Below are 71,494 nucleotides of genomic sequence, written 5' to 3'. Positions count from 1 at the left end.
GCCATGTTAATGTGACATGGAATGATCAGCAGCACTGTGCCAGCATAGCCATGGCTGAAAGTGTAGAACAAGAGCTGACACAAATTTATTTACATACTTGCATCTGTGAAAACTAGGTTTATTAAAGGGATAATGAAAGTTATCTTGTAGTGTATTTGAATATGGAAACCAGTATTAGCTGCGCTAATGAAATAGCACTTTTGATAATTTAAACTGCATCTTTCCTACTGCCTGGAGAAATTAAGGGCTCTTGCTGTCAAAGACAACATACTGTGGTTTGGGGGTAAAAAATGCCTATGGAAAGGGTGTTGTTAAGAAGAAAAATATTTGGAGTAGAGATACTGCTGATGAAAGAGGGGAACAATTCAAACAAGGAAGAAGAGAAGGAACAGAGCAGCATTCTTCTTACATTCCTTTAGCAGCCTCTTCTTTGGTGCCCAGTCACTCATTTGGGAAGGTGTCTGTGCTCTCTTGGATATCCCTGCTCTTTCACCCTCTGCAATATGGCATCTCCCAAACCTCTCCGCAGAATGCTCTGCTGGCTTAACTTTGATGGGATAAATGTGATACAGTGTCCAAAGTGGAAACATGATCCTGCTACAGCTGAATGTATTTACAGTGAACTGACAATAAGGAGAGGAGAGCCCAGCTGTTCCTAGGGCGACAACCTCCATTATGTATCTTCAATTTGTTATTTAAAAGCCTCTAAACAGGCAGCTAGAATGGATCATCTGAAGTGCTTACCAGCACTTTTATTGGAACAATATCACATATCATTTCTTCCCAGCTGCAGAAAATATTAAAACCTTCTTTGGCACGACTTTCAGGATGGTTAATGATAAGAATGAGCATGGCTTTAGGATACATAAGGAGAAAATGAGTAAAAAACCTCTAGGGCTCCATTGCTGTAGCTGAAGTGCAATTCTGTTCCCATGAAGAAAAAACAGACCTAGAAGGGACAGACCTCTTGGCTTTGTTTTCACCAGAGGACAGGTGTGATCCACAGGGTTCAGAGAGAAAGGAAAACACTGGGAGCAACAGGAGGCAGGGCAAGAAGCAAGCTCAGCCCTTGAATTTCAGATTGTCCTGAAGGACTTGGCCAAAGCCCCCCCTTTGTCTGGGTCTCCTTGGTGCTGCTGGGATGGCAGATTTCCTCACATCCAGAGGAAAATGGTGAAAACAGACACCCTCACTGGGTAACATAATCCACCTCTCACTGGGCTGGGCCCATCCCAGCACCCCAGCCAGGAGCCACACATGGGGACACATCCCAGGGGATGGGGACAGCCTGGGACATGGGCACGGCTCAGTGGGCAGGGCTGGGGGGCTGGAGGGGCAGCAGCTGACAGCCTGGGGGCTGATGTGGGGTCCTGGGGCCCAGCAGGCTGGGGAGACCAGTGTGGCTGACAGGGTCAGGCAGGCTGTGAATGCCCTCAGGGGCTTTGATGCTTTTATCCCTTCAACTTCTCTGGGATTTTAAAATTATTTTGCTGTTCCTCTTGAAAATTTTCACATCTTTTTTCCAGTCCTGATGAGTACATGACAGGTCAGCAGGTGGTTCTTCCCCATCTGACCTGGAGACAGTAGGTCCAGTTGGCACCCACTAGATTTTTCCTTTTCCTTTTCCTTCCCTTATTCCAGGAGCCTCCAGGGAGGTGCAGGGACAACCAACCTTTGGTCCAGGTACTGCTCAGCCCCCAGCATCAGCCTGAGGCTGTGGTGTGAAAGTGAGCAGGAATGGAGGGAGGATGGACCATGGAGCAGGTATTGACACATGGACTTCCTGCAGTAGAGGTGTCGGAGCTCCATTACTGTGGAAATATAATAGAGACAATATTTGGGGGAGAGAAGGATTACTCTAAAACACTAGCTTATTCTTCCAGTTATTTCAAGTGCTGTAATAAAAGCAAATGCATACTGCCAGCCTAAGGCGAGTAAAGTGTAAACAAGGAGCTGCAGTGTGGTGCCTGCACTACCCCCATGTGAATACACCAACCCATGTCATTTATTTATGCATTTGGACTTGCTGAATTTCCTTCTCCTTTCTCCCTGCAGGACCTTCACTCCTCTTTCCTGCCGTGTTGGCTCTGGCTGCCTGCCCCTGCCTGGCCTGACAGGGCTGGACAGCGTCCCAGGGCTCCCCAGCCCTGCTGCCACCACCCCAGGACCTTGGGAATGCTTCAGAGGTGGCTATGGAAATTCAGCAGTGTGATGGATTTCATGGGAAGGGTCAGTTAATTAAGTTATTAAATATTTCCTTATGTTTAGCGGGCAAAATTAGACAATCACCTTTATTGGAAGTATTTCAAAAAGAGCTTCTCTGCTGTTTCCCACTTTTTTCTCTTTCACACAGAGCCCAGCATTTTAAAGCACCGTTTCAAGCTTTAAACTAGCTTGTGTTATGTTTTGGTTCACCTTGTGGTTTGCTGTACCAATTCTGCTCTAACATTTTGGAACATCCCAAAATAATTTCCTTTTTCTCCTCCTCTACTACTGCACCTGCTATCAGGAGTGCATCAGCATCTCTTTGGTTGCTTTCACCTATCTTACAAAGCAAAAAGTCTTACCCATAAACATAAAGAATTTAATTTGAACAATTAACAAAAAACAACTTAACTGGAACGCACTGCTGTAATTTTAACTTTTCTCCCAGTAAGTAGTTTGGGGAAATAGTGGCAGCTGGAGGCAGTGATGATTTGGTTTATTTTTCCGAAAGGGACTGAGTCTGGCTGAGTCATCCTAAAAGGCTTTCCAAATAAGGTCTGATTAAAAAGCTGGAATATGTAGTTCCCTATTATTACAGAGCAACTGAGTTTCTATTACCTTTGAAAATAATTCAGTGCTTAGGAGTACATATTGGAGAGTTATATAATAGGCTCTGTAACAAACATTTAAATGGTAAGTTTTCCTTCATTATTTTGTGAATCATTCTTCTAATTATTATTACTTTTATTAGATTCCTCTGTTGGAAAAGTGTAAAGTCATTTTCAAATAGAATTTGCAAATAACTTAATTTTAAATTCAAATAAAAGATGGTTAAAACCCCAAACTTATTGCTCTGAAAGTCAGTACATGCATTTTGAGGACTAGAATGAGATACTGTGTATTAATTCAAAATTTTTAACTCTAGTGGCTGAGACTTCACATTTTTAGACTCTCTCAAATATGAAGAAAATTTCTATTCTTTAAAAATATCGTAAAGAAATGTTTTAAATTCCTTACAACCAAATAGTTCCTGGAAGCTTTAGAGAAAACATTTGTCATGGGAACACTTGCTAAGAGTTTCAAAAATGCAAAGCAAGTCTCATTGATTTGTAAGTGTTACTTAAAGCAAAAAATATCTGTATCTACATCTGGGATTTCTTGAAAAAAACCCAACAACAACACACCCCTACCCCAAACTAAAAATGAACAAAAAAACCAAAAAAAGGAAACAAAACAAAAAGTGAACCTGGAAAAGTCCCAGCCTTTTCAAACAACTCTGGTGTTCTTCTCATGCAGTTATTGATCTGGTGGTATTTCAAAGACTGGGGGCTTGTCAGGTCCTTTGAAGTTCCTCCCCTGATGCATTTTAGTTATAAATTTCAATTTTCGAGTGTGGTACTGCTACCTCAGAATATTCATTATTCTCTTCTCTGCTATTTTGGTACTTTATTCATAAACTTAATTTCAAAATTAGGTTAAAAAATAGCCTTTTCTATAAAGATAGCCTTCTGGGGAGCTCTTTCATTTGCTTGCTTGTTTATTTGCTCAGGGGGCCATCTTTAGCTGGAGTTGCCAAGTCCTCTTCTCTCGTAATTAAAATGTATGTTTGGAAGGAAAAGTATGTAGTGGTTTGTTTATTCAGGAGAAAATGTTTGATTTAATTTAACAGATTATATTTTTGAAATGGAACAGGGACAAAAATAGATCCTGAGCCAAATTCAGCCTTGAGCTGCATCCTGCTTAAGCATTGCTGGGGCCACGCTGGGGAGCAGGTCCCTGAGAAAGGGAGGTTGTGGTGGGGTTGTGTTCCATCTCTGCAGGAACATGAGGGGAGATGAAAATAGAGATAAAGTAGAGATAAAAATGCTCCAACAGCTAGGAAAACTGCCCTTTGGTCTGCTTTTCTGCCAGCTTCAACATCTGCCCTTGCCAAGGGGATGAGCTGGGGAATGTTCTCTGCACACGCGGTACCCCCGTGGTGGGGAGGCTCCCAGGCTGTGAGTGACTGGAGAACCTGCCATCCTTCCTTGTCCTTCCTTCCCAACTCCTGATCTTCAGGAACTCAGCAGCAAGGGAGAGCTGGGGGGTGGGGAAGAGTGCAGACAATTAGCATTGGTCTTTATGTCCCTTCTAAATAAGCCCAAACCACAATTAAAGGAATTAAATTATTGGGAGACATAGCTGCATATTTCAGGAAATTAGGATATTTCAGTCAATTAGAAAATAAAAAAGAGAAAGGAAATAGAAGAGTTCCCAGTGTTTGTCACCTACTGTGCATTGCCATGATTCAGCTTTTCCCTTTTTTTGGGTGGAATGAGATGAGAATGGGGCATTTAATGTTTTTAGAGCTGGACATCCTAGAAGGGGAAACTGATAGCAGTGGCTAGTGCAGGGGGAAATTTCTCTGCTGTTCACTGAGAGAGAAAGACAGCCACTGTTGAGGATGCTTGTGTTCAAACTCTGCAATTCTAACATTTCAAAGGTTTGATCTTTTGATCCTCATTTCAATACCTTCTTTACATGAGGCAAAACACTGAACAACAGCAGGTGCAGAGGGTAGAATAAAAAGCCAGGGATAAAAATGAGATATTACATAAAGTATTTTTCTGGTCTACAGCCATTTACAGCTTGGGACCACCCTAGATGGAAGGGGTGATTAATATTAAACAGTATTTGATGGCTTTTTCTTCCCTTTTTTGTCTAATTGGTCTCTCAACATATAACAGATTTCCAGACTCCTGGTGTCCTGTGACAAGGAGCTTTACAGCTCAGTGGTGTAAGGTGTTAAGAAGTACTTTCCACTGCTTTAGCTATTTTGTTTCATGCCTTGTGATTTTTTGTGTTCTAAGAGAAAGTTATTATCTGCTTTTATTTTCTGCATCAACGATGATTTTATCAGCCTCTGCCATTAAGTCCCCTGTCCTTTTAATTTCTTTTCCCTGAGGGACAGATGACCTGGAAAATGGAAGGGTATGAAATCCTCCCAGGTACATTTTGCAAACACACAGTCACAAACTGTCTCCCTGTAAAAGCAAAAGCAACAGCCTTAGTCTGCACCACAGAGCCTTTCTTGAAGGAGGAACATCTTTGTGCAGGCTAACACTCAAATTTGAGTTCTAAAAGCATGACCTTGATCTTATGCCAGTCTAGTTGAACCAGCTTTACAAGTATTATAAATCCTGGGCTGGTTCAAAGCTTTTGAACAACTACACTTTGTTTTGAATCTCATGCAGCAACAGAACTTTCTCACTGCATTTCCAGGACTACTTTAGGGACAAATTCAAACTTTGGGGAAATAAAATATTACTTTTAAGTTTTTTAGATAAAGCGTCTATATCAGGAAAGTATTTTTAATACTAGCAGCTAGTGTTTCTCCTCTGGCTCTTCTTTCTTTAGTATTAGCTGACCATATTTCTCATCGAACTGCAGCTGCTCTCCAGTATGGGTGGGGGGCTCTGTTTTCCAGCTCTATTTAGGATATGCAGGAATGTGAAGGTATTAGGAAGGTCTGATGCTATTATGCAATGGTTCTACTGCCCCACCTGCAGGCCTTGGGGCTTATCTCTAAACCTGCTTTGTTTTAACCAAAGAATTCTGCATTTCAGGGGCAGAGGTATGTTCAAACTGTGTCGTGACATAAGTGGAATTGAAGACCTGACAAGAGATTTTCTTTTTCTTTGGTTTGGGAATAATTTTACATTGGGGAAAGTAAAAAAACATTTGTACTACACCTGTAAACCACAATATTTGGCTCAACTACAGTTGAACCAAAACTGCAGTTTTCCTGCATCACTTTGCACTCCCGCGTTACTCTGGTTACATCTGCAGGTGCCTAAGATGAGTCTGGAGAAAGGGCTTGCAGGGATTGTAAGATAAAACCAGTCCTTGCTTCCCTGCAGCGGGACTCCTGCATGAGACCCCAGAGTGAAGCCACACTTTATCTCAGACACAGCTGAGGAGAAGCTCAAGGACAGAAAGGAGGAGGGGCCAGCTGGGAAGCACTAAACAAATCAGCCTGCGTGCCCACACCTCATTCTAGTCAAATGGCCTTGGAATGTGTTTACAAAGAGCTGTGGATTGTGCTGTTTGGCTGTGCTGGGAATTACTGCAGGAAATCAGCGTAGAAAGCCTGGGTTAGTTTATTAGCTTCACAAATCTTAGCAAGTTATTTTGCTTTTTAAGAAAATATTATTGTGCTAAGAGACTTTTGATAGTGGGGCCTTTTAATGTAACATTGCATTTACTGCTGGTCTTATTCTGGTAACAAGCAAAGTACAAGGAGCCAGCACATGGCAAAGCAAAGCCACAAACCCCTCTGACTCTGCATCTGCCTGAGAAACAGGACTGGCAGCTGGATGAGGAATCTGATCTTGCCCACAAGGGAGATAAATGTATTTCAGACTCAGATAGGGCTGCAGCGAGGTGCTCTCATTGTTGCAGTCAGGTCTGGTAGAGATGCCCGTGCTGCCCTTGGCTGAGCCCGCTGGCAGGAGGTGCAGGGTGAGGAGCACTGGCACTGCCTGCCAGGCTCTGATGGTGGCTCACAGGTGCATTTCCTGTGCTGGCTCAGAGTGTGGTGTCTTACAGGCAGGAAGACTTGCAGAGCACAAACACCCAGCACCCCATTGCCTATCTTTGCAAGCAGCTCTCACCCAGATGATCCCTGAGACCTGCCTTGCTTATGCTGCTAATTAGACTTCTAGTCCTCTAGCCAAGAACCAGCACAGCCTCTGCCAAGAATCAATAAAATGCAAAGCAGCCTGCAGCCAATATGCAGCCCATTAGATACCAGATCCTCGTGCCAGGCTGCTTTCCTCTATTAGCATACTATGAAACCTGAGAGGAATATCTGAAAATGAATCACTGCCTCTAAGGCCTTACATCTATGTGCAGTGTCCTTGGGACATGGCTTTCCAGAATGGGATGTGATCAGAAACTGAGGAACCTGCCATGAGCCAACTCTTGCTATCCCTCAGAGCCATGCTGCTCCTGGCACAAGAGATTTCTGCGCAGCCTCAAAGACAAAATGTGCCCACTGTGACTGTGAGCCCTCTCCCAAATTGACACGGTCTCAGTGTAAATCCTTTTTATTCAGTAATTTAAACACCTCCACAGTGTACATGTTACCACACTTACTGCTGTTTGCTTTTTCTACTTTACATGTACTTTAGGGATACTTTAATTGCATTCTGTTTGTGTGTAGGAGTATTTCTATGAACACTTTGTGTTTCTCATGGAGAATTCACAAAGCATTTTCAGGACAGCCTTTGTATGGATTATAAACCTACCTTGGCCTTGTACCCCAGCACTTAATTGTTGTAATTACATTGCAAGGGGCTCCATATTGCCAGAGTTTCATACCTCCTTGATATTTCATGTAGGCAGCTCCTCTAGGCACCGACTCTCCCTTGTCCTCACAGCAGCCAACTGACCCCAGCTCCCACCAATCCACTCTTTTACAACACTCTTCTGATTGGCTGCAGGTGTGGCCTGTTAACATCAGGCCTGCTCCTAATCTTTAGTAATTGGTTCAGCTGCAACTCTTTAGGGGATAAGACTACATTCTATACCACCTTCATTTACCCATACTGTGTCCCCCTACATTTAATATTCACAGGCCACCAAAAGCACAACAGGCTGCACTGATAGTTCCTAACACAATCAAATGTGTGCAGCAATGAGGTGAATGCACCCATAGAATGTGTCCCACATGGTCAGTTTTACAGAAGGGACACCAAAACCTCTGGAAATTCATTGAGTCTTTATGTCCTTGCCAAGGCACAGTTCTCTCTTTTGCTTTCCTACGTGCTGTGCAGGATGCAGTGCAAATTATGACCCAAAACAGATACTGGTCTGTTTTCTTAATATTCTTGTTAACATGTGCTGTGTACAGCTCATCTTCCCGGGCACTTTAAGTCTTCAGGGAGGAGAGTTAAGTAACTTTTGCTCTGTGGGGCAGTAGAAGCCTTCATTGCTTTCTGCAGGAAAGGATGATGTGCTCTTGCCTCAGGATAAGTGCAGGAAGGCTGGTTTGGTCACCATGCCTCAGACAGAAGAGGTTATGGTGCTTTGGGCTTCCACAGTGTGAGGACAAGCCCACGTGTGGGAGGCTCACATGACCCTGCACTCAACATCTACCTGCTCTGTGACATTCATTCTCCCTTGAAGAAAATACCTGAGAGATCTTGAGGCACAAGCAGTGGTATTTGGTGCCTCAACATGATCACAGCATGTAGAGCTGCCATGCCCACAGCCATCTGGTGGAAGTGTGAAAATATCACCTGAGCAGTCAGGTGGGGTGGGGAGAGGAGAGCCCATAAAATGATGTGAAGTTGCCTCTGCCATGTACTCCAACAAGACTTGCTGAGCAATTCTTCAGGATGCAGAAGACAGCATAACACAGAGACATCACTGCACCAAGCACATACATGATGGAAAATCCTCAATGCATTCCTAGGAAAATAGTGAGAAGCTCTTCTGTAAAAGGTTTTTCTAATGGGGTGCTCCATTTCATGTCAGATAGTGTGAACTTAAGGAAATAATTTTGAAAATACACCCACTCAGGCATGCAAGGCAGCCTGGAATTAGGTAACATTCCTGCCCTTGGGGTGAACTCTCTCTGTGTATGCCTCAGTATCTGACCTTTTCACAGTATTTTTTGGGGGAAACACACAGAACAGGAAAGACAGCGAAGGAGAATTCCTCTCTCCAACACTTTGTCAAGTGTGGTTCTGCATTAGAACTGCAACATTTCTGCTGTTAGTAAAGGAGGAAGGAAAAGAAATTGAGGCAGCCCTCGCAGCTGGTTCTCCTCTACCTGCCTAATGTTTTCCTGGGAGCAGGGAGAATCATTAACTGCCCCAGACAAGTTTTACTGCCTCAAGGTCACAGAGTGATGGTGCACTGAAAGGCCACAGAAATGCAGCAAAGCAAGGCCCTTGGTGCTGGGGAGACCAGAGCACTTTGTCCAGGAAAGGCAGAGCTCTGTGCACACCTATAAAGCTGCATCCAGGTTTGCTCCTGGGATCTTTCATCTGTGATGCTGACATGGCACAAGGACATGAATGGGGGACCTTCTAAAACCAGCTTCTTATTTATTTGTTATTTATTATTTTATTTTAATTTTTATAATTTATTGCAGTTCCAGGGAAGAAATTAGCCCTAGATGTTAAACATAAGTTATCGCTTACTAAATTTCTGACATCCTAGTCTAGTAGTTTCCACAGCCTTGTTTTCCTTTTGGATAGTATGCTCCCTGTTCTCTGGCTGGTACCTGTATTGCTAGGAGGACTAAACCCAGCGCTCCCCTGTGAACACCTGGCAGCTCCCTCACTTGCAGTGTGATTAATGAAACCTCTCCTCCTGACTGACAACAAGAAACTTGCCTACTTTCTCCCTGCCCTTGAGCACATGCAGAACCTTTATCTGAGGTGGCTTTTTTCTTGTAGTCCACAAAACACAAGCAAGGCTTGTCCTCTCAGTGTGTGACTCACTTTTTGGCCCTGTTTCTCACTCCCCAGGCCAGGTGAAGATAAAGAGAGTTTGTGGAGGAGAAAGGCAGATTCCACCTCCACAGCTCCAACCACAGGCCCTCACCAACAAACAGGTAGGTGCTGCCCTCCCGTGAGGACATACCCTCTCCTATCTCCCTTGATTATGAGTCAAACTCCACCTATTCTCCCTGGCAGTGCTGGCATCCTATTTCCAGGACAGAGGTCTGCTGCTTTCAGCTGTGCCTGAGGTCCTTGAGCCAAGGACAAGTCACAGCACTGCAAGCACAGCTGCTCTGCAGTGTCCTGGGCTCAGGGCTTCTTTCTGCAGACACCAGACCAAGGTCACAGTACCTTCCTCCCCACTCACCTTCCTCCTCCTTTCCTTAGAACATGACCTGGTGCATGGAATCCTATTGTAAATGTAGGTCCACCTCTGTGGGGAGAGAATGATGCATCTGACTCCATGTTCTCAGAAGGCTAATTTATTACTTTATTATACAGTACTATATTAAAGTATACTATACTATACCAAAGAATACAGAAAAGATACTTACTGAATGCTAAAAAGATAATAATGAAAACTCATGACTCTTTCCAGAGTGTCAACACAGCTTGGCCCCAGTTGGTCAATGAGTCAAAACAACTCACACCAGAATCCAATCAGGCAATCACCTTTGGGTCAACAATCTCCAAACACATTCCACATGAGCAAAACACAGTAGAAGCAAATGAGATAAGAATTGGTTTCCTTTTCTCTGAGGCCTCTCAGCTTCTCAGGAGAAAAATCCTGGGTGAAGGAATTTTTCTAGAGAATGTGAATGTCACAGTATCCATGTGCAGCAACATCCATCCATCCATCCATCCATCCATCCATCCATCCATCCATCCATCCCTCTCTCAGTCTTAGAATTTACAAACTTAAAGGTCAGTAGATTTCATTTGGCATGAGCAGGAAAAACACACACCAACCTTGCAGAGAGACAGATATGTTGCCCTGCACAGGTTTCCTTTCTGCAATGTAAGCACAACCCTGAATTTTCCAGGCTTCTGTTCACCTGCTTTTTTGCTGCAAGAAAGCTGGAGCTGTTAAAATGCTTCCAGCATGCAATGCCCTCAATATAATGTAATTAACATTTTGACCACTGGATGCTACTCTTGCTCCAAACATCTGCACAAGGCACTGCAGGGTGAAGACTTACTGGCAGCGCAATCTTGTAATTTTTTAACCTAGAACTTAGTTAAATCAGTCAGGGACCTGTGAAGAGGTGTTTATTGCCTGCCCATCAACTGAAGATGAATCGTTAGGGAGTCGTTATGGGGATATAAAGGAATGTCTGCATCAGCTACACACAAGCAGATGATTAAATTAATGGTAATGGACTGAGATTTTAGTAGTGAAGTAGTGATTTTTCAAACTCTTAGGCCTGGAATTTCTAGCACATTGGCTGAGACAAGAAATGGTTTTGTATGCATTATACCAGTGGTGCCCAAAGCCCAGAAATAAACCACAATTTTTAGGTACATTTGACAATTTATGCTGTTCTCTACTCATCATCACACCTGCCCTAGAACAGTTAGTAAGCCTTATGTGTAAGCAGGTTCTTTTACCTTTACTACTACTACTACTACTACTACTACTATTATTATTATTATTGTCATCAGCAGCAGCAAACATTCTTGAACATTTACCATTTTCTACTTGTTTTGCTCTCTCCTACATGCCTCCCCCCAGCCTTTCTGCATGGCTCCCACACATTTTGTCCCTGCTGCTTTCACTGATGTGAAGCAAAGCCTTCCCATCAGATGAGCACAGTTGCTATGGTTGAGATATGCCCAGAGCAATTCATCATTTATTGATTGGTACCTCTGTGAAATAGTTCCTTTGTGCACACTGTGTTGCAGGAGCTCCTGTGTTCATCTTCCCCAGAGGAGGAGGAAAGCCTTTTAAAGATGCATGATAGTTTGTCCAGCCTGGGCACCCTGTGGGTAGCTGATCCATCCTCCTCCAGGTGGACTCAGCCTACACCCTACACAACTGAAAGAAATTCTGTACATTTATCTTGTACTTGCACAAAGATGAATTCTGCTGCTCTCAGTGCTTTCTTTTGATTCTTCACACATTGCAGGAAACATCCAGGAACTCTTCCCAGAGCAAGGCAGTGTTTTCTGACAGTATAATTCTGTCTCAAGACCCAGTGACTTACTTACATGTTTCCTTGTCATCCCCAGTTCCGGTATCTGCGAGCAGGCATGTAGAAGAACAGGTTTTGCACACTTTTCTGAGATCCTCACATGATCTCTGGGCCAGTTTGCCGTCTCTGTAAATACACCTTGCTTGAAATCAGAGGTAAAGCAAACTCCTGTTCAAGACATGAAAAGTATGAATCCCCACAGACAGTACCTAAATAGGGAACAACTCAAGGGTGATTCACACTGCCTAAATGTGAATGTTTAATGCTCCTAGAGGGGTGAGCCAACTGATACATGGCAGAAAACGAATCCAGGAAGAAATGAAACTCCTGATAAAAATGCTGGTTTCTGGATGTTTGTGTGTTGAATGGCAAAGGGAATGCTTAATCACTCTGCATACCAGTGCAGCATATTTTTATTAAAACCAAACCAATCAAACAAAATATGCTTTCTCTTTTTGACTCAGTGTTATCACTTCCAAAGTGGCCAGAACCACTTCCTTTATCTCATCCTGATAAATTCTTAGAGAATAGATACTTAAAATAGTTTATTTATCAAACTTCCTCTCTCTCAATTTTGTTTCTACCTTTTCTCTGAAAGACTGCTAGTGGGCTGACATGATATTTTAACATAGAAAATGTGTGTAAAAGTTATTTCATATTTGAACCTGCTGATCTAACTCTGCTTGCATGTAGGACAGAGCAATCCACAGCTGTTACTACACACTTGCCTGTTGTCATGATTTATACTCCAGATTAAGGTGTGGGATGATAAATTAACAAAGTGTAGCTCCATAGTGAATGATGCTCAATGCTTTAAATTAGAATTGTCTCTGGTGGGCACAAGAGTGAGCAAAGCGGAATTTTGCCCACCACCCCATATTTTTCACCACCCCATCTGTTGCCCCAGATACTAGGGCTGGAAAGGACCATTTTCCTAATTTTTCTTTCCTTTAAAACCATTTTTCTTATCTTTTCTTTCTTGAGACTGTTCCAAATGACATGGGAAAACAACATTCAAACCAGGGCACAGCAGAGGAATGCATGCTACAAGCCAGAACAGCATAAAATATTCAGAGAAGAGAATACATGTGTATTCAGGTCAAGTAAAGAGAGGGATTCCTGCAGTCAGGAATCCTTTCAGTGGCTTGAGCAAATTGTTACTCCTTAGTAATCATTTGCCAAAGATGCCCTCTTCTTTTAGCTCTGTTCAAATGAAGAGCTGGTGACCTGACATTTGGTCCCTGGAGCCTTTCCATGAGATTTGCCTTCATCCTATGTCAATCCTCTTTCCAAGAGCTTGAAGGAGCAACTTTATCTTCCTGTAACCCAGAGTAAGGAATGCAGGACACCCAGAATAGAAGAGGTCAAGTTCAAAGCATGAGATTATCCCTCTGAATTTAATCAAGAGCTGGTTTCTTTGGGATTCCTCACGAGTTAGTCAAAGTGAACCCTTAGCCAGATTAGCTCTGAGAGTTTTGGAGAGAAGTATCCACCTGCAAGCCAGAGCAGCATGTACATCAGCTTTACCTACAAGACCTTTGCTTTCCTCTCTCCCTTTTTTCTCACTTCAGAACCATTATTTCCTGCTATGAGCTAGAAAAACTTTTGTTCCGGGTGAAGATGGAAACATGGGACACTATTACTTGCCTTTTACTAAATCCATTTGATTCTCCATTCTGGCAAACTCAGGGCCAAAAGTCTATTTCAAGGTTTCCTAATTGTGAAAAATTCCCTCCACACATACTTTTGCCTTTTTTTTTCTTCACATATTCTGTATGTGATATTGCAGCAGTGACAAGCCCCTTTGTCATACTTGGATCTTGCTTAGAGCAACCAATATGTGGGAGTTCAGAAAAGTTCAAGCTGCTCATTTCCCACAGCAATTTACCAATTAATGAGATGAAAATTGCTAGATCAATAAATAAACGTAGTCAGGTTTTAGGCTTTGCACATAGAATACAGGCCTAACTCTGTAAGTGTTCAAAGCTGAATGATTGGACACTCTTGCATTCATAATTTCACATAACTTCTCAAATATTTATTCCTGAAATACTCCTGAGCTGTATTGCTTTACAGCTAAAACTTTGTAGTTCCTTCCTGCCCCATGGAAAGAGACAGCGTGTTCCAAATACTGATCTTGACTGGCAGAGATGTAGGATCCCTGGAGGTGCTGAACACCGACCAGCAGCATCCAGGCTTCAGGTTGTACCAGCTGCTGCTGAGAAAGAGCTTCTCTGGGGGTCTCTTGTTGGATCTTTGCAATCTGTTGAATGAAGGTGGAGAAAAATGTCCCTGGTTTTTGTGATCTCCCATTCCATCACACATGGTATGTCCACTGCCTTGTCTAGAGAAGAAGAGCCCTGGACATTCAGTCATTTCTAGTCCAAATTATCTGACAGTGGCTGCTTCAACACTGCTGCTCTCTGGTGAATTTGGTCCCTGTAAATGTCTCCTTCCATCCTCAGAAGCAGATAAGTGATATCATATTCCTGCTGGTCCAGCAGGGAATTGCTGGCCTCCACAAGCAGGCAAGCAGCTCCCTCTTCCCATGGCAGACTCTGGGGAGTGACTCCACCAGTGAGGAGTCCTGTGAAACATCAGAATTAATCTCTGGGTGAGGATTTCCCTGCCTAATTCTGCACACTCTCTAATTTCCCCTTTTTTTAAACCTAACACATGCTCCATCTCCAACATGTAACTTCTCACCTCCAAATATTTAAGCAATATGACAAGCACTGAAAAGTTTGTATATTTAATATTGTAATTGGTCCACATGCCCCCTCTCTGGCTCTCCATGTACTCGTTGCCTTCTCCATTACTGCTTCTTACCACCACACGTATCTGTGCCTGTACATTGCATGAAATTAATAAAATGAAAGCAACCACATTAATCAGACTTTTTCTCTTTTCAGAGGCATCACCATTTGTATAGAAGAATGAGGAAGGAGAGCTTGCTCCATGTGCTCTTTTGTCTGGTGCTGCACTGATGTGCAGATCTGTTCCTGGCAAGGGAAGCTGCCAGGCTGCCTGTCTACTTCAAGCCTAATGGACATTTATAGACATTTAATAGACATTAAAGCCACACTTACAGCATGATCCCCCCAAAGTGGTAGATGTGCTTAGTAGTGGGAGTATTTGCAGCAATAATATGTATTTTGTGTGACTTTTCACCACGGATGGACCAGTTCCTCTAAATGGTTTATTTTATTTACGGGGATAACCTCCCCTGGTTTTCATACTCCCTGTAAAGAGCAAGCAGTATGTTAAGAAGTTCTTCCTCTATCTAAACCTGTCTGTTAATCCTCCAGATGTATTCTTAAAATTAAAATACACTTGCTTTCTTCTTTTATTGTGAAGTCACTCAACAATTAGCCTGCTGAAGACTTGTGAAAATTTTAATACATACCAATGAGATGCAGTTCTGACTGACATCTGTCAAAGAGAGTAGGAGAAGGTGGAGAAAATTATATTTCTGAACAGGGATGGAAAAATGGAACCTCCTTGCCAGGACCCTGGGCAAATCCCCTGCTGGAGCACAGCTGGCTATATCCAAGGTCAGCCAAGCTCCACTGATTAGGGCTGTTGTGAAGACACACAGAAGCACAGGCCTGCCCTGCTGGGAGCTGTTTTTAGCCGAGGTTTTACCCCTGGCCCCACCTGTGCTGCTGTGCTGCAGTGGTGCCTGTGCCCTGGCTGGTGCTGCTGTGATTGTGACACTGACCCAGCTCCTCCAGATCCTGCCCTGGTACGTGTCCTGTTGCTACAGACTTGCTGCAGACACCCATCTGTGTCTGATGCCTGTTGCTGCCCTGGAGCTGATCCTGTCCAGGCTTTTCAGCACACCAGCTCCTTGTTGGTGAGGGCTCAGCTTTGCTGGCTGTGCTCCAGGGAGCAGCACCCTGACTTGCTTTTGGGCTTTCCAGAGAGCAATTTAACCACATTCTCTAAAATTGCCTTCAATTCAAAACCAAGTGAAACTGAATTGCCTTGTGTGGCCACATGCTGAAGTTGTTTCTGCCCAGCTCATTATTTCAAATGAATAATAGCAAATTTGTCAATATTTATATTGCATCCTCAGTAGAAGTCAGCTTGTCTAAGCTGAAGTCAATATCAACTATACTGATTCATGCTGGTTGAAAAATCTGTTCACATTTTCTAAACACTTCAGTTGAGTTAAAAGCCTTGCACCTTTAGAGCAAGAAATATCTTGTGTTAATATCTCCATGTTAATATTTTCCCATTATGTAGATGACAGGCTCGAGGAACGACATTAGCACTTTTCTTCAGCACATTTATAGCTTTTGACAACTTCCTGACATTGATAAAGAGTGTTATGAAAAGCAGAGTCAGCAGGCTGAAGACACTGACTGGGTTATGTTTTTATTAAAAGCATTATTCAGCTGTCACATAATGTCACATGTAAATTTCCTCATGACGTTCTAGCAAAGCAATGTCATAATAGCAAAGGTCTCTGTTTCCCCTGTTGCCTTTGCTGTGAGAATACCACACCAGCTCCAAGAGAAGGGAATGGGGGCCCTGAAGCTCAAATCCACCCCTCCTGGTTTGTGGGCATTCCTGAGTTCCTGGGCACAGCACACATGAATTCTCAAGCTATATGAGAGAGGTGTTACCTTCCAGATAGATACCTCACAATCTAAAGAAATATTTAGAACCACCATTTAAATTCCATTTTTCATGTGAACAAGTGCTGTCAGATTGATCTGCATTATAAACTCAGCTCTGAACTCAATTGTGGTATACTCTGTGGAGATTATCACCTCTGAACTCAGCTGTAATATATCCTGTGGAGATTATTTGGACTACTCCCATTGCAGTGTGTACCCTACCACAAAGACACCTCTTTGCATACTGGACTCACCACTAAAGCCATATCTTGTGGAGTATGCCCTGACTAGTTCAGGATCTGATTATGTGTAGCTGTGCAAGCCCAGGGCTCACCTGCAGTCCATATTTCTGCTGCCCCACAGCTAGATGACAACCTGCAATTCAATTTCTTGCCCTACAGCTGCATGACTGAAAATCCCAGAGTTAGGTACTGCAGAGCTGGCCTGGAGTGGCTGCAGGGATTAGCACAGCAGGGCCTTCTGCCTGCCTTGACACAACAGGGTGATGCACAGCAAGAGAGCTCCACAGAGCCATGGAACAGGATCACAGAATCATTTAGATTGAGAAAGATCCTTAAGATCATCAACTCCAATAATTAACCTAACATCATCAAGCTCACCACTAAACCCTGTCCTCAAGTGCTACATCTATGCATCTTTTAAATACCTCCAGGGATAATGAATCAGTCACTTTCCTGGGCAGCCTGCTCCAATGCTTTATGACCCTTTCAGGGAAGAAATTTTTCCTAATAACCAATCCAAACCTCTCCAGGTGCATTTGGTCACTTCTTCTCCTCCTGTCACTTGTTTCTTGGGAGAAGACACTCACTACCACCTCCTTTCTGGCAGTGACAGTAGAGAGCAATAAGATCACAACCTCAGTTTCCTCAGCTGCTCCTCCTAAGAGCTTTGTGCTCTAAAGCTTTGTGCAAGAATATATATACACACTAATAAAAAATTAATAAGAATAACCAAATATGTCTCTGTTCATTGCAGCCTCACAACTAAAGGTGCAATGTGATTGACTGGGCCCACAAAATAAATGCATTTCTGTTTGAATTTGGCATTGTTTTGCAAGTAATAAGCTTGTAGGAGTGATATAAAAATAGTAACTAATGGGTTTGGAAAATGAGTTCTGAGCACAAGACACCAGATTTGTGGTTAGCAAGTCTTGCAGCTTGATGTAAATGTAATATTTGGGTTTTTTTGCCCAAGTTTCACTGTCTCCCAGTTCTTGATTCTATATGGCATTCACCTCCATTTTTCTTCTTTTCTTTATGAAGTGGCATTAACTCAGCTGTTTTGACTCCAGTTTGCACATGACCACAGATGAAGGTGTGCACTTGTTAGAACTGCCCAGAAGGCAGAAAGGTGAGTCTGAGGGCATGAAGCTCCCTCAAGGTTCTTGATGGGAAAAGAAAGTTAAAAAAAACAGAATTATATCAAATGCCATTTTAAAAACCATTTTCATGATTTTGAAGACTTTATCTTGTCTAGCAGTGACAAAAAGGAGGCTGGAGTCTGGCCACTTACCACTGCTTACATGCCCAGCACATACACCTCATTAAGGTTGTAAAAGGGTACATTCCTGCCCAATCCTTTTAGAATTTATATTTCTGTTGACTATAAAGAAGAAAAGACAAGGTAAATAAGGACAAGCAATGTAAGAAGCTTCACGAGAAAGGAGGGCTATTGGAGCTTTGTCCTTTTTTTGTCTCTGGCAATGCCTCCTAGGAATGTCCTCCCCCAGCTGGTGTCTTAAGGGCTGTTTTTGCTCTTTGGCCTGCTGGTCTCTCCTTTCCCCCTGTTTTGATGGGGGTGGGGGATCCATGGGGCTTACAGGCTGGGAAGCTTCAAGCAATGCATGGAAAAACAAGGAGGGAATTCACTGTCAGCAGACCAGACTGCTGAACCACAGCCCCTGTAAAAATGCATTGCACAGAGCCTGGAGGTGCTCTGGGGGGAAGCTCATAAACATCACATGGGGGGTGCTGGCATTTTCCCTGGCCTGATAAAAAATTACAGGCACCTTCCAAATGTTGTCTGAGGACAGGGAGACAGTGCAGTGGCACTGAGGTGGCAGCTGCCACAGAAATGGGTCGCTGCAAGAGTCATGCAGCTAAGGCAAGTCAAAGCCAAGAAATCATCCATGTGGAAACTGACTTGAACATCCACACCTTCTCTTATTGTGTGCGCGTTTGTGCAGAGAGATGGAGCATGTGAATAGGTGGAGTACTCATCATCAGCCAATTTAAGAGGATTGTTGCTTTGGTTTTATTTGAAGGGGGGTTGAGGAAGGGCTGAGCAGAAGCAGTGTACATCCTCTTTAAATATGAAAGAAATGACCACTTAGAGCTTTTCTAAAAGCTCTGTCTTCCACTGCCCTTATTCATTATTTAGTTCTTCAGCTAACATATTTAATACTGCAAGGCACTTGGAGACTCTATTTTGACAGAAATACTCTGCACAAAATCAAGCTTCCTCACAGGAGCAGGATGCATCTTCAAAAGTTAATTACTTTTTCACCATTAGTCAAGCCTCTTTTTTACTGCTTTACTCAATAAAGAAAAAGAATGTGCAGCATGTCTTTATTCTTCAGTGTGCATGCTAAACTCCCCTTTCATTTTCTGTTTTGATAACAGTGAAAACTGCACACCAGTGAGTTGACTCTGAATGTGTCTTGGTACACAGAAGAACAGAATTAGCTGTGTTAGCTGTGATATTTCCTCTTAATGCTGAAATTGGCTGGAGACACAGAGTGATTTACTTTATTAACCCTAAGGATAAACCATATAAAAGCTGCAAAAGAAACTATGGGCCTTGTCATAGGCTGTTTTATGTTGACAGCAGTAGATAATACATTAAGTCAAATGCACACTGAAGATACCATTATGTACCATTTTCACAAGAGAAATAAAAATAGAGAGTTTAGTGTTCTGAGACAACAGCCACAAATATTAGTTTTTCACCCAGAAAAGCAGGGTCTGGCTCCAGGCTGAGCCACAAAACCCTTCCCATGCTTGTTTCCTTCAGCAAACCAACATATTTGTCATAAAACTCCTCTGAATACCTCAATTAAATGATTGATTATCATGAACCTGTGAATTGCAGGATGTGCTGCCTTACAGCTTTTGAACTTACATACCCTTTTTTGTCTTTGAACTACAGCACCTAGAGATGTCTGTGGGTGTAGGGGGGCTGTCATGCATTGATTTTTGGTTGAGTGAAAGGGAGTACATTCAAGTGCTTTCAACAGAAGAAGGAAGAACAGGCAATCAGCTGTTTCCTCAGACCCCCTCTTGTGTTTTGCATTCTCTCAGGGCTTTACAGAATGGATTAGGAGTTTGCCCTTGTATCACCCCTTACTGCAGTGCAAAGTGAGTTTTATTATGTGTAGCATGTTCCTGTTTGGAGCCAGGAGCTAAATGCACCCACCTGTAGGAGATTTAGAAGCACAAGGCTGTGACCAAAACTCTGGATTGCTTGGTGGGGTCCTGCCCTGCAGTGGGGTAGGTATTTCCACGTGCCTGGAATGACTTTTCCCCAAAGTAACAAATGAAAGCTGTCTTGCCAAGTACACAGTCAACAGCCTCTGCTGCCATGAAGGAAACAGAATCTGTACTGAAACCAAGTCTAGCTGTTAGTCAGATTCATATGAGAAACTCAGACTATTTATTAATGAAGTAATGGGAATGAAGAGTGTGAAATGAAAAAATACAGTTGTGGGAGAGTAGGGAGAATTTCTCAGACACAGGAGCTTCACAGTTATTCACCCAATTCACATCTGTATACTGATCTGGAGAGCTGCTGCTGCTTCTGCAGTGAGGACTGAGACTGAAAGTCTCAAAGCGTGAACTGAGGACAACCTGAGGTCAAGAAGGAGCTGAGAGATACAAATTTAGAATGAAGGCAAAAGCATCCATATGTGGCCCAGCTAGTGATGTAGGAGGGCAGGGTACTCCTTTAAGAGTCATAAATTCTCCTTTGGGTTAGTGGGCAGGTAACTGCATGTGCACTGCTTGCCATCAGCCTGCAGTGTGCCTTTATCACTGCTTGCAAGCACAAACCTCAGTGAATGCACAGACAAACAAGGATGCCTTCCTGCTTGCACTTAGCACATGCAGCAATGTATAATTCAGACACAAACCCTACAGGCTATTGCAAATGAAATTAGTACAGCCATTTTCTCTTTGAAGGGAAAAACCTAAAACTGGAACCTGCTTGGGCTGGGGGCTGACTGGTGTCTGACTTCACAGAACCACCTCTGTGCCTCCTTGCTGCTGATGGGCAGGGAAGTGGCTGCCCCATTTTTGAAAAGTTCTGGTGGTGGTTTAGGCTCTCTGGGAAACTGGATAAACTCTGTGCTTCTTTAAACAAATAGATATGGTGTGGGGAAAGAAGGGAGGAGACTTGCTTTATCTGTTTTGTTGTGACTGAAATTGGAAGTATGGTCTGTCTTATTTGGGGAAATTTCAAGGCACGATTCTTGCAAGGAAATTTAAAGTGAGCTGTATAAGATCAGAGGGGAACTATGTTAAGACATGTAGCATAGTTGGCTTCACAACAGTCTGGAGGAAAGACTGACTTTTATGAGTTATATCTGATTTGTGCATCTCTTACTGGAAGCATTTCTAAGTGAGACTGTGATGGAACTGCCTACTCACTATAATAATGGCAGCAGGGAATAGACAGTGTTACTAGTAAAATATTAATGAGATGAATGAAAGTTTAATCTCAGTGTTTATAGTCCAATTTGTTGCTCTTATTTTCACTTTACATTATCTAGCTCAGTGGTATGCCTGTCAATGAAAACAGCTATATACTTAGAAGCCTGAAACACAGATTTTGTCTCTTCAAGAGGCTAGATGTTACATTATCGAGGAACTATGAGCCTTGACTTCTTGTTTGTAAAATGGATAAGCAAAAAATGTCTGAGGGAATTCAAAATGCTGGAGTCCTACAGCTTCTGTTATGTAAGCAAGCAGGCTTTCCCATTAGTCTTCTTCTGCCTGTAAAATACATAAACAATTTGCAGCAATTTTACTTAATTGGATCATTGCTTTTTTTCTCCCTTGTAACCTTGTAATTACACTCCTACATATTTCTTCTGGCTCCAGTTCTGCTTTTCTTTTTTTTTTTTTTGTCTGCTTCTAAAAAATATTAAATAATACTTGTGTTTTGGCTTGCCAGTAATAAAGTGGCCCTGGTAGTACATAGTCATCTCACAAGAGCATACTGAAAGTTAACTACAATTTAAACCTAGATCCTCTGGTTCTTAATTATCATGTAGTAACTGTACAACACTGCAACCTTAAAAATAATTTAGTAATGAGTTACTGAAGACATGACCTCATTTTATTCCCAGTATCAATTTTAGAATGATAAAATGTTCCATTTCATCTATTTTCTGAAATAGAATAATTGTGACTAATTAGCAGCCGTTAATTGTTATGGATTCAGTTTAGCTAAGGCTTTATCTACAGTATATTTACTACAGCAATAAAGCTTGCTGTAGATGATGATGCATGGTGAAAAAAATGTGCTCTCCAATCAATATATTTATGTCATAACTGGAAACAGCTAGAAGGCTTGAGAACAGTTTATCACATCATTCCTGGAGCTATAATTGAGCAAATGCTATCAAAGACAGTTGTGGTACAAGATAAATAGGTAGTGAGAAGTTAGAAACATTTCTGCTCACAAGTGAAAGTAGCAGGGGTGGGGAGAGGGGAGGAAAGAGAAATATGAGGTATTCCTAGATATACATTTACAGCATTCAGGTATCTGTGTGCACATCTATGCTCAATTTCTTGTCTGTATCTCATGGAAAATAAGATCTGTGTGGAGATTTGGGCACTTCATTAAAATAAACATATAGGTACTCTTCCTTCGTTGGGAAATAATGAAATAAACAAGGCATGCAAATTCCAAACTCATGCGGTGCTCTAGCCCTCCCTCTAGTGCCCCTGTAGCAGATTTAACACAGGATTAGAATTATTTACTTATTTATTTATTTAAAATGTTTACTTCCCACCCCAAGCCCTTACCCTGCATCTGCTAGCAGCTGTACACAGAGGGTGCCGAAAGCTGCTATAGGCAGGGGGTGCAAACTCCCAGTTAACAGCTTTGCATGCACCCAGTCCGATTAGTTCCAGGAAACAAGCTCATGTAGGCACTTGAAGCTTGGTCCTTTGATGGAAGGTCTAGTTCCTGTAAGGATTTTGGGATTTGGCCCAGGACAAACAACAGTCTCACAGCCAGCTGACCACTGTGCAGTGCTCGTGGAGGCTTCTCTATGGTGGTCTACTCAGCTGAAGACCTCCAAGATCTTTTGGAGTAATCTCCAACAGCCCTGGCCTCAATGTGGTCTCACTCAAATGCTTAGAACTGCAGAGTGTTCAACATTTAACCAGTTCAGGATTGGTTTCAAAAGTGGCCTTGGACTTGGAGACACTCAGGCATTTAAAGAGGTGGAAAGGCACCCACAGATATTTTCAGCAATGTGCTGCACTTTGCTTGTGGTGAGGTGGGAGCCTATGGGATTTTAGAATCCCACTAGGCATCTGCTTATCTATCCCAGTGGGTACCATGGTATGATCTTGACCTGCAGACACTAAGAGGTATGAAGAATTTATTTTCCACAAAAGGGTTTTAGCAAGAAAAACATAATTAAAACTATAAACTCTTTGGCTTGTGAGTCAGATGATACCAGCCTAAAAAGGCTCTTACACATTCAACATTTTTTTTTTGATTGTGCAGCAGATTTGGCATAAACAGATCTGATTTCAGGGACTTTAAATGCTTCCTCAGGAGGGACATATTGCATAGCATTTCTGATCCAATGTATGCGCCTCTTTGGATGCCAGGATTTTGATCCAGTTAAGTGCTTTCAGGGTTGATGCATCAGGCAATAATGTAGAGGGAGGGAGTGCGCTTGCTTGTCTATTCTCCTTCCACTAATATCCCAGTGATATTCACCTGGCATATGGTAAATACAGGTTCATTACAGTTTTTATTTACCTGTTGTACTGGTGATTCAGAATGTACATGTGTCCTCTGCTAAAGGGGTTTTGAATTTTTATTTTGCAAGAGAGTGCCCAAGCCAGAGGTTATGAGGAAGGGGCTACAAGGTGAGCCAGAGAATGGTGTGCTTAGCTACATCACAATGAATATTTATAAATGTCCTTAGCTGAGCACAGCTGAGCAACAAGGTTCTTCTCTCACTAAAACAAAATGTCAAACTCTTTTGGTGCTGTGAACTTTTTTTATATGCACTGGAACCATTTCCATTGGAGGTTCTGAACATGATCCTAAACATGAACGTTGGATGTTCTGCCACACGATCCCGTGGCAGAGTATTTCCTCCTAAGCATGGGACAGGTTTATGGGAGGTAAGGGCGTCATTCTCTGCCTAGAAGAGGTAGTTGAACAGAGGTTTAGCTTAATAAAATCATTCCAAGCTTTGGAAGAAGCTAAGCCAACGGTGCCCTTTTGCTGCACTTTGAAACAAAATGTAAGTTACTCTTAAATGTATATTCTTCAATATACATTCACTTTAGCAGTATTAATGCTTTGACACCTTGGCCTTTCTTCACTTCTGACTGCCTTGCCAGGTTATTCTCAATAAACAGCTGATCTAGGGGGAATGTATTTTAAAACAGGGCTGACTCCGCAGGGGATGATCAAGCCTATCAGTATGGCAGAATGGTGGGAAGGCCCAGGGTCGTGAGTGGGAAATGAAATGTGAAATGCAGCCATAATGTCAGGTGTTTCTGTGTTTGTTGCTCTACTCATATTCTCTGGCAATAAACATCACTTGCACAGGACAGGCCCAATACCACCCAGGACAAAGTATTTTTAAGTCCTGTATTTAGGTGATACAAAGTTCTAATTGCTTGCCTTCTATAGAGTCCTAAAATGGCTTGGGTTGGAAGGGGCCTTAAAGATCATCTAGTTCCAATGGCACTAAAGTGGACAAGGACACCTTCTGCTAGACCAGAGTGCTATACATGCATGTGTTTATTTTTATTTGCTATAACTGATTGGAGAAAACAGAAGTCACAGGCACTGAGCTCAGTACACCCCTAGTCCCATTGTCCTACACCTCTCTCCTTTTCCATTGACACAACAGGACCTTCAGGATAGATTTCTTCTCAGTTCATGGGTTTATGTTCTGTGATCATGAATGGAGCCTGTAGGCAACATTCATACACCTTTTCACAGGCTTCAGTTTGAGTAATAGATGCTTGTTACAATTCCATCTCCTTGCTACTCAGGACAATGAGGAAAAAGGCAATGATGTATTCATCATTGTGTTTGGAGATGGTGGGTTTTAACTGTGTCTCTTGTATTTAAATTTTTTCTGGGCAGGACAGCTGGGGACCTGCTTGGATCTGGTACCCCATTGCTACTTTGAGAGAGCCACAGCTGCTGGGGAAATTGAGCAGCACAGTATCCAGCAGGACTGGGAAGAGGCTATTTCTAAGCTTAGACACTGAGTTCAGCAAACTGGGAGCAAAACCGTGCATTCAGGCTGCACTTGCATTGAACAGGGTGTTCCTCAGCTGGGTGGTGGTGAGTGACTCAGCAGTGCTCTCCTCTACCCGGACTGAGGAGGGATGGAGGGAGTGCCACTACCAGAGGGTACTGAATCAGCTCTCCAGGTAGCAGTTCTTTCCTGATGGCTAGCTCTTGCTTTTATGGATGTGCTAGTGAAATGTCCCTTCCCCTACAAGAAGCAGTAAGATGCTGACAGCTTCACTGCTCTGCAAGTTGGTTATTCATAGGCATATCAGAGCTGCAGGCCTGCTGGTAGTGAAAGTACCTGCAAAGGAGGACAAATTTTATTTGTACTGATATTCTTCCACTGTGATTACAGATAATATATCACATATCAGCTGGTCAGTGGGAAAGCTTGGGACTTCAAGTGGAGTTCTGTGGGGGAAAAACATCTGGGTTTTTGTTTGTTTGTTTGTTTGTTTTTTAATAGAAGCAGATGTAGTCTCTCAAATATCTATTTGAATTTATTTTTTGAAACTGCCATAAAACATATCTGAGATATGCGGGATGAATTTGTGTTGAGTCACATATCTGGGAAAAAATATAAACATGCAGGGTATATTCTGAATGACTCCCTATTTTCATGGCATCACTCTAACAACCTCCTGCTACAACTATGCATATCCTAGAATATAAACATGCTTTCCTTTTCCCTAGCAAAATCTCACATTCTTCAGCTGCCTTGTGGATCAAAAACTACCTGGATTTGCTGCCACTGTTTGTTATCCAAAGCAAGGACATTCTGAGTTGGCACCTCATGACTCTCTATTGTGCTGTGCTTTAGCATGTGACTGTGCATGCTGAACGCTGGGGACAATTTGGCTATTCACACAGCCCTGCCATGGAGGCCTTGCTGCTCATTCTGCACAAACATTGATCTTTTCAAACAATCAAATCCATAGATGTCAAGGCCAGGGATTTGAAAAGGGTGAAGCAAAGATCTATTTGGTAGCTTAATATTCTCGGTAAGGCAGCCTGCTGGTCAAAATGCATAATGAAAACTCTGCACTTAAAGATATTTTAATAGAAAGAGCTGTGATTGCAGCTAGGATTGCAGCTAGAACAGTTGTTGGTTTTCTCTTCAGCTGCTGAAGTGTCTTTAAGGCAGCCACGGTTATTAGCTTGCCTGGTATAAATGCTAGTGAATCTTGCAGGGCAATCTCTAAAGTGAGAATAAAATCACAGTTTAATTTCTGTAATGCAGCACAATTTGTCTGGGTGGGTATGTTTTGATACACAACCAGAAGGAAGATTCCACAGCCTCACAAAGGTGCTGGGGCATGTACAGAGAAGGACAAAAGCTGGTGAAGGGTCTGGAGCACAAGTCTTGTGAGGAGTGGCTGAGGAAGCTGCGGTTGTTTAGCCTGGAGAAAGGGATGCTCAGGGGTGATCTGATCACTCTCTACAACCACCTGAAAGGAAGTTGTGGCCAGATAGAAATCTGCCTCTTGTGCCAGGCAATCAGCAGCAGGACAAGATGAGACAGTCTTAAGCTATGCTCGGGTGGTTTAGGTTGGACATTAGGAAGAACTTTTTCACTGAAAGGGGGATTAGACGTGGGAATGGGCTGCTCAGGGATGTGGTGGAGTCACCGTCCCAGGAGGTGTTTAAGCAAAGATTGGATTTGGCACTTGGCGCTATGGTCTAGTTGACAAGCTGGTCATAGATTGGACTCGGTGAACTCAGAGATCTTATCCAACCTAACTGATTCTGTGAACTGGATCTCTTCGGAGGCAGCTTCCTCCTGCCCGTCTCACCAGCTGCGGGCAGCAGGTTGGTTGCGCCTCTCCGCCCCGAGCCGGTGTCACGCGGCGTCAGCCCGCACAAGCCGAGGTGCAGCAGCACTGCAGAGCCAGGCGCTGCCCTGGAGCCGGGGTACAGCCGGTGAGGGTCTGACCGAGGGGCAGGCTCGGGGCGGCTTCCCCGGGCGGGCCGGGCCGTGCCGTGCCGCGCTGAGCTCCCTCGTGCGGGCCGGGCCGTGCCGTGCCGTGCCGCGCTCCCCCGGGCGGGCCGTGCCGCACTGAGCTCCCCCGGGCGGGCCGTGCCGTGCCGTGCCGTGCCGTGCCGTGCCGCACCGCGCTCACCTGTGCGGGACGGGGCGGGGCGGGCGGCGCTCGCTCACCTGGGCGGGCCGCGCCGCTGAGTGACGGGCGGGCCCCGCCCCGCGGGCACGGGCGGTGCCTCCGCTGCCACCCAGGCGGGGGCGGGCGTCGAGCCGAGCCGAGCTGGGCTGGGGCGGCTGCGACGGGCACTGGGACGGGCGCGGGGCCGCCATGGAGCCCCCGAGGGACCAAGGTAGGGGCGGGGGTGGGCGCTGCCGCTGCGCTCCGGGCGGCGCTGGCGCGGCGGGGACCTGCTCGGCCCGGACCTGCCGTGCCCTGCTCAGAGCCCAGCCGGGCCGGGCAGCGCTGCGGCCGGGGCGGTGCGGAAGGCTCTGCCCGCGGCCTGGGCAAGGCTGTGCCGCCGTGGGCTCGGGAAATGCGGAACCGGGGCCGCGCTGCGGAACGCGGGGCGGCTGCCGGGCCCCCCAGCCGCGGATGCACGGGCAGCGCATCCCGGCCTTCCCGCGGCGCCTCGCGGGCACCATAAACTTTCTGCTTTCATCCTGCAGTAAAAGTAAAGCTCTCCCATTATACGAGTGTGCAACTTTCGATTGACTAGCGCTGTGCGCCGGGTTTGTTCCCTTTTAATTCTCTCCAGCCGGGGTTGCTCCACAGCTGGCAGCTCTGTTTGGGCAGCTGTCCCCCGGCCGCTGAGCGGCAGCAGGGCTGGCGCCTCTGTGGTGCTTCACTGGTGCGCGTTTTGCCTGGGAAGACTGGTGTCCTGCCTGCCTTCCTAAAACGTCATGGTTTATTGAAACCCAAAAACCTTGGGACTGCTTGCCCAAGACAATAGTTGGTGCCCTGATGGAAACTGACGTGAATGCAAGCAAAGCACGTTCTCTTGCTGTATAAGCTTATCCCACAGAGGTGTATTGCATTTATCCAACCCATTCAGGAATCAGTTGGAGCCTTTGTGGTACTGCACGACACACCAGCTGCTGTCCTCTAGATGAGGCAAGGCAGGCTGGGGTCACTAAGTTACCTGCAGTAAGCTGGCAGGGCTGCTTGGCCCAGCTCGGTGTCTGTGCCCTTGGGCTGATTTCATTCAGGGTTTTCCTGCTTGGCATGCTGGGGATGGCAGGAAGCCTGCACCTGTGGCAGCTGGGATGTTGGAGGTGCAGGAGCTGCTGGGAATGTACCCCTAACTCTGCACGGTCAGGCTCTGTGCTCTGCCAGCTGAGCAGGTGCCAGCCTTGGTTTGCTCCCAGTTAATTGTTTCGGGGATTGTGTAGTACACTTGTACAATTAACAATGCCTTCTGAGTTTCTCTGTATTTACAGAAAAGGCTAGGCCATCTCTGCCTGAGCAGAAGGTAATCTGGTAAGGGGCTGAATCACCTCAGGTTCCTTCAACCATTTTGAAGTCCTGTGTCTGTCTTCAATATCAGTATAAATTAAAAGCAAAACAAAAAAAAACCAACAACAACCCCCCCCCAAAAAAGGAAAGAAAACAGCCCCCAAACCCTATTCTTGGGTTCCAACAAACAGAATTGTGCCAGAAAATAGCATGACTGTCAGTTGCTTCAGAGTTTTAATTCCAACTGCAGGAGCATTAAAACTGATTTCAGTATTTGTCTCCAAGTTCTTGAGGCTCTGCTATAAAAAAGGCAGAGGTCTTTATTGCAACTGCAGGGTCTTGAACAACTAATGATGGGAAAGGAGAGTAAAATAACATGATCTTTTGAAAAACTTTAGTGGCAGTCCTGACACCTACTAGAGGCTTGTTTTGCTGTTGTACTAATTTCTGTTATAAATTGCTTCGTACAAAGAGGGTATTGCACCTCAGGATGTTTGTCAGAATAGTGTACCTAGTGTGATGTAAGGGACTGTTACAGAGCAAACGTGGTGCAACGCTTTCTTCCTCTGCCGTCTTTTTGGAGTGATTATGTTGTTGCCTCTTCATGGAGATCTGCAGGTACAGTGGAAAAATCTAGAATAGTCAACACACTTGTGCCAGTTAATTAAAGGCTTCTAATACCCTGCCAATTGGATTTCAAAGACCACCTTTCTTGGCAAACTGGAGTGCTTACGTTGGAAACTGCTTAATGATACAATATTATTACTCACTAAAGCCAACATATATGGTTAAAGTCCAGGCCATCAGGTCCTCTCTCTGGTGCCAGCATAAACATTCTGTATTACCACTTCCAAACAGAAATTAATTTGTTTAAAATTGCGAGTCAGAGGTTGCACTCTGTTGTTATGGTGACAGCTTTCTCAGATAGCGGTAATTAGGAGGTAGGAAGAAAATCTAGGTTATTGTCAAGACTGCAGCCAAACTAGACAAGGCTAATGCTCCAGGTGTAGAACCTGCTTAAGTCTCTCCTTTCTCTTGAGCAGTCAGGTTTGGTAGCAGTACTTAAAATGTTGTTCCTAGCCTAGCAGCAGAACCACTGAGCAACTTTTCACTTGAAGTGTCTTTGTTTTCAGTGAAGGGATATTTGGACTAGCTGGATGGCTCCATGTGATTCTCAGTGCACTCCAACAGCTCTGGAAATAGGTCTCCAAGCACTCAGAGTCTCTTGCTCTGTGATTACAGGCACCAAAGCAGTAGTGTCAGCTCAAGCCAAATGGATAGAATATTATTGTGAGATGAGGAGTCCCTTGTTCTGTTGCTTTGCTTTAACATGTCATGAACAAAAATCTGATTCACTGTATGGACTTAGTTGCTGAATAGATTAATACCTGCAGTTGTGCTTTCACAAAGATGCTGTTGTCCCCTCTTCCTCCCTACTCTCCCCCACCAAAAGAAAGCAAAACAACCAAACCACAACCACACCTGATTTTGCTTGCAAAATGAGTCTCTCTCTGACTTGCCACTGTTACTGCTGGTGCCGGTACAGTTTACCAGTGGAAAAATAAGGATGAAGCTGCTTCTACAGTGGAAGCAGTGTTCTGAATGAGGAGACTGCCACTGAGCAGTCTCACAAACACATGCACCACAGCAGTTATCTGGCAACTGATGATCAATCTCTAGTGTTGTGTTCAGGGGTTCCTCTTATGCTTCAGCAACACTTCACTTATGTAATCTGGTGTCTTTCAAAATCTTCAGGCTTTTGTGGTACTTAAAAGGAGTCCCAAAACACTACATGTGATTTCTTGAGAGACTATGTAAGCCTTTCTTTTCCTGGAGCCTTGACTTGCACTTTTGGAGCTGACAGAATGGACTTTAATATTCTTTTTTTGTGTAGAAAGAACTTGTTGCTGGCAGTAGGACAAGGTTTCCCCCATTGTCCTATTGGACAAAGCTGCACCTTTTCCTACTGCTTTATTTGTTTTCTTATCCCTAGGTACTTGCTGTCGGTATGATTTTTTTTTTTCACTTAATGTGCAATTGTGAAATCAAACACTTGTAAGTAAATACAAGTGGACAGCTGTTGTGGGAACTGCAAAGAAAGAATGATTTCACTGAGCTGAGTGTCTGTAACAGTGACTTGAAGACAGTAGAAATATCAGAAGAGTTACATGAGTAGGTCCCTTGAACAGCAGCAGGCTTTCATTTCTTTTGCAAGAAAAACTGTATTGGTGGGGAAAGCCTGTTCTGACTCAGGCTGAGGGTCCTGATGCAGTGAGGTGGCATTACATAGTTATTTGATGGCATTGCTGTCCTCCTCTCTCAGCCAGTGCATGAATGAGGTACAGAGATGTGGGGGATCAGTGTGCTGTGTTGGAGGGACGCTGCAGCAGCTGGTGCACAACTGTTGGGTGGGCAGTGTCAGCTGTTCCTGCCTTCTGCAGTGCTGGAGCATTGCAGGGTAACTTGAACTCTTCATTCATGCTCACACCCACTTCAGTAGGGTATGGAGAAGGGGCCAGCCCAGTGCTCCAACTGTGGAAAGAATCTGTTGCTTGTGGTATGCATGGATCTTTTCCCCTGTTCCCTACAATGAATGCTGCCCAAGCAGTCACTGCAGTTGTTCACTCAGGCAGAATAAGGTCTGCTCTCACCCTTTTGGTGCAGGGAAAGCTTAGCTAAGGATCCTTTGATCCTCCAATGAGGCCAAGCTGTAACTGCTCGGGGCTTTTAAAATCCAACATGAAACCGATGCAATTCCTTTTTATTCCAGTTTCCCACACTTTGAAGCAGCCCATGAGTTCCCCCTTTCTCCCATGGCGAATGCCCATCAAAGCAATGGGAGGTCTTGGAGGCCCAGGCTGACATATTTATCTAAAATAAAGCACTGCAACTTGGCTTTGGTTTAAGAATGTGCTGGTGGAGGCTGAGCAAGTGCCTTGCTCTGCTTGATCTGGATGTTTTGTGGCTGAAGTGGGAACAGCTGGTTTTCATGGCTGAAAGTTGGCTGCCATATGTTAACACTTCTCCTGGCCTGGGCACGAGTGCTGTTGAGCTGCTGTGAACTGTGCTTGGAGGCTGCAGAGCACAGCCCCTTCCATCTGCAAGGGCTGTCAGTAACCACATACTGCACTGCTCAGCCTTGGGAATGTTATCTCTCTTCATTTTTAAGTCATTCATATCTCTATTCATGCTCCTGTCTATCTTGTATGTACATTTTTTTCCCCTTGTCTTCCACAGCTGCTGAATACAGCAGCCTTTGACTAACAACTTCTGCTTTGTGAGCCAGATGTCAGTGTAGTCCCAGGAGGAGCTGGGTGATAAAGGAGGTGGGTGTTGGGGCTTCTGATGCTTTCTGCCATGTGCTGACCCTGCTGGGTAAGGACATCCCAAAATCTGCTTTGGCTACCTGAGTGTTGTAAAGGCTTTGTCCTGTTTCTTCACAACTGTTTGCTCCTTTAACAGGAAGATGTCCTGGCAGTTTTTATTGGCAGGAGGTCCCTCAGCCAGTATAGAGAAAAGGAAAACAGGGGCCTAGATTTGCCATTTAAAATCAGTGAGCTGTTTGTGGCTTGCTGATTCCTGAGGGTGCTGGACATTGCTGCAGGTAAGGGAGGATATGTGCTATATCTCTTCAAGAAGTGATGTTTCCATGGCAGCAGATACAGTGCAGGGAGTGTTCTTGAAAGCCAATGTTTCTTGACCAATTTTCAAAAGAAAATAATCCAAACTCCTCCTTCCTAATTTAATAGGAGAGAGCAACAGTGTCATTTGCTGGGCCCTGTGCAGTAGACACCTGATGGGTGTGGGGGTTTTGTGCTTTTACAAGATGCTCCAGGTAGGAGAATGATGATCCCACTGTTTTCTCCACTGAAGTCTTTGTAATGTGGGCACTTCTAATTTGAGATTTTCTATATAGAGGAAGGGAGGGGTTTACCCTTGTTCTTTTAATATCCTGCAGTGAGTAAGCAGAAAAATGTCAAACAAAGGGTGACTGAAAGGGAAAGCAAGCATTAAGTGAGATTAAGCACTAAATTGAAATGCTCTTGTTCAGCCAACACAGTCACTCTGTATCAGCTTCAATTTAAGTCTCCAGAGGGACAGTTTTCTCTCCTGTTAAAGGTGGAGAGTGTCTTCAGAATTACTCATATTTGAGTGTGTTAGCCAGAGTGATTGGGAACCTTCACTCAAAAACCTTGTATTGGAGGACAGGCTTTCTACTGCAAGCCTTCTCTTTTCAAAAGGGCTGCAGTAACAGACCAGAACTTTCTAATCTGGATCTCTCCTGAAGGTTCAGTGTCACTGCTGTCTTTTCTTCTTACTTGTCTTCCTCCTTTTCCTCTGCCTCTAGTTAAGGGAGCAGAAGTGAAAGAATATATAGCTGTGTGTTGGCTTTGGCTGTTTGGCAGGATGATACCATGAGTCAGGCTAACTGGTCTGGATTATCCTTGCCCTGCTATGAAAACACTTCTTTCTTGCAGAGGTGTAGATGGCTGTATGGATTTTTTGCTAGTGCAAGTACAAGTACAGCTGCAGGAGTCTGCAGCCACTTGTCCCTGGCTGGGGTGGGGGGAGCAGCATAGCACTGGATGCCAGCAAATGCTGGTGCGTGGAAAAATGCTCACTGTGCTGTTGGTTGCTCCTGAGCAGAAAGGGGTGGATTGATGCTATCTAGAGAGAAACCAGCACTACTGCTGTGGTGTGAATGCTGTCACTGAAAGAGACAGCTTTCCTGTTTTGCAAGCTGACTTCTCTATTCCAGAGTGTGAGAGCAGAGCAGTAAGTGTCCTTGGATGCTGACTGACAGTGGAGTGGCCCAGCAAATGCTGCCTTGGCCAAGCCTGGAATGCTCTCTTTTCTGCAGAACTGAGGTCTATAGACATGCTGTGACACATGTGTTCTGCAGAACATGTCTGTAGGTACATGCTGTGACACATGTGTTCTGCAGAACATGTCTATAGGTACATGCTGTGACACACGTGTTCTGCAGAACATGTCTATAGGTACATGCTGTGACACTTGTGGTTTGGAGTGACAGGCTTCTGAACTGCCCCTGTCCTGCCTGTAGCCTCCCAGCAGAACAACAAATGTGTACTGTGCTTAAAAACTTCATAGATAAAGAGAAAGCACGCTTTTTGTGTGTGTACATGGAAAGAAAACCTGTTTATTGTTAGTGTGATTGAAATTTTAGCAGTCTAATTCAATAATTAGTTTAGAAAAAGACTGTTATGCAGATGAAGTCTTAGTAATAATAAAGCTAACATACAAACTTAGTTTCTGCACCTTTTTCTTGGTGGTTTACTCATCCTTCCCCTGGCTTCTGAGGCTTGTTAGTATCATTTTGGTGGTGGCAGGGGTATTAGAGCAAGTTGTCATATTGTGACTCCTCTGGGAGGAATAGGATGGTGGTGGTTTCTTCCTCACTGTAGGATCCACTGGAATTCTTCTGTTAGGTTTGCTTTTTACATATCTGCTGTTTCTTTCATGGCTTTGCAAGCTCTTTATTTCATCCAAATCTATTATAGAAAGTGCCTTTTATATATGCTAGATATTATTCCTTTGTTCTCTGTTATCTCTAAAATAGCTTTGTCCAGCTGCACATTTCCACTGGTGACTGATGACTTTCTTATAGCCATGGGATCTCCATTGTCAGCCCAGTGCTCCCTTACTTGTACCATGCCTGTATTCTCACATTTTCTGTCTCTACTCTGAGACACACCAAGTAAAACAAACCCACAGGCAGATTCGGAGGGATAGAAACAGAGCAAGCCTGACAAGTCTCTAGTCCTGGGGCCTTGCAAGCTTGGCTCAAAGCTTATGTCCTGTCACTAGCAATGCCTGTGCTGTACTGTGGAGTAACAAAGAGCCTGGGGAGCACCTGCAGCTTGCTGGGGGTGGTGGGTTAGGCAAGCAGAGGCAGAAGAACAGGTATTTTTCCTGTTTAGCTTTCCCTTGTCTAGCAGCTAGAGGGAAGTGGTGCTTCATCAGAGCCCCCTAACCCCAGGACAGAGATGAAAAGATTTGCCAAGGGAGCCAGCCTGGGCTGGAGTTGGTGTTTTCAGACAGGTGCTTCTCCTGTGCTTAGCTAGGATTGGACTCCATGTATGGCAGTGATGTTGGCTCATGAGAAAAAACTCAAAAAGATTGAAAACAAAGCTTTGTAAGTAATGTTTTTTAACTGCTCCTTAGCCTGGCAAAGCTGTGTATTTCAGTTATGAGCATTGGGGATGTTGCTTCTGTCTCTTTTGCATTGTTTACTTTTTGCCTAAAATATTTTAATTAAACTACTAGCAGGGTTCCCAAGATGAGCAAGAAGTGATCTTACTCATGCCTCTTTGTTTGTTCTCACCTAAATGTTTATCACATCATGACATTAGAAACTCTTGATTAATTTGATCAGGACAGCAGAATTTGAAAGAAACTCCCCTTATGCTTCTACTCGAGTCATCCCTGTATGATGTGCATTGCAGAGTTCTACAGCAGTCCAGTCCCTGGGAATAACACAGTGGTGGACATTTGCAGCTGCTGCCAGGACAGGCTGCCTTTGAAGAAGGCCATTTCATTGAACTGCATCTACTGATACCCTGCAGTCCCTGCACGAGTACATCAGAGTTTTGATGTCCCTTGCTTTTCCTCACACAGGTTCCCAGGAATGGGGCTGTACAAGGACTTGCCTATAAGCATCTCTAAAGAAGCTGTCCTTTAAGTAGGAACCAGTACTTCCTACTCAAAAGAAGGGTCTGGGTTATGAAATGGGCACAGCTCCCACTGGCTGGAGTGCACCTTTCTCTCTGGTGTCTGTACTGTTACGCAGAAGAGAAATCCCTTCAGCACATCTCAAAAGTGTTTTGCCTACATCTCTACATCTGAGGAGTCTTGAAAAGCAGGGGAAGGCAGAGCAGAAAGCCCCCAGATCAGTCACTGTTTTTACCCTGCTGAGTGCTGAGAGCTGCTTTGATTGCTGCTGCAGAGGTTAGCTCTGTGCCTGCACACACACAGGCTCGGTGTGTGTGAGCGGCTCACACGCCGCTGTGCTGGCCATTTCCATAGCACCAAAACCTGCGCCACGCAGTCCCTGAAGAGGCTTTGCTGAGAGCTGACGTGCATTCAGCTCTGAGGAGCATCAGAAGTAGTACCAGCCTAGGCATGGGGTGGGAATGGAGCCTGATTTAAATATTGACTTTCCTCTTGCCAGATGTCACTGTCTTGGCAGAAGGAAAACAAGCTGTTTTACTGCAATGTGCTTTGCTTTGAGCTATGAGCTCATAAAAGCACCATTCATGCTCTGTTTCGTCTCCTCAGCAAGCTACTTGCAATTTCCAAAACTGTTTTTTGTTTTTTTGGTTTTTTTTTTGGTTTTTTTTTTTTTGTTTGTTTTGTTTTTTTTTTTTTTTTTTAACAGGGAGTTTGTTCTTGAGTAAAAGGAAAGACCTGAAATGACTTGTCTTTCTCTTAAGACTGCTCTAGTCCCTGCATGGCAGGTATGCTTTACCTTCTTGTGCTCCGAATTGTGAGAAGCCTTTTTGTCTGTTGCCTGGGCAGCCTCTTTAGGTGCTGTGCAGCTCTGGTATCCCAAGTATGCCATATAGGGGCCCCTGTGCAGCTCTGGTATCCCAAGTATGTCCTTGGCCCTCAAGAAAGGGATGGGTCCATGTGCTGTGTTCAGAGCATTGCTGTGTGGTCTGTCACCACCTCTGCAGACACTTGAAGGAGCAGGGAACAGAAGTTCCTGCAGAGGACCCCAAAGAGAACTGTCTGGACATCTGAAGAAGGTCACAACCCCAGCTTCCCATTGTCTGAAATGGCAAACTGGTGCTGTGCTGCTGTTGGCCAAGCAGGTGTTTATCCCTGATCTTCCTGTTGAACAAGACTGGGCACATTGTGCGTGTGGCTCTCTACTTCCTCCAGGGCTCAGGCCATGGTTGGATCCCTGCACAGTATCTTTTTCCACCAGCTCCTGGTTCAGAGTGTGTGGGGGCCTCAGCCCCAAGCTTGTTGGGGGATCCTGTGAGTCATGGAAGTCGTTGTTTATGTAATTTAATGCCAAAAGCTCTACTGCACTTCTAGCTGGCTGCTACTGCCATGTGATATAAGTGCAATAATTTGGAAGGAGGGGAAGACTCTGAAACATTACTGTTATTTTCTCCAATAAAGCAGTCCTTTATTGGAATAAGAATCCCAATATTACCAGTTAGATTGTGCCTGGGCCAGTCTGACCCTTGCTGCTGGGCCAAAGGCAGCAAGTGTGGTCTATCACCCCAGAGATACCTTTAGCTTGCTGGAGATTGCAGCTGGGCAGCTGAACAAGTCCAGGCTTGGTAGGAACTCCGTTTACCTCAGGAAGAAGGCTTCACGCGAATGGTGAAGAGAAAGGAGATGGATTCTGTTGGAGGGTTTATATCCAGAGGTTTATTCCATGGTTACAGAGGTCTGAACATGGGCAACAGCTCCAACAGAATAGTGACCACATGGTCTGATTACCTTTTTAAGCTCCCGGGGCAGGGGGAGGGGAGGGGACAGGTGAGCCACCAACCAGGTGGGAGGGGCAGGGTCTCAGGGGAGGATGACACCCAGACAGGCCAATGACCTCTGGGCCTGAGGGGCATCCTTTGAAAGTGACGAACCACACCACGCCTTGCTGGAATGTTAAACCTGATTGACAGCCCAGCAGGGGGCGAGGGGGGGGAGGGAAAGAGGGGTATTGGCACACCTGGGGAAGGGACCCGGAAGTTTAAAACAGGCTATTACAACACACTACAACAGTCCTTAACTGCAGTAAAGATGTGTTTTAGATACCCACTCTAAACTTCCTTGCCTGAAAACTCTGATGAAGGAATAAACAGTTGCTACTACCATTTAAATAACTGTTTATAGCAATCAGTCTTAAATACTAGCCTTCCTAAAATACATTTGAATTTCTTAGAGCACTTGTAGTAAATGATGAGCTACAACAGAGACACCTGTCTGTACTTTGGAAGCTGCTACTTGAACTTTGTATATGGAACTTGTTAAAACTTGATATAGCAGAACTAGTGTGGACACTAAGCAGGTAGTAGTATGCCTCTTGGGAAAAGTGAAATGCAGTGACTGAATTTGAATATAGTGCAGTGCTCTTTTTGAATATAGTCTTGATTTTTAGATGCAAACAAATTTTGCTTTTCTGCCCTTCAGGTTAATCCCAGTCAACTTAGTTGCTTTTGGTTTTCTGGAGGAATCTCTGATTCAGTGTAGGGAGAAGAATTCTGTTTTGGACTGTGGTGTCTCCAACAGTTGACTTTTTCTGCAGAAAGTGGTGTGCTGCAAATACATTCTTGATTATTCATTTCCAGCAGTGCTAACATTCAATATAAACTTGTTTAATTCTGTTTAATATCAGAGGAGGAAAAAGCCAGCCGCTCACCAGGCACGTAACAAGGGCCAGAGAGGTGCTGCATGTACTGCAGGATGTGGCCTCTGTGTGCTGGGCTGCACTAACCCACGGATTGAGCTGGTTGGACAATACAGAGTAAGCACTTCTGTAAAGAAGCAGGAGTTTAATGGTTTTCCTGGTGTATGTATGGGAGTCCTTCAGGTTCAAATGTTGTTTTGAGGACTTGGTTTTAACAATCCAGCGATCCTGCAGGGAAGGTGATTGGTGCTGTCATGGCACAGCTGTAATGGTAGGTGAGCCTTCTGCCTAATTCTTCCCAAGCAAATGTTGGTGCATTGCTTAATACACCAACTTCTGAGCTGCAAGTTTTCTCACTCTTAAGTGTGTAATTTGTTCCTGTAAATTATTCTGGGTTAAGGCAACCTGTGGTATCAGTGCAGGCTGGGGAATGAAGGGATTGAGAGCAGCGCTGCAGAGAGGGACTTAGGCTGGCTGGTGCTGGTGTATGAAAAGCTGGACATGAGTCAACAGTGTGTGCTTGCAGCCTAGAAAGCCGTAACACATCCTGGGCCTTATCAAAAGCAGCAGTGGCCACCTGGTCAAGGGAGGTGATTCTGCCCCTCTTCTTGGATATCATGGGATCCCACCTGGAGTGTTGTATCCAGTTCTATGCTCCCTAGAACAGGAACAACTTGGACCTGTTGAAGCAGGAGGGCAATAAAAATCATTGGAGGGGTGGAACGCCTATTATATGAGAAAGGCTGAGAGAGATGAGCTTGTTCAGCCTGGAGAAAAGAAGGCTCCAGGGAAATCTTACTGCAGCCTTTCAGTAGTTAAAGGAGGTTTATAAGAAAGATGGCAACAGACTTTTTAGCAGCACCTGTTGTGACAAGGACAAGGGGTAGTGGTTTTAACTCAAGGGGAGGGTAGCTTCAGACTAGATATAGAGAAATTTTTTGTGATGAGGATGGTGAAACACTGGAACAGGCTGTCCACAGAGGTGTTGGATGCTTGATTCCTCAAAACATTGGAGGTTTTTGGTGGTCCACTGGACATTTGAAAGTTCCAATGGAAATACTGTGCGGGGCTCTGAGCAACCTGATCTAGTTTAAGGTGTCCCTAGCAGGGGAACTAGAGTTCCCTTCCAACCCAAACCATTCTATGGTAAAACACAGATACTGACCAGATCTTTAACTGGGAAATTTACACCAACCTTAAAGGATATTTGGGGCATCCTGCTTTGCTACCTTGGTGTGTGAATTGCAGATGAACATGAGTACTATGGTCCATGAGCAGTGGTGAGCAGGGAGAATTAGTTTCTGCACATTTCTGAACAGTAGCAAGTGAAACCTGTTGGAGTTGCTGCTTTGAAGCTGAGTGGTTTCGATTGGCTTCTGTGCCTGTCACTGTGCAGGTTTTCTGGCATGACAGATTTCTGGAGATTGTATAAGAAGGAAAACAACTTGAGCGTCAACGGAATCAGCACAGTGACATGCTGAGTACTTCCTCTGTAGTGAGGAAGTGTTTTTGGGATAAATGGCAAAAGGGAGAGCTTTACTGGAGTGAATTTGCAGACTTTCATTCTGTGTTAGCACACTGATACATGAAGTCTTTAGTATGCTTCTGTTTCTTATTTGCAATTCAAGACCAAGCTTCACCTTGGTGAATCCCAGAAACATACTTCCCTCCCATCCCCAATGAAGAGTATTTTTCTATTCAAAAGCAACTTCTGAGAAAGTGAGAATATGAGAAGAGGGATACAAAAGTCAAAGCCAGATCTCTGTGTTTTGTCAAGAGGAGCTGAGAAGACTTTTTAATATTTTTACAAGGGAAAACTGATGAATTAAGGATAGAGCAAGTGCCAAGTAAAATAACTTCTCTAGTCTTCCTGTTGCACGGTGATATTACTGGAGAGGCCTTCATTGCACTTCATGCAAGGTGGTGCCAGCAGCATTTCTGAGGGATGTGATGGCTTCTAAGTAATGATGCTGTATCACAGCTCCCTACTACAGGGCACACTTGTGGATTGACAATTGAGGACTAGCAGTATGCAAGACAGTGTTTCGACTTCCACCTGTTCAATATCCTGGTCAAGTTTTTACCAGAATGAAAAATTGTGGATTGCATTATTCATAGCTGTTTAAGCTCTGAGTTATTCTGAGCAGTTTTTTGTGCTGATGGCTGAGCTGTGATGTGCTAAATTTGGTGTGACAATAACCTGGGTACCAGCTAGATCAGTCCTTAACCATAAAGCTTGAAAAGTTTACCAGACTAATCTGTTAAACACAATGGATCCATTAAACTAGGGCATGACCAGCACTCAGAATGGCTACAAGTACATGTATTTTTTTGTTTGACATTTACAGTTGTGAAATGAGCTGTGTGGTGAATTAGCTTGTGCAATAGGAAGTGATGCTAAACTAAGATTTCACATAACAGTGTAAAGTTTTATTCTTGGAGTTTGCACTGATGTTCTGTTTCAGGTCAAACACTGGGAGGAGGCAACTTGTGGCACAGCGCAGTTCTGGAGCAGCTGGTTACTAAAATCAGTGGAGGTGTGCTTTCTTTACCAAAAAAATAAAAAAACCCAACCACAAATCCCAACATAAAAAACCCACAAACAACCAAACCCACATAAAACTAAAAAAAACCCCAGTCACCTCCTCCCCTTCCTTTCTTTCATTTCCTGTCTACTTTTAGAGATGAAGCTCAATATCTTTCAAACTTTGCTCCTTTAAACCTGTACTTCTTTCCTCCCCCTGTAGTTTTCATCACATCAACTGCACCAGAATCAGGAAAAATGCCTGCCTTTGTGTGCATTTGATAGGTCTTTCCAGTTTTGTCCATTATCTTATATTTCAGTAAAATGAATGGTTGAACTCATTCTACTTTTGCTGTGAAATATAAATGAGGAGCCTGGATGCTTATCTAAGCATGCTGATATTTAGGAAAACTTCCCTTTGTATGGAATAGGCTGGAACACAACTTGATGCATAAATATGCAATGGTGCATAGATATATTAATGTTGCTTGGAGATCTTGAGAGATAGGTACTTTCATGATCTGGATCTGTGTAAGTTGTTAAAAAGAAAATACAGGTTGCCTGTAATGTCACCCAGCAGCAAAAAGTAGCATCTCATGTTCAAAGTCTGATCTGATGGACGAAGGTATGCTCAAGTCTTTTAGGACCTGGGAGTCCTTTAAAGCTTCATATCTTTTTGTGGAATCATCATTGGACAAACTTGCTTGACCCTTATCTTTGCCAGCTTCAGCTTTTGGAGTGATTAGTGTTTTATGACTGTCTGTTGATTTATGTGACAGCAGTATCTCTCTAGGCTAATAGTTTCATTTAATTTACTGTCCTAGTGTGACTTGGAGTAGGGGCACATGTCTCTTAACAGGATTTACTCAGCTCAAGCAGCATTGAAAGTCAGTCAAGGACAGATCAATCAGATAAAATCTCAGAGTACTTATTAATATAATGGCAACTTCAGTGGTCATAATAATCTAAAGATTCATGCATTATCTACATTATATTAGAAAAAAAAAAGCTGGTTAGTGCAGTTGGTTTGTTAGTGAATTGCTGCTGGTTGCTGCATGCACAGTTGAAGGATTCTTCCTCTTATCTGTTAAATGAGATTAAGAGCAGTGCAGAAGTATTCAAGCCCACATCCTGAGTTTGTCCAATTTGCAAGCCTGGCAGGATGTGTCCAAGATCCTTTAAGTAGTGATAGCTATTGCTCCAAATCCGTTTGGAAGCACTGTAGGAATTGGTGCCTCCCAGCTGGATGTGGAATTTAGCAGTATGGGCAAGCAGCAGGCACACTCCATCTGGAGCAGGACACTTCAAGCACTGCACAGTTGAATGGGTGACTGGTAAAGTGCTGGACTGTAAAGGAGTAGGTAATGTGTCTTGTTTGATGCTGCAGGGAAAGCAACACAACTTATTCTGGTTTTCAAGTGAGAGATTCCCAGTAATAGTGAGCTGCTGCACAAGTACTTTATATCAGCAGTCTGGTGGTGTGCCATTAGCACTGCTTTGTTAGGTTGTTCTTCCTTAAGTTCAGGAGGGTGCGCTGAAACTCTGCACTGTGAGAAATGTAGATGAGTAATAAGGGCTTGTCTTCATTATGGGCTTTTCTGCTTGGAAAAGCTGTAACTGGCTCAGTGTCTATTGTCAGCTTTTAGGTACCTCATGATCAGGTTGGTTCTCTGAAGGGTTTGTAGCAAAACCCATTACTGGTGTAAAGGTGTGAATTGACTGGTTGAAGAAGGGGGATCAGGAGCAGGTTCTTATGCCCTGAAACATTTCTGGGGCTCTGTGTCTGTGAATTTATCATACTAATGCGCTTTGCTGCTGACTAGGCAGAGTTTTACAATTTCACAGATATTTCATGCTATACTCTCAGATAAGCCAAGTGCAGAAATGTTAATAGGATTTCTATACAGCTTATAACTTGCAGTTACTTGCCTTTGAGAAATTGTACTTTAAGTTTTAAGTAATTACACTTGTTTGTCAGTACAACTCAAAATCGTAAACTTACTTAGTCAAGTCCTGAGTAGGGAAAAAATCTGGTGGTTTGTCATTACTGCTAAGCAAAAAGCTGATCTTTATCATGGACAGCAGAATAAGGTGCCAGGCTACAGTAGGAGTACACCTTAACCATGCAACCAGTAACTTGTGTGTGGCAAAATTAGCAGTACTTCTAGAAAATGTCCCTTCTTTTGGTGTTATGTGTGCATCCTTTGTGGAAACTCACGTGGAGATTGCTGTGCTCTGACTATTTTGGGGAGATTTATGTGATTGTGCTAAAAATTACTGTGTCCTGAGCGCAGAAGTGACTCTCCCAGTGCTTCTGAAGGGCAAGCTGACATCTCTAGATGAAATGACATGTGTTTGGAAGCTTTTGTATCAGCATTTTTCTGGGCTGAGGAATTGGGCTAGGGGAACCTGAGAGCATGCAATGGAGAGAGTTACTGGAGGAGTAAAGGAAACTGCACTGGAGTGGATGAAAAGTAAATTGAGGAGTCTGAGAAGGAAATTCAAAGGTTTCCTTGGGTTCTGTACAATTGATAAAGGGTAAAAGGAGGAGCGGCTCCTGCTGAAAGGCAGCTTTAGCTCAGTAACATGGGTAGTTTATTTGTCTACTGCAACTTTTTCTTTCTGTACAAGAGCGAACTCTTCCTGCTGCAGAGGCATACATTCACTTCCCTCCTGGAGGAGGGGTGTCAGGGGGAAGTACATGGCTTTTGTACTTGCCAAGAGCTGCTTCTGTGTCTGGAGTCATATGTCAGGCCCAAAAAGTTGCTTGCTCATTCATTTAGTGAGTGAAGTGTAAGCCTGTCCCTTTTATGAAAATACAGACTTTTTTCGCCCCCCAGAATCTTTCAGCTTTTTCCTGCGGCCTCGTAACAGAAACCAGTGTAGTCTCTACTGCTGCAAATGCTTTTGCTTTGCTTGTCAGCTGTCATAATACTCGTGTGCACTGGGTAGAAGTGCAGAAGTGAAAAGTCTACCATGAAATCCCTGTCCATATCTCAGTTTAGAAAGTGTGGAAGAAAATGGAACTTTTTTCTGTCAGCAGGTAGGTATTTGTAAATCTTCTTCACAGGATGAAGGATAGGCCACAGACCTGCCCTAAGTCAGGGTGCCAGGACTCCTTGTGTTCCTGAAGAAGAGAGGTCCCTGGAGGATCCTTGGAGAATCTGAAGGAGCAGCCTGTGACTTATTACAGTCATTGTGTTAATCACAGGATGGTTAAGGCGGGAAGGACCTCTGGAGGTTCAACCCCTCTGTTAGGGCAGAGCCACCTGGAACTGGTTGCCCACCAGAACCGTATCACAGAATGGTATGAGTTGGAAGGGACCTTAGTGCTCATCAATTCAACCCCCAGACATGAGCAGGGATATGTAGTAAACCCCTCAGGTTTAGCCAGGGCCCCTTGGAGAACAGAATGCTGACACAGCAGCAAAGAAGTTTCCTGTCTCCAGGGACATCCGCCTTGTACCCTATCCCTATAGCCATGTAAGGCAATATTGTGTTAACCCTACTATTGGTCACTTATGGTCACTCTAACACCTCTGCCATTGGTCAGGATTGGATCCGGGCCAAGGGTATAAAAGTAGCATTCTGTACCCCTACTAACTCGGAAGAAGAAGAGCTGAGACCCTTCACGGAACCCCTCCAATAAAGCCATACTCGTGGAACAGCCAGCGTCTTCTGCTTCTCCTCTCTCTACCGTCTGCTGGAGCCGTAGGCCAAGGGAAAAAGCTACCTAGCAAGCAAGCTGAAATCACAAGAGCTGCCTAATCACTAAGAGCTGAATATTCCCTGCTTGCTAGGGCTGTCCCGCGGCCTTGGTCTGAGAGCGAGCTGGCTTCTAGCACCCAGTCCCCTTGGGGACTGAGCTCTGGAGCTGTAACAGCTTGCATAGGGTAAGACCAAGCAAGGCTCATTTAGGGATGCCATCCACTAACTACATCAGGTTGCTCAGGGCCTGTCTAACCTGGCCTCAAACACTTCCAGGGATGGGGCATCTACTACTTCTGAGCAACCTGTTCCAGTGTCTGACCACCCTCTGAGAAAATAATTCCTTATTGATGTCTAATGTAAATTTCTCCTCTTTTAGTTTGACACTGTTCCCCCTTGTCCTGTCACTATCTACCTACAAAGAAAGAAGTTGTTCTTCCTCTTTACAAGTCCCCTTTAGGAACTGGAAGGCCACAATGAAGCCTCCCTGGAGTCCTCTTCACGCTGAACAACCCCAACTTCCTCAGCCTGTCTTTGTAGGATCTTTCGTAGAAGGATCATCTCTGTGACCTTTCTCTGGATCAGCTCCAGCAGGTCAATGCCCTTCTTTGCTCAGAACTTCAGAGCTGGATGCTGTGCTTTAGGTGGTGTCTCACTAGGGCAGTGTAGAGGTGGAGAATCACCTCCTTTGACTTGCTGCTCACTCTGCTTTCAGTGCAACCCAGGATGTGTTTGGCTCTCTGAGCTGTAAGCACACACTGGTGGCTTATGTCTGGCTTTTGATCCACCCAAGTGCTTCTCTGCAGGGCTGCTCTCAAGGACTTGTCCCAGACTGTACTTATATCTGGGATTGCCCTGACTCAGGTGCAGCATCTTGCACTTGGACCTGTTGAACTTGATGAGGTTCTCATGGGCCCCACTTCTTGAGTTTCTCCAGGTCCTTCTGGATAGCACCTTGTCCTTCTGTTCTGCCACCTACACAGTGCAGCTTTGGATCATCTACAAACTTGCTGAATGTGCAGTTGATGCCATTATCTGTGTCATCAGTAAAGATACTAAAGACTACTGGTCCTTGATATCCATGTCCACCTTGATAATCATGTCCAGATGGATTTTGAATATCTTCAAGAATGGATTTTGTGAAGTACTTACCCTAAACCCTTGTTGCTTGCATCAAATTGTGTGCTGCTTGGTTGCTTCTGTACTTCTGCCCTTGATAGTAAATGATGGAATTTCTGTGCTACATCAAATCCAGGCATCAACTTGGGAATTATATGGTGGAAGCTACAGAGTCCCACAAGCAATGAAGATTTTGTTGGTATTATTAAGGTACTGCTAAGACTACAGAGGGTGCTTTTTTTGGTGGTTTTAATTTTAGATATACAATATGTAGTTCAGCCTAATGTGTAATTGAATTTGCTTTGTTCTTAAAACCTCAGTGTCAATGTCATGGTGGGACCTGGTAACATAGATGGGGGATGGTGGACATTTCTGAAACTGCTTTTCAGAAATGAGGCTCTGGGATGCTGTGTTAAAAGAGGGAGATTTGCTTTAAGAGTGCAGAAAAGTAGTCTTGTCTTCTGAGGGAGGCTGGGAGTCACTCCAGAATCACTCAAGTAAAACTTTTAATTAGATTGCAATGTTACATACTGAAACTTTGCTTGAGACAATCCCATTTCTGCACTGCAGTGTTCCTAATCTTTTCCAGCTATCTCTAGCTGCAGCTCAGCACTGTTTCTTTACATTTTTGACAGGGTCAGTCTCTTGCCTGAGGAATCAGAGTCTATAGAGAATGGCAGCATAACTGGGATAAGTGGCTGAAGTGAAATAACTAAACACATTCCTCTAAAATCTACCTGACAATGTTTTGACTCTGTTAATCTCACTTGGAAGTGTTCCTCTGTGTTTGTAGGTTTTGATCTGACTTCTCCAAAGTCAGTGCAAACTCAGATCACTGGTTCTGGGGTGGTGCTCTGTCCTTTGGCGTGGTCCTTTGCCGTAGATCGGAAAGCTTTTCACCTGTTACTGTTGGAGCTGACAAACATGAGCTTTGGGCACTGTTTGAGACACACAACTTTGTCATAATCTGGGATTTCTGCCTAATCTTCTAAATGCTGAAATACTTGCAAGGCAGTAGAGAATATGTGCAAATACAGAGAATTTTGTCTGACATGAATGGGTTAAGTATTTTACTGTAGTATCAGCTTGTCTAGTCGCAGGATATGCTGGAGCGTGGATGTACCCCCTCACAAGACTCAGGAAATGAGTCTGAGTTTATAATTGGATTGAGAGGAGAGACAAGAACTGCTGCCTTCGCCAAGACGTGTGTCAGCTGTCTGAAATACCGTGGGCTGAGCTCTGGTTTAAGAGAAGAGCAGCACTGGCAACCCCGTGATCCCTACCTGTAACATTTGCCAAGTGTTTGTGTTGCAGGGAGATACATCTTCAAAGAGGTGGTGGTTGGTGGTGGTGGCTTTTTCTTTGGGTTTTTTGTTTGTTTTAATCAGAGTGAGTGAAGGCAGCACTTAGGATAAATAAAGTGCTGGAGAAGATATTTCTGTACAAAGAACTGTACTGAATGATGTAGTTGTATCAGGCAGAGCTTGTCCAGAGAAAGCATGTGGGGGAGGCTGAAGTACTGAGATTAATATCATGGTGTTGAGTTGTACCCTGCTAGAAGACACTTAACCCCTTCAGCCACATTCTGCTGACCATTACTAATGGAGCTGCAGAAGCCTGTGCTTGTGCTGTTCAGGAATTGCTGCAGCTGTGCAGCTCCATTCATGTCCTGCACAAATCTCAGGGGAGTGAAAGAAGTGTCCGCTGTTAAAGGAAGGGGAGAGAATGTGAAAATAGGAGCACTAATGTACGAATTTCAGGCTTGTTTAGTCTTTGGGCTTCTGTCCTCTTGCTTCACAGCATCTTTTTCTCTTAATGCAGTTTTAAGGCCTCAGATCTGGTGCTGAAAGGCTTTACTTGTCTGTAAACTGGTAAGACTTTTAAGATCAAATTGATGCTACAGAATCTAGATTGGCTTAAGATGCTTAAGTAGATTTATGGCTCTTAAAATGGCTTATGCCATATAAAACTCTGTTGGAGTGGGGAGAGGAGCCTGACTGTTGCTGCCTGATTGGGATCTACCTGGGAAGGATGGGGGTGGTGGAAGACCACCTGGCTGGAAGTCTTTGCCCCAGACACACTTACTGGAAGGGCCTCTTATCAATCTTGCCTCTTAGCAGACTTCAGAAGTTGAAATTTAAACCAGGTCTAGGCTGAGAAGGCAAGTGAATCTCCACAGGCAACCTTGAAATAAGAGACTGAACCTTTTTACTATGCCCCCACAGAGCAAGTGCTTCTTGCACCTCTTCCCCCTCTTTGTCAACAAAGTCGTCCCATCATTTTCCCCCATTTTCTTTTGCTTGCTTGATTAAGTGCTGGAGTCATGATAGCCTGGCCAAAAGTATAGGCTGTGGTGCACAAGTTTGGCAGCTCCAGGTATAATCAGGACACAAACACAGGATGTTCAGTGTGGTGAAGGTGCCTGTGTAACAGCAGAACTCAGAGCAGATCCTGTGGATTGGTTATTTGGATAGCTTTGTCCAGAATGTTGTTTAGATCATGTCCTAGGGTAGCTTCCTCCAATCCTGAGGCATGAGTGGTAGCCTTTCCTGAGTTTAACTGTTTGTATTAAACACTACTGAACACATAGCTCAGTTTCTTCAAAGCCCAGAGGTGGTACTCATTCATACTTCCTCAGGAAACTTCATCCTGTTTTCTGTAGGGAAAGAGGGATATAATGTTTCCATGTGTAAACAAACTGTTGTTCTGCTAGACCTATATGTGGGAAAAGCAGCTTCTCCACAAGGGTACCATAGCATCCTATCCTTGCTCAGCTGCCATCAAGGTAGAAGTGCTTCAATACTATATTGCATTGCTCAAGTTGTTGCTGGAGCCTTAGGTTAAGGTGGAAGCTGCAGAGCTGGGTAGCAGGTACTAGCTGAAGAAAGAACCGTGCCTGAGACTAAGCAGGCAAATATCTGGTGAACGGTGTTTGCTCAAACTTAACAGCTTTTGCAGCTGTAGAGGGAGTTCCTTCCTTATGATTAATGAGGTGCACAATCTGTACTGACTGTTAATGCTAAATGGTTACCTGGGAAAGCTTTAAGTACACTCTGTAACCTTAGCAGGAGATTACACCTCTGTAACCTTAAGAGGAGATTACAACATGGTTAGTGGCAGGAATTGTGATGGTAATGCTTTGCTGAGGCTTGCCAAGCCTTCCTCAGACACTTTGTGACTTTCAGTTGAACTTGTCAGTGATTGGTTCAAGCATCCTTGACAGAAGGTATCTACCTTTGTGCCAGTCTCTCAGACCACCAGCTTCTAAAATGCCATAGATTACTTTAGTACTAAACTCTAAGTTACCCTGAGGTGTTAAGGGCGAATGAATGCTTGTTCAAAATCTTTGGTTTTAATCTCTTGCATAGTAAGCAAAAAACCACTGCCTCTTGGCTCTGGAACAGCTCTTTCCTTAGGCTTCAAGATCATTGCAGGTACTGCCTTGCAGCTGGTATCTGCAGTAACAACCAAGGTACAGAGTAAAACTTGATTTGCAATGCAGGGCAAAGAACAGAGATACTTGAGGATTCATGGTTAATTACTCTAAGCCATGTAAGAGAAGCCTAAACTTAAACTTCAGCACTGAAATGTGTGTGTCTTGCCTGGGAAGGCAGCATCCATCTATTAGGGTATGGCTCTGCAGCCTCAGTTCCACCTCCAGCCAGCTGCATGTGCTCTGAATTATTGTGAAGGAGAGGAAGCCCATGCAGCAGGATATTTTGGTAATGGGAGGGCCCTTTAGAAAGGCCTCTTAATGTGCCTGTTTTCATAGTGTACAGAATTCTTGATTGCTGTGACTGTCAAGAGCTACTAAACTGGTCAGAAGGCTACACACTGCAGAGAAAAACCTTGCTTTTTGGTTCTGTGCAGCTGCTGTTTGTCATCCCCATCCTGCTTTGTTTCCTTAGGCCATCACTTGAATTTAGAAAATCCCTTGGAGAGGGATTCATTCCTCCTCCAAATGCATCACAGTGAGCAGAATCTATCTTCTTTAGAATGGCTCTGAGCAGTATGGGGGAGTGCTGCCTTCCTCTGCCCTGAATCCCTGGATGTGCTAAGGAACTTCTGGGGAAGAAGCAGATAAAATTATTGTTATGGCTGGCAGGGGATCTCTTACAACTAGAGATTGTCTTCCCTGAAGTGGATGAGTTAGGAATGACAGCCTAGAAGTTGTCCTACAGTAGATTTGGAAGGGTGGACTGCAGTCCTTTCTCTTTATAGAGGGATTGACTTATACTTCAGTTTGAAGACCATCAAATTTCCCTAAGTGATGAGGAAGGAGCTTGTTCAGCAAAACAGCTTCCTTCATCTCCAGTTAGGATTTGTACCTGAGAGAAGTGAGGAACAACACTCCTGTAAACTTCAGTAGGTAAGAGAGCAGGAGGCTGATGTGTTTAGGTGATGTGTTTGGTAGGTGCTGTATCAACCCATCTGTATGGCCCCTATAATTGAGCAGAGAGAGGAACTTGAAGTAAGGAGCACTTGCATGGTGTCCCTCTCTTGGCAGTGACCTTAGAACAGTAATATTTCTAAAAACTAGAGATTGTCTTGGGTGACTTCTGAGCTTGTGCTTAGGCCATGCATAAGGAGGAACAAAAGCAGAATTCAGCCTCTCAGATTTGCAATTCAGCAAATCTTCCCTGTAAGCCAAATGTATCTTCCAGCAATGGGCCACATCCTGTATGTGTCTGTGACTACACTGAAGAGGTGTTGAAGAGTTTGGCCCATACAGATTTCTGTCAGCAGGGGTGGCAGGCCAGGTCAGTGGTTGAGACTGGCAATCCAGATTGCCATCTCTAGGGGCATGAAACCAACTTGTGCACTACAAAGATATAGGAGGAGTACCAGATTTCTTTTGAATGGTTGGTAATGGGTAAATCTGAATGTAGGGAATTTCCTGTAAAACAATAACGTAATATTTCCTTCAGGAAATGGCTAGGAAATGGTGTTCTTGATTGTTAGCAGGGATCAACAGATTTTCATAAGGGGTTCTTTTTCCTAGAATAACTAGTTGCAGTTGTAGCCCACTAGCACTGACCAGTGCTAAAGGGAGTGATTATCTAGGGTTAGGAAAAAGTCCTAGGGTGTAGCCTCCGCTTCTCTCTCTCCCTCTCTGTGTTGGGAGAGTGATGGTAGAAAACACCCAGCTCTTTGTGTGCCACATCTGATAACTTGTCATTTTGCCTAACCCAGTTAGCACAACTGCTGCCTGAGCCTTTTGCACAGAAGGCAGCCCTGAGTGCTGAGTTATACAAGGGAAAGCTGCAAAGCACAATCTGTAGCTGTTCATATTAACAAACTTGGTTAATAGAGTATCTTATTACTGTAGCTGTGTTACAGTTCTCTGCTGCCTCTGGATGCTTTAATCTCTGACCAAAGCTTTGACCTTTGCCAGATAAACTTTGCAGTATTTCTGGCAGAGTGTCAGAAATGCAGGGGGACATTCTATTTTCTTCTTTTCAGTGGGTTTAGAAAATAGCAGACTTGTGTTTTTCAGGCTCCAGCACTCTCATTGTTATGAGCCTGCAGGTACTCTGCAACTGCAGAAGTGAATGTAGGTCTTTAGCTTAAAGGATCTGCTTTTTAATTAGCTGGAAGGTCTGTTCCTGTGGCAAATGACTGATTGCAGTGGAAATGGGAAGTTAAAATTCTAGAAGGGGTGTGCTTTCTTCTCATATGCCCTGGGATTACTTTGCCTTGGACTTGACTTTGGAATGCTGCGAGGCTCCTTCACTTCTCTGGAATAATGCCTGATCAGCTCTGTCCTTACTGTGCAGGAAAAGATTAACTCCCATTTGATTATGCTCCTCTGTGTGCAGGCTGCAGTGAGGAGCCCAGGTGAAGTGTGGGGTTTGGGAGGAATTGTTGCTCAGCTCTAAAGGTGATCTACATTGCTAATAGCCTTGTGTTTTCAGTGAAAGAAACTGACCATGAAATAAAAATAAAACAATGTAGTGAAGTGCTGCAAAACTGTGCTGAGTGCCTCTTTTAGGTAAGAAGCATTTCTACTTCCCAGAGTTGAATCTTAAAGGCCTGGCATGAAGTCAGATGGCTTATGTAAGTTGATCTTGCTTCATGAGTGTGTCAAAGCATAAATACATTTCAGGCAATACAATACTGCTGTTACTGGCTGCTCTAAACAATGCTGGTTGAAGCACCAAGGACATAGGACAGTGTACTTCATAAATATTTAACAACCCCCTCCCCCCCAAAAAACCCCCTCAGACCCAGATATGTTTAGCCTCACAAGCAAAAGTCATAATGCACATTAGAAGGCTCATCAATAAACCTAGGTGGTGTTTACAGGCCAGCCTTCAGAGAGGAGTGGTGTGATACCTGGGCAGCAGAGACTGAGTTCTCTCTAGTGGTTATTACACTGATGGAAGCAGCTGGAGAAATAGCTATGCACACAGAATTTTCCATTAATCAGAGGAAAAAGTCCAACACAGATGGTATATAGGATAGATTACGGCTGGTAATCCTTTTGTGTCCTAGAAGATTAAGGATATCCTGGTGTAGCTGCAGTCAGCTGACCTTTTTTTATTTAAACGATTGAACACAGTTGATGCAGTTCTGCAGAGGACCAAGGCTGTTCCAGAAGCCATGAGTGGTGCACTGTGAATGTTTGTTAAAGGAACGGTCTGTTTAAGTCCAGCCTCAGTTACAAATTTACAGGAACTTAACTTTGTGCCATGTAAACAGCAGCAGCTCCAGGATGGCTAAGAAATCCCTTGCTAGACAGCTCTATCACATGTAGCAGAGCTGAATTCTGTGAGGAGGCACAGGGAGTGTCATGTGGAGGAATGGAGGGTTTCTGAATGCTGCTGTCTGGGTTGCCCCAGAGAGCGAAGATGAATGCTTCAGTGGAAGAGGAGGATGGCTGCACGCACTGAACTGTCTGGGTCTGGCATGGATCTGTATGAGGATTACAAATCACCCTTCGATTTCAATGCTGGAGTGAACAGAAATTATCTTTACTTGTCGCCTGGCATAAACCTTTCTCCACCTGGATCACCTACACTGGCGAAGTCTGGTAACTTCCTTCTCTTCCTTCCTTACTTCCGTTCTACGTGAAACGCTTAGCAGTTAATACCTGTAAAACTTCTCAAATTAAAAATCTATAAAAGTTGGCCTCCTGTTAATTCTGGGAGTGTGTTAGCTTCAGTGTGTCATGTAGATAATATCTCATGTGTTATAAGTTTATCAGCTTTACATTATTTGTTATTTATTCAGCAGAAAGGCAGTTTGAGGGAACATGAAGTGGCAAAACCAGTTAGGAACAAAACTGCAAGATTGGAATAATTTGCCTGGTTTAACTATTAGATTTTTTCAGGGGAGGAGGTAGAAATTGCATTTTTAGTAGGACTTCAGAGCTCTGGATAGTCTAAAATCTGCTCTTGCCTTAATACTGAAAATCTCACTGATTAATGAAAATGCCCTCTAAAACCTTTACTCCATTCCACCTAGCATTTAGAATGCTGCAAACCTTCCACCTGCAGATAGGAACTGCACTGGGATTGCCCAGTGCTGTGCTGCAGTGGCATCCATTTAGTGCTTAACCCTCTGAATTTCTTGCTGGTAGCCTGTTGTACAGAGCACCTATAGCTGTGCCTCCCAATACATCCTAGTCTGGTTTTACTGTCGTCATTGCTTTCCATTCCTTGCTGCCAGATGAAATCTTCCAAAGTAATTTTAAATATAGAAAGCTTAGACCTACTTCACGTGTGGCAAAGCAAAAGGGGGTTACACAGGTGTTAACTTTTTTTAATGGGCTTGTTACTTAAAATTTTAAAAAATATGCATCCCTTGGGGAACCTCTGTGTGAACTTTAACAACCCTCTCTGTGAACTTGATGAACTGGGGGCTACTGGGAAACAGTGGTCAGCATTCACTTCTGCAATTACTGCCTCTCCCAGCTCTTCTAAAGGAGAGGGGAAGCAGCTCTCAGTGTCAGGTGATGATGCATCACAATTACCACTGGCTTTTCTGGGCTTTATTTTCTTTTTCATTTGCTTTGAATGAATATCTAATCAGCACTTGGGAGAAGCCCAAGAATTTTCTCCCCCAGGTTGAAGAAGTACGTCTCACTTTGGCTTCTTCACTGAGATAAACAGGAAGCACTTAAATCTGATCTTTCTTATATACTGCAGAGTAAATATGCTCTGCAGTACTGTATGTTACTCAAATGTTAGAGTGATCTTAAAACTTTGCAACAGCTTGTTCTCCTGAACTATAACAAGCACCTTTTTTCTTTAGCTTTGCCAATGTATAGTGACACTCACGATGCTCATTCTGAGTGTCACATGCAGAACATGCCAGTGTGAAAAAAAGCTTTATGGAGGTTAACCCACTCCCACCCTGAGGCTGCTCATCCAAAATGAAAAGTACTTCTTAAAACTGCTCCTGTTTGCTGCTGATCTCTGAATTCAGGCCAGGGAGGTAGGGACTTCTGGTCAAAATGGAGCATGAACTTGGATTGAAACTGGCCAAAGCAAACCCCAAATCAGAAAAACTGAGGGTTAATTGAATTGCTCTAATGCTTTGCCTACCCTGGCAGAATTTAAGTCCCGTAACAGGGACTTACATGCCATTTCCCTGAATGTGATCCATGGAGTCCTAATCAACTAACTTGCTCATGTCTTTCTTTATTTGGTTCATTTAAGTAGATCTAATAAACTGCTGGGAAAATATGTTAATCTTAGAAATACATACCTAAAAACTGACCTTAAAGCTAGGTAAATTTTCTCTTACTAAGTCTTTATGATTTTTTTCCTCCCAAACAGATTTTTTATTCTATTTGAGAGACATGAAATGTTCAGTTAAACTTGGTAGTAACAGAGTACCAAATGACTGAATTTTAAGTCCTTCACAATCCAATGATGTGGGAGAACTAACATAACGAAAGGTAACAGCTTGAAAGCTGTAGTAATAATTTTTCATAGCAATATAAAATAATAATAGTAACAGTTCTGTTGGCAAAAAAAGACCACAAGTGAGAATTGCTCTCTTAGTAGTAGTTGGAGCCAAAGCATTTCCATCTGTTGGATGATTGCTGATTTCTTGGTTTCTTGCCCCATAGAAAGATCTAAGGTGGGCTGTGCATGTTTCCTGATGAAGTTTTTTCAAAGCCATGCTCTTACTGGCTGTCAGCCCTAGTTTCTGGGATACATTTAGATTGTAGGCACACCATTGTGGAGGTCTGTGGGTTGTTAGCTGTGTAGAAACTGCTCCTTGGTCAGATGGCTCAGCACAGCCTAGCCCATAGCATGGATGATCCCTGTGTCCTGCAGGTATTGAACTGAGGAATGGGAGCAAAGGGAACAGAGGGGTGAGCAGTGACAGGAGAGAGAGCAGGGGTGTCAGAGTGAAGATTGATGGGAAGGTGTCAGTATTGTTCATGTGAAGCTCAGAAAAGTAATAAATGGGAGGGGCTGTGAAGGCAAGAAGAGGAAGGCATGGTCACTTGTGCAGGGTGAGGTGTGGAGGAGTCTGAAATGATTTCCTGTTTCCCTAACAACTCAAGGAATGTGAAGGGAAGGAGAGATCGTTCTCTTGCTTCTTAGCATTGTGCCTTAAATTCTCTTTGGTAGTCAAGAAGCAGAACAATCTTAAAAATGAGTTTTCCAAAGAGAAGCTACATTCCCCAAATGGAAGCTGTTGCTGCAGGAGACAATCTGGCATGTTTTCTTACTGGTTGATTCACTTGATCTATTTTTGGTGATTTAATCCAGATGACTCCTCATAATCAGATTGAACAGACTTTCAGCTGGTTGTGCTAATGCTCTTGGAGTCAGGGTGGTTTTGGTACTTGCAAACTTTCTGGAATGGCTTTGTGATGATGGCAAGCAGGTGGTCCCTGAAGGGCTGCAGGTAAGAGCAAGGTCAGGAGTCACAGTAGAACACACTGAGGGGGTGTAGGGTGTTCAAATGCAGTTCAAATTGTTTTCCTTCAGGGTAGGTTTATGTAATTAATAGGTTAAATAGCAATTTAACAAAAAGGTGTGGCATTCTTAACTGTTAAGGAAATATGTTGATGCATAAAACAAAAGTTATCTGATTGTGAGACATAATCCTTTGTTTTAGGTGCCATAGGGCTGTGCTTTAGTTTGGGCATTAGACTTTGAAGTTCTCACTGCCCTAGATTTTTGACACAAAATAGTGTATTGGGAAACCCACAGGACCTACATTATGTTTGTGTAGAAGACATGTAAATCTCTGGGAAAACGTGGCACAAATCTCATGAATAAATGCAGATTTAGGTTTAATTTTCCTCCTGTAGGCTTCCTTCTCAGTGCACTTGGTAGTAACAGCATTCACAAAAAGTCCTGTCCATGTAGCAGTGTGCTTCTAGAGGATAAGGGTTTTGGACACAGATACAGACAGACAACATACCATTTTGGAAAGAATTTGTGGGATTGAGTTTTACCTGAGTTCAGTAATGTGATCCAAGAACAAGGTTTCTTCTTTGTTTGGCTTAACAGCTGCTAGGACTGTATTTCATAGAATGTGTACAGCTAATTAGAGACTCACAGAATCTTTTTTTTTTCCCTGATTTTTCAGTTGATTGTGATGTAGGTGTTTGATATGAAACTTCACAGCAAAATCATAGTGGTGATAATGAGTTTTTGATTCTCTAAAGATAGTATGGAGTGCCATCAGAAGCTGCTGAAAAGATAATGGAATTTTATTGGCATATTATTTATGGTTAATTTCTATAGTGATTAATAGGAAATGTTACTTAATCCCTCTTCAGCTTAGATCAATGATATATTTATGTGCATATACACATGCTCACATATGTATGTGTGTATATGTACACATACATACACTCTTCCTTGCTCCTTATTAACAGGCAATCCTGATCCTTTCCTCTTGTATTTTAAGATTTTTATTTGGCTTCTTTTTTTTTCATTATCTGTAAGGCTGTTTTATGTCTTGAATAGAGAATTCTGGGAATCCACAACCATTCCAGCATGCAGTCTCCCTGCAAACTGGTCTCTCTGCAATTAGAATAGAATTCCTTGATTTTGGCAATCTTTAAGTGTCAGCTACAAAGACTCAAAATGGGAAGTCTTTTGCTGGAAATTTTGTTGCATAAAAGGTGTTTAAAATGGTCTTACTGCAAGCACTAAGGAGTAAAAAAATGAATAATTACAGTTATTGCATCGTGGTAATACAAATATCATCCTCCTTCCTTGCCCTGAAGCTGTGAAAGCAAAAGTTGAGGAACACCATGGAGATGTTTGTGGTTTATGTAAGAAAATTAGGCAGAGTTTTGGTTTCTGGATTTGGAAGAGGCAGCAGTTTAAGTGGATGCACATTCTTATCAGTCTCTCCTGCTTTGAAGCAACAGCCTTTCATTCCTGAGCTTTGTCTCTGGACTTCCCATCTGCCTTAAGGTCCAGGTGCAAACCAGCAGCTTATTTCCAGTTCCATGATATCTGCAACCTTCTAGGCACTGTGGTCCCAGTTACTAGGGACAGAGAGATCAAGCAGGGTACAGGGTTCATACTTACAGTGCAGTAGTTTTCTGCACTGTTGTTAGCCTTGCTTGTGGCTGCACCCAGTGTGCACTTCATAATCTGATCCAGAGAGTAGTAAGGGAGGGAGCCTCTGCATTGGCCTTGGGCATCTCCAGCACTTCCAGAGTTTCTGTGCCAGATGTGCACAGACTCCTGGGCAAGGTTGTGTAGGAAACACTGGTCAGGACATAGTGTTCTGTGTCTTGGTTTCTCTCACAGAGCAGTGGGATGTGTTGTTCTCAACAGGTTTCCAATCTCCTATTACAGCAGCAGTGCCATTATATTGAGCTTTAATACAGCTTGATAGAATGAAATGTAAAATGCCTTTGGTTTCCTTCCTCTAGTTGGGGAGCATGACTTTGGTGTCCTCTCATCAGTTTTTTTTGTGCACTGGGATGGAAGAGCCATGTGCTAATATTAGCTGCTGTTTGGCAGTCTTGTGGTGATCTCACTTTTAATGCTTTTTATTAATCTGAAGGGCTGCTGAGGAGTGACTCTATACCTGAGGTTGGAGAGGATGTTGCTGCTACAGTCAGTATGGCAGAAACACTCTCAGAAGAAGAACGGGATGAGCTAAGAAAAGAGCTTGCCAAGGTAATTCTTTTGCAAATAGCTCTTAAACTTGTTTTGATGATGAAAATCTGGAATAATGTTATCTTTAAACATACACTTAATGCTTTGCATAGTTATTCTCTGAGTGTCTAAAGCTGGCACTCCTGTATATTGCAGGTATATAGATATACAGATAGGAAGGAAGGGTGTCAAGGAGAAAAGAACAGCCAGTTCTAGTGATGGGGAATTAAGCTGGAAGTGCTGAATACACAGGTTTTAAACTACGATACATAAATACCTAACCCATTTTTTTTCCCCTCGAGTGAGAAGGGGTTAAATCAGCAAAGAGAACATGGTTGGAAACCAAAACCCAAGTATTGTCTCAACAGGTGTGGAGTAGCTAAAGCTGTTTCCTTCGTGAATAATGCTTTGTAGTAGGATCTGGGTAGGCACTGTATTGCTAATGTCTAACCATGTTACTGTTCTTGTCCATAACAGAATATTTTTAAGGGTGAGAAAAAGTAGCATTCTTTGAAAAACAGACATGCAAATATTCAGGCCTGATACACGCCAAAGTCAAGCTTTATTAAGCAGCCAGTCTTTTTTCTTTAGTAGCTCTATGGGACTTTATGAAAGACACTAACTTAAGCCTAAGGTTAACAAACAAAGTTTAGCTTTAAATTAAGCACTTTGATACATTCTTGTATTTGGCAGTCCTGAGTATCATTTCATGCCAAAGATAGTGAGGGTGGGCTGATCCTGCTAGGATATGTAAGATATCCAAAACAGAGGTGCATTGAAAATACTGTAAGGAACTGTACTTCTGTAAGGAGCTTAAATGAGTGGGCAGCCTGCTGCTCTAAACTGGGGTGATCTTGCCTGGATGAGGAAGTAGGATGGGAGGGATGCCCTTGCCTTTACACATATGGCCTTAGTGCCTCTGTCACTTCTATAAAGCTCACAGAATGGCATTGTAGAACTGTGCTGACATCTCTGGTCATGTTTCCAGGCTTAAGTGACCATCTGAGTAAAGAAGGAAGCACACACACAATATAGGTTTCTAGTTACAGAGCAGGTGCTGTGTTGTGGGATTGCTCAGACTTCCACCATTTCCACACCTGCTCTGGGGAAGGCACTCCTATGGCTGAATCCAGTCTAAGCCAGATCCTGGCTTAAGCCACAGAAGGACCTTTCTGTTGAAGCAAGGAGACAAAATGTGTGTATGAGAGACATGCTCTGAGCTTCCTGGTACTGGTCACACATTGGTATATCTTCTGACATGGAAGCAGAATACAGGGTTGGCAGTTGTCCTAGGTTTGACTAATCTTCAACCTTTACATATCATAGGTACTAATTTCTAACTATGCAGTCTTTTAGTTACCAACTTCCTTGTACATGTTCCAGTAACAGAGCTAGCTGCAGGTAGAGTACTTTCTCACTAGCTCTTGTAGTGTCTGTTAGATTTCCCTTTTAGTATTTAGGAATGACTGTGAGGCAATGTTAAAAACCTCTGTTAGCCCTCCCATTACTGGTGTCTGGTGGATGCTTTAAAGAAATATATAGTTAAATGGTTGGGTGTATTCCTTGTTAACTGTTAACCACTTGTTAACAACTCTGGTGCCACAGGTGGAAGAGGAAATCCAGACGCTCTCACAAGTGTTAGCTGCCAAAGAGAAGCATCTAGCAGAAATCAAGAGAAAGCTGGGAATTAACTCACTACAGGAACTAAAGCAGAACATTACCAAAAGCTGGCAAGATGTTACATCAACCACGGCGTACGTACCAGCTCATGATGATTGTTTAGACTGCTGAAGTGAAAACTGTTTAGGTCTTGTGTCACGTCTAAACACTCTGTTCTTGTGAAATGAGTATATATAACACAGAGTTAAGTTGTATTAATATTTCTCTGGATAAATCAACAGACTTTTTAAAAAGAAGAACACTGCAAGCCATATCTCATGCAAAAGAAGAATGATTGACCAAAATATGGGCTGTTCTAACACACTTTTTTTTTGTCTGATACATCTGAGATACCAAGGTGTCCTAAGTCCAACAGAATACCCTTGTTTTCTACCCTTAAAAATTGTTGTAAATTGAGCCCATGCAGGAGGAGTGTGAAGTTACAGTTACTGTTCTTGCCAAACACAATTGTTAACTTAAGGTCTAGAGCAAGCTGCCTTCTGCAGTTAATAACCACAGATTGTCACAAGATGTACCTCAAACTTTTTATGGTGAATTTTGTTGACAGAACTGTGTGGTACAAGAATAGACACTTGGCACAAAAAATAGACCTTTTGTTTTGTTTATTTGTGTTTTGTTTTCTCTTGTATTTTTTGGAGTTTTTTTTTTTTTTCTTGATTGGGGTGTTTTATGTGTGTGTTTATTTTGTATTTTAATAAATCCTATGATAGCAGATAGCATCTGTTCTAGGGGTAGGGTAGTAGGTGCGTGTCGGTGAACTGTGTCTGGTCAGAGCTGGCAGAGATGCTGTAGCCAGAAGGGACTGCAAAGGCTGAAAGTAACATCTTAAGCACGTTTTCCATATGACCCCAAAGCTGAAGTGTACCTCTGAATTTAATACAAATAGACACACACTAAAACTTTCCTTATGTGTTCATTAAAAAAACCTAAAAACTAAATGCTTTTTTGAAAACAGATACAAGAGAACATCAGAAACCCTGTCTCAGGCTGGTCAGAAGGCTTCTGCTGCTTTTTCTTCTGTTGGTTCAGTCATAACCAAGAAATTTGAAGATGTCAGGTAGGTTTATTTACCTTTTCCCAAGTAATTGCATTTTTTATTTAAGCAATTATCACTGCAATAAATTTATGCTGCTAACATACCTAGTGCTTCTAAAAGCTAATCTATCCAGAGCCTTCAGCAACTGTTTTAGGGGAGGTAAGAGACTTGCTGCAGAATCTGTTTGTATGTCCTCACTGGTGCTGAGGAGTTCTGTGGTGTGTGTTTTATGCAGGCAAGAGAAGCAATGTGTGCTGCCGCCTCCATTGCTGCTCTTGCTATTCTGGTGTGATTGCAGGTGGCACTGTCTGCCTGCCGCTGCGGGGTACACATAGCACTGTCATTCCTGCTCTCTTTCTCAGCTTGTGGAATATTTAAACAACTAATGTCTTTCACTGTTTGTGTTTTGTTGTTTTCCTCTTTTTGTTGTTGTTGTTTTTGTTTGGGGATTTGTTTGTTTGTTTTTGTTTTGTGTGTCAATTCCTTCCAAGTCTGTTTTGTTTCTGTCTAAGCTGTTCTGCCTCATAGAAGTGGCTTGATTTTATTACATTTTTTAAGAGACTATTGGCACTTTTTAATTCTTAAATATTATTGGCATGCAATATTTTGACTTTGTGCCAAATGACACAGCCCTACATACACATTAGGTAAGTCTGCCAAGTAATTTTTAGAACTATTTTGAGCTGCTTGCAAAAATCCTGCTGGATGCAATACAATCAGATGCTTGGCTGACAATTCCTGGATTATGTAATTCTTAGTACTGGAAGCTATACAATTATTCATCTCCACAGGTAATTTGTTGTTGTTAAACTTATTTTTCAGTTATTGGGCAAATAGAAATTCACACATTCTCACAGAATATTGCTGCTTTGGCAGCAGTGTAATAAAATCAGCCATTTTAAAGTGCTGCCATTAACTTCTTGCTTTATGGAGTCTAGTGAGAAAATGCTTTGAGTACAACTACACAGTTACAGATTTTTCTTCATATTTATGAGAAGTTCATTTCTCTCTTTACTGCTTACTCTGGCATTGTGCAGACTACAGGCATTTTCACATTCCTTTAGGTAAGGTGGACACAAGAATTGCTTCTCAAACTAAGCATGTAGTCAGACCATCTCCATTACAGTTTTTCATTTAAGTTTTCTCTGTAAAAGGTAATTTCTTCTTTTTTTCAGTGTTAGTAAGGGTAAAACTGAAGCCCATTTAATGTCAGGGAAGATGTTTCTTCATGTTCACCTGGTAACTATCTCAAAACACGAAAACTTGAGTATACCTAATAATTTATGTCTCTCTTCCTTGTTAGAAATAAACCCACTAAAATGATGCTGCAAGTTTTTTTTATCAGGAGACAGAATATGGTGTTGAGGTCAATGGCATGCAGGATTCCTCCTTCTTTGTCTGTACAGTGTTTGTGCCATGGCAGAACAGAGATTTCCCCCTTTTTGTGTCTATTACAATGGCTGTTTAGCATTGTGATTCTAACTAAATAACTAGAGTCTAAATGTAAAATAGTTTATACATTCTTTGTTCATAGTTTGTCCAGTGAAACAATCCTTGAGTTGATTACTTTAGCAATGCCAGTATCTTATTTACTTCATCTACATTACCTTTGATCTAAGCAAATACTCAGTGTTTTCAGCAGTTAAAATTCCTGTGTAACAACTTCTGTCCATTGCCTCTCAGCCCATCTATCTGAGCCTGACTTAATCTTTTCTGTACTCCGCCACTAAGGAGCTAAAGAGAGCAGTAGGATCTCTATAAAGATGTTGGGGTTTGGCTACTGGAGTACTAACTGGGAGCTGTTGTCCCAGGGGAGGAGATGGGCAGGGGCACAGGATGCTATGAGAACTCAGACTCTGAAGTGAGCTCAGTTTGATCAGGTATAAGAATAGCAGCCAGTCTCAAATATGTCCTGTTCAGCATCAGTGAGAACTTGGAAGAATTTTCTGTTCCTTTTGGATACAGAGCTCAGCTGCTCACTTAGCAGGAGTCACATTTCTACCTTAAGGCTGTGGTGTTCCACAGTTATTATTGGACTATTTCACTGGACAAGGACAAGCACAGACTCAGATCTGTTGCCTACTTCAGGAATACCTTAGGAGTGTCTTAATTACTCCAGTTAGAGGCTCTGTGAGTGTTGAATACTCTATCAGAAACTGTGCCCCTGGGAGAGAATGTAACAGTATCAGAGAAGTCTGCACTGTTGGTGTGCTTCTCAGGGAGAATCGTGGTGGTGGTGGAAATGAAAGGTATCGATATAAATTCAGGGGTAGCTGTGTTTAGAAAACAAAATAAAAGTGTGAAGAATTAGTGCTGCTAAAGATCTTAGTTGCACTTGAAACAAAATATTAAAGATGTTTTTCATGAGAACCAAATTCATCTGAATTCAGGTCTGAGGGTTATATAACTACTTAAGGGCAAGTCTGAGCTTCAGAAAAGTTTAGATGCCTCAATTCTTTCCTGGAAGTGAGAGTTTATGGGCCGATACTTGAACTTGTACTGAATATGCAGGTTCATTTTTGTTCTTAACCTCTTGCATTGGCTTCATTTTGGCTTCACTTTCCCTTGTATTGTTTTGGTTGAGGGACTTCTCAGCTACAGTGGTGTGATTTCTTCCCTGTTGGACTATTTCATGGACATATTCCATGCAGCAAACATCACACACAGATCTTGATTTGGGCACTGCAAAGTGATGTAATAGGGAGTTGCAAAAGGGAGTGAGGCAGCTGCTGGAGCTGTGATTTTGGAAATTACTGAAATGGAGAGGAAGGGGGACTGGTAGTGCAATGTCAGTGCATTTTTGCTTCCTTTTTGTATTTGCTTTCTCTGCCCTTTGTTATGATGAAAATGAACTCTGTTCCATCTTAGGTTTTTCTTAATACCTTTATTCTCTTTATAAGAATTTATTGAAGTTTTGATAAGCTAACTTTCCTTCCGTAGGCAACAGTATTCTGTGCAAAGTAGCAGTACCAAGATGTAGCTTCTGAGCAGTCATGACTTTGCACTTGGCCCTTCTTGCACTGCATCCCTATAATGGAGCGAAGTCCACCTTTGCCTTGCTCTGAGATTACAGAATAACTTTCTTTGCTTGCTTTAGAAGTCTGATCTCTGATCATGGATTCCTAAATACCATAACATATCAGCTGGAAATTTAACTACAAAGTAACTGGCTACTGTGTATGTTGAGCTGTGTTTTCTAGGCTGCGACTCTGGCATACCTCTTTGTGCCTTTTCAAAATGTGAGGCAATGGAAAAATCATTTTTTTAGCTTTAAAAAAATGATTGTGTAGAGGATAAGAAAGCTTTAATACAATACAAAATGCATGGAAGACTGGAGAGCAGCTTACTGTGCCTCTTTTATTTATTGTCTTTTTTAAGCTAGGTGTTTGCTTTTGAGCATTGCAAAGAGGGCATGTCTTTCAAACTGCCTGAGTTGATGGCCTAGTTGAGTGAGTGCTTTAGTGTGGCATTCTGTGATTTGGGAAAGAAATACAAGTTCTCTTCATAAAGATGTTCAAGGCTTAATTGTGCCTCTTGCATTACCTGAAGAATAGGTGGTTTATGTTAAAAAAATCAACTGCACTTATCTAATTCAGTTCTCCTGCAAACCAGATCATGGTATGATAAAACTATGTAATATCTTGTGGTGTTTTTTTGCAAACTGGATACTGAGGGTATACACAAGTGTATTGTCCAGCAGCAAGTAAATTCTTCATGAATTCATGAATAGTTCTTCTATTAAATGATGTCTGAGATGAAACTAAACTTTTGTAGACACCTGTTAGAACATCTGTGATACACTATAGGTTGTTGTTTTTCAGAGTGAGCAGTTCTACAGTTTGTAAATATATGTATTTAATCCTCTTTAGCCTTAAACTTCTTGCAGAGAGAAACTTCTTGCAGCATGAGGGGAATTGGCTGAGCATTGACTGAAACTAGTGTAGCTCTGTAAGAAAACCTGCTATGTAGCAAGCCCAGAACTTGTAGTAATCCACATCACAGTGAAGGATATATATTACAGTCCAGGAGACAGTCAGCTTGTCTGTGATCTGGAAAGGCCTGTGGAAGCCAGGCCATCCATAAGAATGAAACACAGGAGAAATGGGCTTGGGTAAATAGATGAAACATAGCTGTGCATTAGTGAAGTGTCAGGAAAGCATCTGGCCTTGTGTATCTGATTCCCAGTACACTGTAACTACAGATTAAACCATAGTTGTGCATCTGCCTTAAGGGATCTCAGCCTTTTTTCTATCATGGTATTTTACTAATGAGCCCTCATAAAGGATCTCGTAAAACTTTTTCTGCAATAAACATAGAACATTTTTTTCTTCTGTGAATGTATCTTCCATTGATTGTGCTGAGATGCTAATTGTAAGTTTGGAGGTACATTTTATGAGAGTTGTTTCCCTTCCCTCCTCTTCTTCCCCAACAACTGCCTGAAAAGTATTCTCTTGAAAGTTACCATAAAGCCCAGAAAATTTTGACATTCCATATATAGTTATGAAAACCTAAGATCATCACTTGTAATAACTCTCAGTTACTGTTGTGGTATTTGGTAAGAATTATTTAACATATAAGGCTTGTTTGTATCTGCAGTAAACAGGGATTTCCTGTATGGAACTAAATTAGGTGTGTGGTAGTGGTGTTGAAGCTGTGCAGGAGCTCCTTCATCTATATCCAATTACCTTCTAGAAGTAGATGTGTTTTCTCGCTGGACAAACAGTAACTTTATAGCAACACTGGCAAGTTATAGAAATCCTCCATGAATTTCAGAACACAGGACTTTATCCTGCTCCCAGCATAAATCCAACCTTGAATACTGACTGATGTGACTGCTTTTGTTGATTATTTGTAGATAATTTGTATTGATGAGTGTAAAAAATTTTACTGAATGTAAATGGAAGCCTTCTGGATGTAGAGATAATTTTTTAGTAGGAAGATTAGCTGATTTATAAGACTCTCAAGTGTTTGCTACTCACTATTGTCAAAACTGTAAATGCAGCATGATTCCTGTTGCTTGAGAAACTTAAGGAGCAGACAGACTGTTGCAGCTAAGCAGAACAAGTACTAACAAGCATGGCACTTGAATCTTTCTAAAAGAGAAAAAGGTTGCTGCAGCTTTTGCTCTGACGTACTTGTGTGTGTGTGCATGGCTAAGCAATTTAAGAAAGCAAACCCAAGCAATTACTAAGACTGTGTAAGACTGTTTGGCTGTTTACCAAAGATAGTTTACAGAAGTCAGCTCTCTAAGCCAATTTCTTCTCAATGTAATCCTTAAACTAACCTTTTGCTTTCTTTTCTCTTAATGCTGGCATGTAGTATACGCTCCATACAACATTCAATTAGTATGCCTATTATGAGGTAATGTATGCATAATCCAGCTCTTTGGTTTATTTATTTTCATGTGTGGAATCAAGTCACATTGAACTTAAGTCAACTAACATAGTTTTATAAAAAAGCAAAAAGCCCACCCAGCTTTGTAATGGATTTCCTGCACTAACATATAGGGTAAAATTTGTTTTATTTCTGGTTAACAGAGGTGGTTATCAAACATCTGGAAAGTGACATTTCCCTACTGTTAGGTGTAAAACTATAACAGCTTTTCCCTGTTTGTTAGGTGTAATGTTACTAAGTGATTCCAAGTTTTAAAGGCAGTAGCTTGGCATATATTTTTGAAAATGAAAGTGAGTAAAAAAACCCCTGTGGTTTCACAAGAAGTCTCTTGGTGATCTGGGGTGCTTGCCTTTTCTCTCCACTTGCTTGGCACTGTGTCCCTCTGAGAGTCTGGTTTGACACAAGTGTCACTGTGTGCTCTCCCAAGGGAAAAGAGTGCAGCTGAGTGTGGCTGACCCACACAAATGCCAAGCAAAGCAAGAAGGGAAGCTGTAGGCTTCTTCTGAAAAACACCCTTGTCTGCAATATTTATATAATACATTTTTGAGTAATCCTTAGTCCTGGTCCAATGAAGGCAAGCATTTTCCATCCTACATAAAGGCAGAAAAAGTGTTGCACAGATTTGCACGTAGCAGTGACAGCTACTTGGAGCATTAAGCCACTTTTCTGACCCTAATGAATTATACACCAGCCCTCAGCACTGGAAGTCCCAAGCTGTCCTGCTTTTTGTATGCAGAACTTATTATTTGTAAGTACAGCTGCCTTTGGCACTTAAAGGCAAGGGAGAGTTTTATTTAAATGTAACATGTTAGCAGAAAATGCCACTGTGAACCATGTTTTATTTATTGAACATGTAGCAAAGTAAACTGAACTGGTTTTCCTGTAAAAAGTAAAAAAAAACCTGATGAGCTCTCTTCAGCAATAATGTATTAGGCTAACCAGAAGTGATGACTAAGATTTTCTGAACAAATGCTTTAAGCCAGAAACATGTTTGAAAAGACTGGGAATAATAAGCTAAACCTAAAATACTTGCTAGTTCTCCCTTCCATGTTGGTAGGAAGGGTCCTATTGTGGACCTGGCAATGTTTTGTTGCCAAGATGAAAGTGAGCCTGCAATTCAAGTATGTCTGAATTTTAGTTTTGTAGTACTTGGGAGGATCAGGATGTAAACTATTTTTAGGGTATCTTTAAAACAGGGAAAGAGCCCCAAACAAATCTCTTGTTACTGTTGGGAAAAAGGAACTGTCTGCTTGGTTTGTGATGTTTATAGGTTAAGTAGATGTGGTTTTAATTCTGTGGATCCTTTTTTTTATTTTTGTAGAAATTCTCCTACTTTCAAATCCTTTGAGGAGAAAGTTGAAAACTTCAAGGTAAGAATTTCTAAAACATTTTATAGATTGTGCAGCTGTGGATATGGAGAAAAGACTCAAGTTCTTTTGGGCAGCCTATTTTTTAGTTACTGGTAAACTGTTGAAGAGGTACTTGGATGAACATCTTTTTAAGTCCTGTTGAAACAGTTTCTCTGCCAAATGATTTGGAAATAAAGTAACGGGCTGCCTGCACGTCATACAGGAGGATGCCTTTAGAAGAACTAGCAGCCAGCTAACCTGCACAAACAGCTAGTATTAGGTGTGCAAAATAATTAATACCTAATGCTAGCTATCCAGAATTGTCTAGGCTTTTATTTCAAGCCTTTCTAGGGACTAGTATCCTACACAGGAGAATACCTTGGGATACATCTCTGGCATAAAAGACAAAAGGCCTTTGCACCTTAATTTTAACTTCACTCCTGAAAGCCTCAAGTGTCAGAAACAATCATTAATAACTTCTCCAGGTAAAAACTCACTTCAAAAATAACTAATTTGTGTAATCAGAACCAGATTTGACTTCTCCTGGGCACACTGGGCTGAATGAGAAGCATGCAAGTGATAGCAAGGGGAACTGGGCCTTCTTTTCTTGCAACTAATTGACATTAACATCCCTGCAGTCCCACAGAGAGTATGGGCGGAGGGAAGTCAAAAGGCAAACATGTTACATGGAGAAAGTAACATAGTTGCTCTGCTCCCCTGAAGAACTCAGGACTTGGTCTTAAACCTCAAAAATGTCCAAAATTCTTTCTTGAGAAATAAAGTAGCGAGTTTTAACTCTGAATCTCTTAAAGACTTCTTGGTTTGAAAGGCTTCATACCTTTATCCTCTTGAAACTGAGGTTGTATCAACCTTTGGACTCTGGAATCAGCCCTGGAATGAGGGCTGCTTCGTGTATCTCAAAGTCAAAGGGAGATTACTGTGTTAATCTGCTGGTGAGTGTTTCCTGCCAGATATGTACAGATTTGTTTCAAGAATATTGTGGAGGTCTCCTAGACCTGGAAAAGCTGCTTTGTTGAAAGTTATCAAACCAGACATACTGGTTTTGTACAGTTAAGCATGTTTGGCATGCCTACTAACTACTATGCTTTGTTGGGGCTCTCTCTGTGTTCTAGTCTAAAGTTGGAGGAAGCAAACCTGCTGGAGGAGACTTTGGAGAGGTTCTCAATTCTGCTGCCAATGCCAGTGCCACAGAAACTATTGCAGAACAGACAGAGGAGGAGACCCACTGAGATTTCTGCTTCTGTCCTGCTACCCACTGCCAGATGCTGCAAGGAAGACCAAGCACACTTGTAACATTCTCTGCGCCCCTTCCACCAGATGTGCTTTTATTTAGCACGTAGTTATTTTACCCAATTAACTGATACCAAGCTTGTTTGTGGGTTCAAAATATTTTTGAAGCTAAAATACATTGTTTGGGATTTTGTGTGGGAAGGGGAATTTCTATGCCTTTCAAGCATTTAAAGGACTTACCTGTAATTTGAAGACAACCTTTAAAATATAGCAATGAAAAAAACCTCTTTTGAGAAGTTAATTATATTGTACAGATACTGTGGATGCGTATTTTCTTTTCAATCTGTAATTACTGCTCAACTTAATCCTTATGAATCTACTGCTGCTGCCAAACTGAAGCTTGTTACTTCGCTCCCTTGTGATTGTTTCAGTTGAGTGTTGCCTGCAAGGGACACTGGACAGGAGGCTGGACAAGGAGGAAGGATCACTCCCAGCTACAGAAAGGACTTCAGTTTCAGCAGGCTTTACACAAGCTATAGCAGGATCACACATGAGTAGGAATGTACTGTCTTTTGAGCATGTTCCTCATCCAGCAGGTGTGGAAAGGTGATAGTACATGTAAACTTACCCATCTGTCCGTGCACTGTCCACCTCAGAAACTTCTGACCAATGCAGATGGAAGCAGATGCCTCATAGTGCTGGTTTGGTTCAGTCACCATAGCATTTTCAGGCTTGTTTCTTGTACAGGATGTCACTGTGGTAAGATAACACTCTTGGACCAGTCACAAATAGATTCATTCACATGTGGTGGTGTCATATTCACACTAACAAAGCATGGACTAGAAGAATAAGCCCTGACCCCAGAAGTGGTTCTTTTGTAGTCATCAGGAGAATTGCTCCTATAGCCTAATGTTGTTTCTCTTGTAGGCTGAGCCCTGAAAACATCTGCTACACCATCTTACTCTTTTTAAATGTATTTAAGCCAACACCCCTGTTGCCAGCCCCAGAAGTCTGTTTGGAGAGGTGCACAGTGTCACTGCTCAGTGTAGCTCTCCTAAAAGATGTGTCCTCCTGCATCTTGTTTTGTCTGCTGTACTTCTCAAATTTCTTGTGTTTTATGTGTTTCTGCCACATGGTTAGAACATTTTATCACCCTGCTTAGAACTGGAAACAAGTTTTGCTACATTTGTGTGAAATCCATGAAACTTCAACTGCCACAGGTGTCTGGAGGAAAAAAAGTGGGCTCCTGACAACCTTGCTAGCATGTCAGATGTAGAATGTGTGCTTAATTACAATGTGAGAAGCTTAATAAAAGTGTATGTGAGGAATGTATTGTCCTGTGAACATGGAGGATAATGTAAATAAGTAAGGAGATTTCATTTCTATTTGAAGCAGTCCTTTAAGTTTGGTTCAGAGCAGTGCTGGTACATACTGCTGTACTGCTTTGGGCACTCTGCATGGCTGAGCTTGGCATTTCTAGAGAACACTGAGCCTAGGTTGCCTTCTAGTGGCTTACATAAAATTACAAATCACAGCATTGTTAGGGTTGTAAGGGACCTCTGGAGTACATCTAGCCCGAACTCCCTGTTGAGGGAGGCTCACCTCTGGAGCAGGTTGTACAAGACTGTGCCCAGGTGAGTTTGGAATGTCTCCAGAGAGTGAGAATCCAGGACCTTCTTCAGCAGCCTGTTCCAGTGCTCTGCCACTATATAAAATTAAACTGCCCTGGTTACATTGTAAAGTTCAGAAAACAGGTTGACGTGTTCCCTCAGCCTCCAACAGCTGCAACTTAACAAAGGAACAGAGAATTGAATGGTATAGAGAGAAAGGAGCTCTTCCTCTTTTGGGTCAGTACCATGTAGGGCAGGTTCTTCTGGAATATGATCCTTATTGGATGGGTCTTTTATTTATTTATCTAACTGACAAGGAGAAAGGTCATCTATTCCAGATTCCAGAGTTGAGCTTTCTGTTTTCTGAAGGAAAGCTTTTTTTTTTTTTTTTTTTTTTTTTTTTTAAGGCCACACTCCAGGAGTTTTTGCTGCATCTTCCTCTGCCCACAGCTTCCTTTCCTCATGTGCAGGTGGCTTTGGGGCTGCTGTGAGCGCTGAAGCTTTGCTTTCAGGGCTGGTGTAGTAATCACAGAATCAATTAGGCTGGAAAACACCTCTGAGAGCAGGGAGTCCAGCCTACAAGCAAACAGCACCTAACCATGGCACTAAGTGTGGCTCCAGAGGGGAGGCAGAAGGTTGTGCCAGGGAAGGTTCAGGCTGGCTATTACAAGAAGGTTTTTCCTGCAGAGGGTGTTTGGGCACTGAACAGGCTCCCCAGGGAATTGGTCACGCACCAAGCTTGACAGAATTCAGGAACTGTTTGGACAATGATCTAAGGCCCATGGTGTGACTCTTGGGGTGTCCTGTGCAGGACCAGGTGTTGAACTCCATGATCCTTGTGGGTTCCCCAGTCGTTCCTTAAACCCCTCCAGGTGACCCCAGCCCCTCCCTGGGCACTGCAATACGTGCTTACCTTTTCCGTGAAGAAGCTCCTCAGGTGTCGAGCCCGCCCGTTCCCTGGCGCGGCTTCAGCTCCGCTGCGGCCGCCAGGGGGCAGCGCGGCGCCGCCGTCCCGCACCCAAGATGGCGCCGCCCGCCTCAGCCCTGCGCGCTGCGCTTGCGCCCGAGGCAGCGGCCCCGCCCCCGGTCAGTGATGGCGGCGGCGCTGTGGGGCCGCGCGGCCCGGCCATGGCGGGCACTGCTGCCCGCGGTCCGCAGGGCCAGCGGCGCCGCGCCGGGAGCCGCCGAAACTCCCCCGCAGCGAACGGAGCAGCGCCCGGGCGGCGGCACCGCGGGCTCCGTTCCCCGGCAGGTGAGGGCGCGAGGGGATCGAGCCGGGGCAGCGTCCTCGGCCCTAACGCGGCCGCATCTGCAGCGCTGTGTCGCGTTCTGGTCTCGGCGGTACAAAAGAGACGAGGCGCTGCAGGAGAGGGAGCAGCGGAGGGCCAAAAAAACATGAGGAGGGGTCTGGAGCATCTGTTTAGGAGGGGAGGCTGCGGGAGCTGGGCCTGTTCAGTCTGGAGAAGACAAGACTGAGATGGAAGCTCATCAATGAGTATAAATACCTCAAAGGCAGGTGCCAGCAAGATGGTGCCAGAGTGTTTTCAGTGGTGCCCAGTGACACCACTAGGGTAGGGAGCAGTGGCCATAAACTAACGCACAAGGAGTTTCATCTCAACACGAGGAAGAACTTCTTTGCACTGAGGGTGGCAGAGCACTGGACCGGGCTGCCCGGGGAGGTTGTGGAGTCTCCCTCTCTGGAGACTCTCAAAACCCAGAAACCCTCACATTCCAGTGTCACCTGCTCCAGGGGACCCTGCCCTTCCAGGAGGGCTGGCCTGGATGCTGTCCAGATGTCCTTTCCGACCCTAAAAACTGTGATTCTCTCTTTTCACCACTTCACTCTGCATGATAAGCAGCCTGCACAAACG

At 43.3% G+C, this 71,494-nt stretch overlaps 1 protein-coding gene across 4 annotated transcripts; it reads left to right on the top strand.

The window, feature by feature from the left end:
- The first annotated feature begins 27,272 nt into the window (after positions 1-27,272).
- Positions 27,273-69,321, top strand: TPD52 (tumor protein D52). 4 transcript variants are annotated; one of them, XM_058801600.1, is made up of 8 exons: positions 27,273-27,369; positions 57,209-57,324; positions 58,909-59,057; positions 59,939-60,040; positions 61,057-61,083; positions 65,339-65,380; positions 66,735-66,783; positions 67,896-69,321. In XM_058801600.1, exons 1-8 carry the CDS (start codon positions 27,348-27,350, stop codon positions 68,010-68,012), a joined length of 624 nt encoding a protein of 207 aa, XP_058657583.1. In that variant the 5' UTR covers positions 27,273-27,347; the 3' UTR covers positions 68,013-69,321. The 4 variants fall into 4 exon arrangements, with proteins under 4 accessions (XP_058657583.1, XP_058657564.1, XP_058657574.1 ...); XM_058801581.1 differs by lacking the exon at positions 27,273-27,369 and adding an exon at positions 52,004-52,241; XM_058801591.1 differs by lacking the exons at positions 27,273-27,369; positions 61,057-61,083; positions 65,339-65,380 and adding an exon at positions 52,004-52,241.
- Positions 69,322-71,494: the final 2,173 nt, after the last annotated feature.

The sequence above is a fragment of the Ammospiza caudacuta genome, chromosome 1 (assembly GCF_027887145.1).
Source record: "Ammospiza caudacuta isolate bAmmCau1 chromosome 1, bAmmCau1.pri, whole genome shotgun sequence".
NCBI classification, from domain to species: Eukaryota; Metazoa; Chordata; class Aves; order Passeriformes; family Passerellidae; genus Ammospiza; species Ammospiza caudacuta.
This window is presented reverse-complemented; position numbering and strand designations above follow the sequence as displayed.

What these genes read in the sequence shown, in the direction of transcription:
- TPD52 (XM_058801581.1), top strand. Translation starts at nt 52,064, where the DNA reads ATGCTTCAGTGGAAGAGGAGGATGGCTGCACGCACTGAACTGTCTGGG. An exon ending in GATGTTACATCAACCACGGC is followed by an intron (nt 59,058 to 59,938) that starts GTACGTACCAGC and finishes TTTTGAAAACAG; the next exon opens with ATACAAGAGAACATCAGAAA. An exon ending in ATTAGTATGCCTATTATGAG is followed by an intron (nt 65,381 to 66,734) that starts GTAATGTATGCA and finishes TTATTTTTGTAG; the next exon opens with AAATTCTCCTACTTTCAAAT.